Genomic DNA, 72,089 nt, shown 5'->3' with positions numbered 1-72,089 from the left:
GATATCTATGTGCTTGGTGCGAGAGTGTTGAACCAGATTATTTGCAAGTTTTACCACACTTTCATTGTCGCACAAAAGAGGTACCTTTTCTAGAACTACACCATAGTCTAGCAAAGTTTGTTTCATGTATAAAATTTGTGCACAACAAGCACCCGCTGCAATGTATTCCGCTTCAGCGGTGGACAAAGCCACACTATTTTGTTTCCTAGGAGGACCAAGACACAAGTGATCTACCAAGCAAATGGCACCCTCTGGATGTGCTTTTTCTATCAACTTTACATTCGGCGTAATCCGAATCGGAATAGCCAACTAACTCAAATATAGCTCCTTTGGGATACCAAAGGCCAATGCTTGGTGTGTGCTTAAGATACCTAAGGATTTTTTTATGGTAATTAAATGTGTTTCCTTAGGACTAGCTTGAAATCTAGCACACATACACACACTAAATATGATGTCGGGCCTAGATGCGGTTAAATATAACAAGCTACCAATCATAGAACGGTAGAGAGTTTGATCAACCGGGTTACCTCCCTCATCTAGGATCGAGATGTCCATTGGTAGGCATTGGTGTCTTGGTTGGCTTATATTGATCCATCTTGAATCTCTTGAGAAGATCTTTTATGTATTTCTCTTGAGAGATAAGATGCCTTCTTTCATTTGCTTGACTTGAAAACCAAGAAAGAATGTAAGCTCACCAATCATGGACATCTCGAACTCCTTCGACGTCAATTCACCAAATTCTTTGCATGAGTCTTCATTTGATGATCCAAAGATGATATCATCAACATATACTTGACAAATGAAGATATGCCCATCAAGCTTCTTGGTGAATAGTGTGGTGTCGACCTTCCCAATGGTGAAGCCCTTCTCAATGAGGAAGTCCCTGAAGGCGCTCATACCAAGCTCTTGGGGCTTGCTTAAGCCCATATAATGCCTTGGATAACCTATAAACTTGATTAGGATATCTAGGGTCTTCAAACCCGGAGGTTGATCAACATAGACTAGTTCATTAATAAAGCCATTTAAAAATACACTTTTCACATCCATTTGATATAGTTTCATTTCATGATGTGATGCATATGCAAGAAGGATACGGATGGCTTCTAATCTTGCAACCGGTGCAAAGGTCTCTCCAAAATCCAAACCTTCAACTTGAGAGAACCCCTTTGCAACTAGTCTTGCCTTGTTCCTCACAACAACATCCTTGATCATCTTGCTTGTTGCGGAACACCCACTTTGTTCCAATGACTCTTGCACCTTTTGGTCGCTCTTCAAGAGTCCAAACTTCATTGCGAGTGAAGTTGTTCAACTCTTCATGCATGGCATTGATCCAATCTGAATCTTTAAGAGCTTCTTCTACCTTGGTAGGCTCATAGCAAGAGACAAAAGAGTGATGAGCAATAAATGAAGTAAGTTTTTGAGATCGAGTCATTACTCCCTTTGATGGACTCCCTATGATGAGATCTTGTGGATGATCTTGTAGGAGAGGTGTATTTCTTCTATTGACCACTTGGGGAGGAGGTTGTGGAGCATCAACATCTTGTGCTTGTACCACCATTTGCTCATGGGAGATATGAGTATCTTCATTTTCTACTTCTCCCATCTTTTTCACCATCTTGTGGAACACTTGATGAAGAGGATTGGTTAATGACTTATACATCATCTTCATCATCTTTTGGCTTGATGTCTCCCACTGGAATATTCTTCATGGCCTCCCTCAATGGTTCATCACCTACATCATCAAGATTCTCATAGTGCTCCTTGAGAGCCGTTAGATTCATCAAATTCCACATCATATGTTTCTTCAACCAAGCTGGTGGCATGATTAAATACTCTATATGCTTTGGACTTCGATGAGTAAACTAACAAGAAAACCTAATATCACAATGTCTTTGGAACTTCCCTAGGTGTTGCCGCTTCTTGTAGATATAGCATTTGCAACCAAACACCCTAAAGAAGGAGACGTCTGGCTTCTTCCTATTGAGCAACTCATAAGGTGTCTTGCTAAGAAACTTTTGAAGGAATAGACGGTTTGATGCATAGCATGCGGTGTTGATTGCTTCCACCCATAGAGCTTCGGGGGTGTTGTACTCATCTAGCATTGTCCTTGCAAGAGTGATCAAAGTCCGGTTCTTCCTCTCAACTACACCATTTTGTTGAGGAGTATAGGTTGCGGATACTTCATGCTTGATCCCAACTTCATCACAATAGGCTTCAATGTTTGTGTTGTCAAATTCTTTCCCATTGTCACTTCTAATCTTCTTGAGCTTCACTTCAAATTCATTTTGAGCTCTCTTGGCAAACTTCTTGAAGTAAGATGCAACTTTAGATTTGTCATGAAGAAGAACACTCATGTATACCTTGAATAGTCATCCACAATCACAAGATAATAGAGATTTCCTCCCAAACTCTTGTATGTTGTTGGTCCAAATAAATCCATGTGTAGGAGTTCTAGCACTCTTGTGGTTGACATGAAAGCTTTGGTTGGATGAGTGTTTGCAACTTGCTTGCTGGCTTGACATGCACTACAAAGCTTGTCCTTTTCAAACTTCACATCCTTCAACCCTCTCACCAAATTATTCTTCATAAGCTTCTTGAGTGAGTTCATCTCAATATGAGCAAGTCTTCTATGCCATAGCCATCCAAGTGTTATTTTGGTGAATAGGCAAGTCTTCAAATTTGCATCTTCGGAGGTGAAGTCCACTAGATATAAGTTGTTGTATCTAAATCTATTGAATATCACTTGATTATCATCTACCTTGGATACAACAACCTCTTTCTCGGTGAACAAGCATTGGAAGCCAAGATCACATAATTGCCCAACGGATAGCAAGTTGAAGCTCAATGAAGCAACATAGAGCACATTGGAGATGGAATGATCATTTGATATTGCCACTTTGCCTAATCCTTTAACATTGCCCTTTGAATTATCTCCAAATGTTATTTTCTCTTGCCCATCTACCTCTTCATCTAGTGAGGTGAACATACGAGGATCACCGGTCATATGTTGAGTAGCAACCACTATCAATAACCCAATGACTTCCACCGGTCTTGTAGTTCACCTACACACATGAGATTCAAACTTTAGGAATCCAAACTTGTTGAGCGCCCTTCACCTTCTCAACAAGTGACTTAGCCACCCAAATCTTCTTAGGCCTACTCTTGTTGGGGGTCCTAAGAACATGACTTTCATCTTTCCACTAGAATCTTTTCTAAGCATGTAGTGAGCATTGAAAGCAAAGGGTCTAGCATGCTTGGGCAAGGGTTGTGGTGGTGGAGTTTGACACTCATGAGCAAAAGTGGCCTTCTTGTCCACACTCAAAACATCTCTTTGGCTTTGGCTTTGGCTTTGATTGTTGTTGTTGAGCTTGAGCCTTCTTCTTCTCTACACTTGCCACATATCCAATGCCACTTCTATCCATCTTCATGATGGTGTTCATGAGTAGCTCACTTTGGAGATGCTTGCCTCTAGCAAACTTGCTCAATCCAATCTTGAGATGCTCTTTCTCCAACTTGAGCTTCTTATTTTCTTCTTTAGAGCATCATCTTTCTTTTCTTCCTTGAGCTTCTTGTTTTCTTCTTTGAGCTTCTCATTCTCAAGAATCAACTCTTTGTCATGATCAAGAGTTTCTAGCACAATGATGTTGTGGCTTTTCATCTCTTCAAGATCTTTCATGAGCTTCTCATTATCACTCTTGAGCTTGACATACTCATCATAGTCATTGCACTCAACCACTTGCTTGCCTTTGCTACTAGATCCATGCTCAATGCTCTCATCAATTAAATCATCACATGAAGTAGCTATATCAATCTTGACAACATGGTTAGTAGCATCATGTGGCTCATTTGGTAAAAATTCTTGAGCAATAACAAGAGTATCATGATTAATCTTAAGAGTAGTGTATTCATCTTTTAGCTTGTTGTGGCTAGTGATGAGTTCATTGTGCACCCACTCAAGTTTATCATGTTTATCTTTAAGCTCTTTCTTGGAAGATTTGAGCTCCTTGAGTTTGGATGATATAGCATCATTAGTTTCTCTAAGCTCATCATTAGCCTTTTCCAATGTATCACACTTAGCTAAGAGTGAATCATTTTTAGCATCAAGCTTTTCATTGGTAGCTCTACTCTTTCTAATGATCTTAGTGTATTTTCTTAGTATTTTGACAAGATCATCATATGTAGGTGAATCATCATCATCGCTATCGCTATCATCATCACTAGCTATGCTCATCATCACTACTATCATCACTCTTAGTTACCTTGCGTTCACCCTTGGCCATAAGGCATAGGTGTGTAGAGGATGATGGTGATGGTGGCGGTGAAGATGTAAGATCAATAGCAATGGCGGCCACCTTTTCATTGTCACTATCATCATCGGATGATCCACTTGATGAATCAATGTCCGTGAGCCAATCACCGACAATATAGGCCTTTCCACTCTTCTTCTTCTTGTGGAAGTCCCTCTTCTTGCCATCTCTCTTCTTGTATGACTTGTTCTTTTTCTTCTCATCTTCATCTTCATTGCTTGAGTCATCTTTCTTGCCCTTATTCTTGTTCTTGAACTTGTCTTTCTTGGGCTTTGTGCATTGATGAGCTAGATGGCCAAGTTCGCCTACAATTGTAGCAATCCATCTTGGAGATTGGCTTTCTTCTTGAGCTAGTGAAGAACTTCTTCTTCTTGCCATCAAACTTGATGCCACTCTTGTTTAGCTTCTTTAGCATCTTGGCGGTCTTCTTCACCATGAGAGCAAGACTTTCTTCATCATCTTCATCACTTGAGCTCTCATACTCAAGTCTTGCTTTGCCCTTATCTTGGCTAGCTTTGAATGCTAAATCCTTCTCTTTCTTCTTTGTAGAGGATGAGCCATCTTGTGGCGTGATGTGCATGTACATCTCATGAGCATTGATCTTTCCCAAGATTTGTGTCGGTGTAACGTTGGAAAGATCACCTTGATGTAGCATGGTCACAATATGCCCATATTTGTCAATGGGGAGGACACTTAAGATCTTTCTCACAACGTCGGATGGTGATATTTGAGTAAGTCCAAGCCCAGTGACTTCCTCTACAAGAACATTTAAACAAGAATATATTTCATTAGCACTTTCTTTGGGAAGCATCTCAAATGAATTTAGCTTTTTAATCACAAGATGATAGCGTTCCTCACGCTCACTCTTGGTTCCCTCATGGAGCGCAGAAACATCCGACCATAGTGCATGGGCGTCTTTGTGGTTCCTTACACGGTTAAACACATCTTTGCAAAGGCCTCTAAAGATGGTGTTTCGAGCCTTTGCATTCCATTTTTCATAGTTAACCTCATCGCCTTGTAGGTTTGTAGCATCCCAAGGTTTTGGGAAGCCTTGTGAGGTGGCTCTAAGAATACCAACGTCTAGAGCTTCTAAGTACGCCTCCATGCGGATTTTCCAATATGGAAAGTCATCTCCCTCAAAGATAGGAGGAGGTCCATCCCCGTGAGACATCTTGCTCTAAGCGGTTAAACTTAAAAACATGAGCACGAGGCTCTGATACCAATTGAAAGGATCAAGATGCCCAAGAGAGGGGGTGAATTGGGCTAATTCTAAATTTTCTTGCAATAATCAAATCCTACGGATAGCCCAATTAACCCCTTGTGCCTAGAAAAGTGTTTCTATCAAATTAACATACAATGGACTTGCAACCTATGTTCCAAACTTACTCTAGCATGACAATTCTATGAATATAAAGACAAGTATTGAATTGCTCAAAGTAAATGCTCAAAGTAAATGCTCAAAGTAAATAGAGAGAGAGAAAGGAACACGGTGATGATTTGCTGAGGTATCGGAGAGTCGCCACTCCCCACTAGTCCTCGTTGGAGCACCCGCGCAAGGGTGTAGCTCCCCCTTGATCCGCGCAAGGATCAAGTGCTCTCTACGGGTTGATTCTTCGACACTCCGTTGCGACGAATCACCCAAAGCCGCTCACAACTTGAGTTGGGTCACCCACAAGCTCCGCCGGGTGATCATCAAGCTCCCAATCACCACCAAGCCATCTAGGTGATGGCGATCACCAAGAGTAACAAGCATGAACTCTCACTTGACCACGCGAAGCCTAATGAGAAGATGGATGCACACTTGACAACTCTTGATTCACTAATGAGGCTACTCTCTTGGATTCTCAAATCTCAATCACCTCACTAGGACCTTGCTCTTCTTGGCACTCACAAACATGTTTCTTAGCTGTTGGAATGAGCAAGAGTGACTCCACACATGAGTGGAGCTTCTATTTATAAGGCAGCCTGAAAAACGAACCGTTATGAGCTTCTGCGGGGTGATCGAACGCTCCGGTCAGTTCAACCCGTGAACCAGTGAAAATGAGTTGACCGGACGCTGGCAGGGTCCGGTCACTACTGACCGGACGCGTCCGGTCGCATAAAACCCTTACTAGAACCTTACTGGACTCGACCGGACGTTGAACCCTCAGGGTCCGGTCAGTACGGACCGGACGCGTCCGGTCGCAGATTCTCTTCTCTGGAACCTTACTGGAGTCGACCAGACGCTGCCTTTCAGTGTCCGGACACTTGACCTCTCCAGCGTTCGGTTGCACCGAACGCAGACTGCTGATCAAATGAACTGACCGGACCCTGCGGTCAGCGTTCGGTCGCACCGGGGCCAGCGTCCGGTCAGCATTTGACCCTCCATTCACTTCCAACTCTCGATCATATGTGAATGAAGTTTGCTCCAAAGGATCTTAGGCATTCATAGGAGCTACCTAGAGCTAGTTTTAACAAGTGTGCACCACACCTAACTCACTAGACTCAACTAGGTCAAGCTACCCATCCATACCCCCCTTAATAGTACGGCCAAAGGAAAAAACAAAGTCCTAAACTACTCTAAGTGTCACTCCAACTCCAATTGACACTTAGAACTAGTCATCCTCAACCTTGTCGTCCATCCTTTGAAAACCAAAACGATTTCCATCGTAGGGGCATGACAACTTTGATTGCCCAATCGATCTCCATTACCATGACCTAACTTAATTGCAACTGCAAAACACACGTTAGTCATAGTAATCTTGTATTGTCATTAATCACCGTAACCCAACTAGGGGCCTAGATGCTTTCACGTAGTGGGTGCACGACCACACCTCTTATAACAAATGAAATATGTGCATTTGTAACTCATGTAAATCTTTTCTTTTATGTTTTTATGACAATGGCCTGAAAGTCTGGGGTCCCCATGCATCGATCGGCTAACCAAACCCAAAGCTGCAACTCAATCATCCCACTGGCCACCATAGGCAATAACGAATGAGGGACCCAAAATCTCACCATCCATGCACGGGCACCAACGGGCAGTGGCGGAGGAAGGAATTAAATTAAGGTATGGCGAAATGCCAAACTAGATAATATAGCTACTTAGGTAGTGTAAGATGTAAAACTAAGCTATAATACGTTTAACCTGTGCATCGGGTTCCATCTCTTCGATCTTGGCTGCCACATCATTTTCAATCTCCATTGCTGCCTGTCTGAGTGCCATGACATTTTCCATCTCCTCTTCAGCTGTGGCCATAGCCTCTTCAAACTCATCGAGTCATTAAGTACACAACAAATAAAATAAACAATTGATCAGATTAGAGAATTAGATTACCCTTATCCTGATCAGCTGTTGGCTGATCGAATTGGACAGGGACATTGGTCGTCGAGTGTCGCTCCGTTGCTGCCTTCTTCGGCTCCGCCTCGCGTACACTACATTAGCCACATGCTTTGCCGAGTGCCCCATGCACTCGGTAAAGGCACCCATGCACTCGGCAAATTCTTTGTCGAGTGCAACACTCGGCAAAGAGGCTCCGTCGAACCTTTTCACGGTAAAGCCTGCTTTGTCGAGTGCCAAATCTCAGGCACTCAGCAAAGGCTTTGCCGAGTGTCAAGCTGGCACTCGGCAAAGGATTGATGGCCGTTGGCTGAAGGCTCACGTCGTCTTAATTTTTTTTTTTAATTTCTTTGCCGAGTGCAACACTCGGCAAAGAATTTTCTTTTTTTTTTCAAAATTCTTTGCTGAGTGCCATAGCGCCGAGGCACTCGGCAAAGCCTGTTTTTATTTATTTTTAAAATTTTCTTTACCGAGTGCCACTGCCAAGGCACTCGGCATAGCATTTTTTTTAAAAATTTTCAAATCTGGGAAATTGTTGCTGCTATTTTCCTAGCTTTGCCGAGTGCAATGGTCATTGCACTCGGCAAAGCCACATCATTTTTTTTTGTTTTTTGCTTTTCCATGTAAACAACAGTGCATATATATATATATATATATATATATATATATATATATATATATATATATATAGAACTACTATCCTATAGCTGGCTACAAAATAACTTATTCTGTAGCCACTTTGAGTTACGATAATTACTATGTTAATTTACAAGATTATAGTAACTCCTTACAAAGTAGTTTACTATAAACGTTATGGTAAATATCCCCATATGTTATAGTAACCCAACTATCGTAAATATGTATTGACATTATGGTAAATTAGTATATAAAATTATGGTAAATGAAGGTGGCTACAGAATAACTTATTTTGTAGCCGGCTACTGAATAGCCTCTCCCTATATATATATATATATATATATATATATATATATATATATATATATATATATATATATATATTAGAAACCACAATTCAACACAATATATCAGAAACCACATATATATATCACAAACGACCAATTATGTCCGAAATCGACAATATATTACAAACCACAAGTTCAAAGTTCACAAGTTCAATACATAAAGGCATGCCTACATAAAACCGACTCCGGAAGCGGCTCACGGCGAATGTGAGGGTTGCGACGCCCCAACTTGCGATGTCGGCGACCCTCCAAGATGGTTCGACGCCGCCCCCGATTGATGCTGCACAAAAGATAAGAGATTGCACATGAGTGACAAGATAAAAATGTAAGTAGTTTAAAGAAAAGTTGAAAATTTCGGCAGCACCTCTCCTGCACGAGGAGGTTTCCAAAACCTACAAGAAAAATATCGGCACGAAGGCCGACAACCACATTTCCGGCACAAAGACCAACACATCAACAAACCCAGCACGAAGGCCCACACATCAACAAATCCAGCACGAAGGCCATCACTAGGTTTGACACTAAGCATGAGCATAGAAAGTAAAGCATCCGTACTCATACTCACCAGAGTAGAATCTGGATGATGTGGTGGTGGTGGTGCAAGCAGGTTGGCTGGGATCTCCCAACCTTGTTGTAGCCCAAGTTGTTGCACGAACTGGAGCAAACCTGCTTACTGGGCCTCCAAAGCTTGTAGCCTTTGACGCTCGGTCTCCCGCTCAGCCAGCTGGGCCTCCTGCTGGGACCAAAGTACTGTAGCTTGACCTGCAATATTTGACACCAATGTTTCAATAATGCATAGCTAAGGAATGTAAATGACAAAGAACAATGAATGAAACTGGAATACTTACCTGGAGTGCCGCCACCGATGACGGCCATTGCCTTATGGGCACGCTAGAGCTCGTGCTCGCTGCTCGAAGGCGCTGGAGAGGAGGAGTAGAGCCCGTGTAAGAAATAATGCAAAACTAAGCGCGGCTAGATAAGACAAATGGTGGAGACTTACATATGTCTTCGCATACTTGCTGAGGCTAGCGCTGCCTTGATGGTGAGGTACACCTAGCATCATCATACGGTGCTCGCTTTTCTCTTAGTGCGCTCTCTGCCAGTCCGCGTCCAACCATTTGTCCACTATAGCAGCCCAGCAATCGGGGTGGGTGGTGCACCAGTTTGGAATCACCTACAAGCCATCATAAGATCAAATTAGGCATAGTTAATCTCAGAAGAAATCAATAGGAGATATTTTCTATTTACCTATAGGTACTGCTCCCTGGTAAGAACCTATATCTCCCTTCTTACCTGTGTCTTGTTGATTCTTCTGTTACGGAAGGTGGCGTTGTAGTCTCTATGCGCCTGGAGGCGGGCCTCGTAATACAAGTCCGAGACACGTCTTTTACAGGAAGCGTAAGCCACTTGATACGCCCTATCCTCCTGTCCTAGCTGGCATCTGAAGAAGTCCTACATAAAGACACGAGGTATCCATTATTTTGTTTAAAGAATGTGCATTGAATGCAATGAATTGAGGGCCGTAGTGCGAGAAAGGCTTACCCACAACTCCTGAATCACCCGATCCACCAAGTTTCTATGCTCAGTGCCGGTGACGACGAGGGCGTACTGGTCGAACAAGGGTACCACTGGGTCCTCATCCTCTAACGTCCACACCAGGCCAGGGAAGTGTTCCCTACACAGAAGTCCCAGGATCCCATTGACATTGTGAGCCTCGATCCCCTCCTCCACAAGCATCCAGTTCCTGCACAAGTGGTTAACAATAGTTATTATTAGCTCTTATTATCATTTTTCAACATATCAAATGAAGAACATATGAAGTTACTTACTTATCCCCCTCGGGTGCAATCAGTGGGTGGCGGTGAGGAGGAATCGGTCGCTTCGGGAGCTGGCTAGGACCTCGCAAGTAGGGTTTGGAGGCTACAGAGGAAGTCGAACCCCCTGCCCCCTCCTCGGACATGTGCGGAACCATGTCCTCATCGTACATCTGTGGAGCTGCCTCCTCACCCACCGTGGGTAGAGGGCCATCGTCGTCCCTAGAAGAGCGCGAGGAGCCACGCTCGTGGTCAGTCGATGGCTCCCGCTTGGGCCTGCCCCTCGGCCTCCTCTGCCTCTGTGACATCTCTGCCTCTGCCTCCGTCTCCTCAGCCTATGGCATGTCCCTCGATCTCATGTAAGTTGAGTGACAGCTCCTCCTAGTGGGCCCCATCACCTTCAATTAAAAAGAATAAACCAGTATTAGTCAAGATAAACGAGAAGTACTTAGCAAGGTATGCAAAAAAAAAAGAAAATGTAATTACAAAATAACATAGTATTACATGTATTTCTAATATTCTTCATGATCGGGATTATCTGAATGATAGGTATCGTCATCACTGTCAAGAGCCTCCAAATCGTCAGCAGCCTCATCCTCATCGTTGTCGTTGCCTAGTTGTAGTCCGTCAAGCATTTTCAAGTCTCTCGGATCATGCACCTCATCTGCAGCTTCCTCGTCAACAACCCATTCCTCGTCTACTTCTATTTCAATCTCTCCTGTTAAGTCTATCTCAAGCATCCCTGGTAGCCCCTCGTCTTTTTGATAGAACTCCCCGTCATCATGCGTGGGTGGGTTCAAGTTGTAATCATCATCGTTTGGGTGAGGTAATTTACCATGTGGTGATACCTTGTGCACAATATACCAACCCTGAAGACGTGGGTCGGTTTTGTAAGCATATGGACAATAATAAACTTACCTGGCTTGTTGAGCCATAATATAGACATCATCTCCTAGATAGAAGGAATCCTGTCTAGTTTCAACTATCCCAAGTTTAGGGGACTTTTTCGATACTGCAGGATTAAACCACTGGCATTTGAATATGACTGGCCTAGGTGCTTTTTCACCATGGTATTGGAGCTCGTATATTTCTTCAAATGTGCCATAATAGTCCTCCTACTCAGCACCGGGCGTAACTACTCCGGGCGTATATACTCCGGTATTCGTGGTCTTTGCATTGGGCTGATTCTTCTTGTAGCTTGTTGTGTGAAAGCAATATCCATTCACGTCATAAGCATTAAATGATGAGACCTTATAGTCAAAGCCTTTGCCCACTTGTCGTAATTCGGCACTTATAGACAAATCACTTTGGCACTGCAAGGTAAAGTAGGAGAGAAATGAAATTAGGTAACTAGGAACGCCAAACTTGGAACGAGCTAAGTTGGTCAAAAGGTACCTTTCTTTGGAACCATGTAATGAAATTAGGCGAACCATGTTCAAGAAGGGTCTCTCGTTCATGGTTAGAAGGTGGCCTTGGATGATGCCAGTATTGGTCAAAAATTTCCCTGCACTGACAAGCAACAAGGTTGTTGGATGCAGAAAAGATGAATGGCTATGTAATAAGTTCGTTGAGAATTTACCTCTGATACTTGTCGACTTCGTCAAGGTTCGTCAACACGTAGAGCATGATCTTGCGCCACTCTTCATTGGTCAAGAACTTTTTGGATGCTCCACTTGATCTCCCACATTGCCCTTTGAATAGGCTGAGGGTCGATTCATTTTCGTCCTCGTTATAACGAGGGGGTGGATTATACACGCTAGGAAGGTTGTCACTATAGTATAATGTTGTAAAGTTTGACACCTCCTCACGAATGAATGCCTCTGCTATGGAAGCCTCAATCCTGCCTTTGTTTCCACATTTCTGGTGAACAGTCTTTAGACATCTCTTGATTGGATAGCACCAACGGTTCTGCATGGGCCCCCCCATTCGGACCTCGTTTGGGAGGTGCAAAATCAAATGCTGCATCGACAAGAAAAATCCAGGTGGAAAGATCTTCTCCAACTCATAGAGCAACTTGGGTGCTGTTTTTTCCAACTCCTCAACCACTTTCAGAGAGATCTCCTTGGCACAAAGCTGGCGGAAGAAAAAGCTCAACTCTGCCAGCACCTTCCAGACATGCTCTGGGACATAGCCATGAACCATCGACGGAAGAAGCCACTCAATCCATATGTGGAAGTCATGACTCTTCATCCCTAACACTCGGCTAGTATCTGGGTTCGCTCCCCTCCTCAGATTCGCTGCAAACCCATCAGGGAAACTTAATGTCTGCATCCATTGTATCACTTTCGTCCTGTGCTTCTTTTCCAAGACGTAATCGGCCTTAGGCCTTTTCCATGGTTTGCCGTCTCTTGGAGGCAGCATCTGTAGCTTTGGTCTGTCGCATAGTGTTGCCATGTCTACTCTAGCCTTAGGGTTGTCCTTTGTCTTGTTAGGAATGTCCATGAGTGTTGCCCAAAGTGCTTCGGCGACATTCTTCTCAGTGTGCATTACATCTATGTTATGTGGAAGGAGAAGGTCATCAAAATAGGGAAGCCTCTCCAATCTTGACTTATGAGTCCACATATGTTCCACACCATAGCCCACAAAGCAATCTTTGTTTGGATTATCTTTCTTTGAATTAACTTTCTTTCTTTTACCCTTCTTTGGATTATCTTTCTACGTCGGGACCATGAGAGCATCTATCTGAGCATAAACATGGCCACTAGTCATCTTTTGAGGTGCAGGGTCGGTCACCATGACACCTTTCATAAAGTTCTTGGTGTCTTCTCTGAATGGATGGTCAAGAGGGAGGAACTGTCGATGCTTGTCGAACGACAAGAACTTGCCACCCTTCTTCAACCAAATGAACTGTAGAGCTGCCTTGCATACCAGGCATGGAAACTTCCCATGGACACACCAGCCGGCGAATATCCCATATGCTAGAAAGTCATGCATGGAGTACAAGTACCAAACATACATTTTGAAGTTCTTCTTTGTAGCTCGGTTGTAAGTCCATACGCCTTCATTCCAAACCTTGATCAATTCATCATAAATCGGCTCCATGTACACACCCATTTTGTTTCCTGGGTGTCCAGGAATTATCAACGTCAAGAATATGTTTTGCCGTTGAAGTAGGGCCCCAGGGGGGAGATTGAGGGGGATAGCAAACATGGGCCAACAAGTGTATGGGGCCGACATCATTCCATAAGGATTGAACCCATCCGTTGCCAGTGCAATACATACATTACGGGCCTCTTCATCTTTGCCATGATGGTTTCCATTAAAGCTTTTCCATGCTTCACCATCTGTTGGATGTACCATCTTGTCAAGATTGTATCGAACGCCATTCTTGTGCCATGTCATCTGTTTCGCGGACTCCTCGGACATAAATAGCCGTTGGAGCCTCGGTATGATCGAAAGGTATCGTAGGACTTTCATGGGGATCCCCTCATTTTGTTCCTTCTTACCATCACCTTTGTCTACCTCCACATACCTAGAGGATTTACACTTTGGACAGTACTTTGCATCCTTGTGATCTTTCCTAAATAAGACGCACCCCTTCGGACAATAATGTATCTACTCATACGGCATCTTCAGTGCTCGAAGGAGTCTCGTTGACTCGTACAAGCTGCTCGGCAGATGATGACCCTCCGGAAGCAAATCCCCAATAATTGCCATCATAGCATCGAAGCAGGCTTGAGTCATGTTGTGCTGGGACTTCAACCCTAGTAGGCGCCCAATGGCATCCAGTTGAGAAACCGTTGTCTTCTCATGTAGGAACTTATGTGCCAATTCCAACATGGCCAAGAACGCCTTAGCGCTTGGCTCTGGCTCCTCCTCCTCAACCTCTTGCTCGACCTCCAGAGGTCTTTCAGCGAACATCGCATCCTCATAGTCACCTAACCATCCTTCTACCCCGCCATCACCATCAAATGCCTCCAAGCGTCGTCTCACGACCTCCTCTCTAGGACGATAGGCTTCACCATGGTACACCCACCGGGTATAGTTTGGCATAAATCCAAACTTGCAAAGATGCTTTATCATGACTTCCCTTGTTTTTCTTTTCTTGTTTTCACAATCGTTGCAGGGACAGAACGTGTCTCTCGCTCCCTTAGCTTCCTTAAATGCATGGTCCAAGAATTTCTCGGTCTTATCCATCCATTCACGGGTGATTTGAGCCTAACTTGGGCGTCCCATGTACATCCACTCACGGTTCTCCATCCTCTAGCATATACACATAACGGAGCAATATCATATACACACGGTTCTCCCTGTTGCATCTGCACGGCGTGCCTGTTGTCTAATAGGTGAGGATAGGTCCTAATCCCACCCGCGGATGAGTAGATGAGGTTAGTTTTCATGCTCTACTCCGATCCGAGACAGAATTTCAGCAGCACCTCCTCGCTGTTCTCCCGATACACATCCTAGAAGGGAGAGTGTGTATCCAGAGAACAACAGGGAGGTGGTGCCAAAACTCTATCTCGGATCCAAGTAGAACATGGAAACTAACTCATCTACGCATCCGCGGGCTATCCAAAAAACGTGGACAATCCGAAACAGATACGGTCATAGATATGCAAAGATCCGTATACCTCCAACCGTATCTGTTTTGGACGGGAGATGCCTAACTGGTTTACGTACGACAACTGTAAGCAAGAGAGGTCCATTATACCTAGGGTGGCGGTGGAGAAAGGCTAGCAGCGCAGTGGTGAGTCAGTGTAGTGGCGAGACGAAGCAGTGTAGGCACGACCGCAGCGCCGACTATCGATACGGGACCCACAGGATACCCCGCAAGGGAGAGAGAAGATCTAGTTTAACTAGGATTCTTCCCATGTAAATCTTAGTAGTAGAACTATTAAGTAATCCTACTAGGAAATCTCATTGTAAATCGACTAGGACTCTGGCCTCCTGACTATATAAAGGAGGGCAGGGCTCCGTAGATCAGGAGAGTTGAGAAGAACGATTGTACAACACAACATATCACAATCAATCCAACGCAAAGGTCTAAGGCCGACTGGACGTAAGGTTATTACTCGATCTACGATCGAGGGCCTGAACCAGGATAAATTGGCTATCTCTTGCGTTAACCATCGAGTTCAGCATACGCCGAAGCCCGAACATACTGCCCTGGGTACCCTCGTGGCAGGCTTTCGGTGGTGAAACATCGATAGCTGGCGCGCCAGGTAGGGGATTTCGGTGACTTTGCATCCGAGAGCTCAATGGACCTCGACAACATAATCTTCCCGACGGGATCAACTTTCATCTTTGGCTCATGGATCTGCGAGGCAGACAACAATGGCAAGCTTCAAAGTCATCTCCTCGAAGATCCAGATCATCTTAAAGAAGTTCCTATTTCAACAACTGCAACGGATCAGCTCACCAGAAAATTCGCGCAGCTCATAGTATCCGATTCAAATCAGATTTCACGACCACTCGTATCCGATTTGAATTCAAGCTCCAAGGCGAAGTTTTATCCGAGTGCTTTCAAGAAACCGAGTTCTTTTTTGGTAGGATTCCAGAGCACAACCCAAAACAACTTGGATTATCCCCAGAGTTCTCTCAAGAAGTCGAGTTCTTTTCCATTTGGGCTCGACAACATGGCAAAATCCTATCAGGGACAGTTCGAAAGATCTTTCAATCCTAGATTCGGGATACCACTAACAGGAGCTCAGGAGGGTCTCGTGCTAACGATAACATCGTAGGACTGTATCATCCACTGGCCGGGTTCCGTTCTTGAGGGTAGCGGAACCCAACTAGTCGGCACGACAACAACAGCTATTCTACCTTACCAAGAGGGAGACTCGATCTACGACACCGAGGCATCTACTAAAGTTATCAGCGACTCCAACAGCATGAAAACTAACGCCAATAATAGAACGACTCACGCACGAGAAGTGCTCATGGTTCGACGTCCGCGGTCACCATTAAATCCCCCGGAAGCACCCGATGTCAGATCATCAGATGAATCAGAATCCAACATATCACCCTTTGCCTAGGGCTACGATGGAGAAACCGATAGTCAGAAACAAGCTAGAGAAAGAAAAAACAAGTTGAAGCAAGGGCGCCAACATGTGTTAGGCAGCGCAGGGAAGCTTGGATCAGATACGAGTCAGAATTGGCTGAGTACGACAAAAGAAAATCGCAACGGGAAGTTGAAGGAAGACGCACGGCAAATACGCCTTACGATAAGATTCGAGAAGCATTAGAAGAACTCGAGGCAACTTCACATCCTGGTGAGAAGTATGAACAGCTCTAGGACTTGCTCCGATCGACGATCCCAAGAATGCATGAAGAGAAAGCTCGATCAAGACTACCCGCCAGATCAACAACCCACCGGCAAGAAGATCAAAATCAAAGGAAATCCGCTTTCGAAAGACTTGGGCCGGGTGGAAGCCATGATGGAGGAAGTAGGAAGGAACATAATCAAGGCCACCGATTTGAACAACTAAGGAAGACTAGGAGCAGGGTACCTACCCAGACAACCTCGCAAGATTGTTCCCATCAGAACAACAGTTGGCCAGAAGAAGGTGCCGAATCTGAATTCAAAGAAACCAAGGCACATGACAGGTTCCCCTATTTCACGAATAGGCTTGCATTGGTACGATTACCTCACAAATTCAAACCGTCTAACCACTCCAAGTATGATGGCAAAACTGAACCAAGGCAATGGCTCAGAATATATTCATAATCAATTGAACTAGCCGGAGGAGACGACGATATCAAAACCCTTTTCTTTCCCATGGCACTGGAGGCCATGCCCCTCCAATGGTTCGACAAACTGAACCCAGGATCTATCAGAAATTGGGAGGATTTGCAAAGAGCTTTTTGTGAGAATTTCGCAGGAATCATTACACACCCAATCACTCATGCAGAACTAAAAGGACTCAAGCAAAAGGGAGGTGAAAGTCTTAGAAATTACTATCGACGATTCAGCAAACTACGAGCTCAAGTGCATGACATAACCGAACGAGAAGTAATTGAAGCTTTCTCTCACAGAATCATGGCTAGGTGGCAATTTCAAGACTTCTGCAAAGAAAATCCAAGAAACAATGAAGAATTCAGACGTACAGTAGAAAAGATGATTACTGCAGAAGAAAAAACACGAGAGAGGTTCCCGGACAGAAGCAACCAGGACAACTCGGACAAGCAAAATCACCGAAATAGCAGACATCAAGAAAGAAAACGTAGACCAGACAATACTGTGGCAATGGCCGACAAATCAAAGAAATTTCCCAAACCCAGAAGATATGATGACATTGAAAACATACGTTGCCCATTACACCCTAGTGGGAGGCACACCATCGGAAATTGCTACACTTTCAATGATCGATACACAAGAAAAGATAGTAAGGAAAACACCAAAGAGGACAATCACAAAAGAGAAGAAGACAACCACGAGGACAAAGGATTCCAAAAACCCAGGGGAACGGTAGCAGTGATTTTCTCAGGGGCTCCGGATTGCAGAAGCAAACATCAAGAAAAACTAGCACTGCGGACCATTATGACAGCAGAGCCGGCTACACCAAGATACCTCAATTGGTCACAGTATCCTATCCAATTTACCAAAGAAGACCAATGGACTAGCGTGGGAAACGCAGGCCATTATCCACTGGTTCTAGATCCAACTATTGCTGGTATAACCGTCACCAAAGTACTAATCGATGGGGGAGCTGGACTCAACATCATCTTTTTAGAAACTCTAAGGAAAATGGGACTACAACTCGCCGGGATGATTACACCAACAAGCACACCTTTCTACGGAATAGTACCCGGCAAAGCAGCCATGCCACTCGGATAAATTACTTTACCTGTTACCTTTGGAACTCCTTCAAACTACCGAACAGAGTTTATCAAATTTGAAGTCGCCGACTTCGATTCGTCATATCATGCAATCCTCGGACGTCCAGCACTGGCCAAATTCATGGCAATACCACATTATCCATACTTACTGCTTAAGATGCCAGGACCCAACGGTATCCTTTCTCTTCGAAGCGATTTAAAGCGCGCTTTTGACTACGACGTTCAGGCAATCCAAATTGCAGCTAAAGCGCAAGCCGACAATGGAAGAAAAGAAATAGCCGCAATCGCTGCAGAGACAAGCCAAGAAGAATTAGAAATACCGGCTAAAAAGCCCAGCATCATCGCACCACCAAAAGAAGCCGACGTCAAGCAAATCGACTTAGGCACAGGTGATACCTCCAAGACAGCAACCATCAGTGCTCACCTCTCGGCAAAATAGGAACTCGCGCTCACCAACTTTCTTCGGGACAACAAAGATATCTTCGCTTGGAAGCCGGCCGACATGCCAGGAGTCCCAAGGGAGTTGGCTGAGCACAGAATTGATGTTAACGAAAGCTCCAAGCCTGTAAAGCAACGGCTACGACGATTCTCACCCGACAAGAAGGCAGCAATTAAAAAGGAAATAACAAAACTGATGGCAGCTGGATTCATCAAGGAGATCCTTCATCCAGACTGGCTAGCAAACCCGGTCCTTGTGCAGAAGAAAAGCACAAACGAGTGGCGTATGTGCGTCGATTACACAGATCTCAACAAACATTGCCCAAAAGATCCGTTTGGGCTACCACGCATTGACCAGATAGTTGACTCGACAGTAGATCTGCGCTATTATCTTTTCTCGATTGCTATTCAGGATATCACCAGATCGCACTAAAAGAAGAAGACCAGAGCAAGACATCTTTCATCACCCCGTTTGGTGCCTACTGCTACAAGACCATGTCGTTTGGACTAAAGAACGCTGGCGCCACGTACCAAAGAGCTATCCAGACTTGCCTTGGTAATCAAATCGGTGAAAATGTGGAGGCATACGTGGACGATGTGGTGGTGAAAACAAAGAACCCAGACACTCTAATTGAAGATTTAAAGCAAACCTTCGAAAACTTGAAGAAATGGAGATGGAAATTGAACCCAAATAAATATATATTTGGAGTTCCCTCAGGACAACTACTCGGATTTTTGGTCAGTCAACGCGGGATCGAAGCCAGCACCAAGCAAATTCGAGCTATAACAGAAATGGGCCCACCTAGAAGTGTCAAAGATGTGCAGAAACTAACAGGATGCATGGCGGCCCTCAACCGCTTCATATCAAGACTCGGTGAAAAGGGGTTACCTTTCTTTCAACTACTAAAGAAGACAGACAAGTTCGAGTGGACAATAGAGGCCGACGAAGCTTTCAAAAAACTTAAGGAATACCTCACTTCGTCGCCTATCCTGACACCTCCAAAGAAAAATGAAGATATGATGCTATATATTGCGGCAACTCCTACCGTAATCAGCACAGCAATAGTCATAGAAAGAGAAGAACAAGGGCGCGTGTATAAAGTACAACATCCCGTATACTACATCAGCGAAGTACTGTCAGAATCCAAAATCCGGTACCCGCATGTACAAAAACTACTCTACGCTCTACTCATTACCTCACGGAAGCTTCGCCACTATTTCGAAAGCCACAAGATTACCGTGGTGACAGATTTTCCATTCGGAGACATCCTACACAATAAAGATGCCACGGGGGCTTGTCGATACGGGACCCACAGGATACCCCGCAAGGGAGAGAGAAGATCTAGTTTAACTAGGATTCTTCCCATGTAAATCTTAGTAGTAGAACTATTAAGTAATCCTACTAGGAAATCTCATTGTAAATCGACTAGGACTCTGGCCTCCTGACTATATAAAGGAGGGCAGGGCTCCGTAGATCGGGAGAGTCGAGAAGAACGATTGTACAACACAACATATCACAATCAATCCAACGCAAAGGTCTAAGGCCGACTGGACGTAAGGTTATTACTCGATCTACGATCGAGGGCCTGAACCAGGATAAATTGGCTGTCTCTTGCGTTAACCATCGAGTTCAGCATACGCCGAAGCCCGAACATACTGCCCCGGGTACCCCCGTGGCAGGCTTTCGGTGGTGAAACATCGACACCGACGAAGACGATCAGGATCGCCGAGGTGCTCTGGGTCCCCTCCGACAGCTCCTGCTCTGCAAAAGAAGAAACACATCACTATTACTTGAAAATTTTTGGCAGAACCTCCCCTATACGGGGAGGTTTCCAAAACCTACAAGAAAAAGCTGGCATGATGGCCGACGTCCACATTTGGGGCACGATGGCCCCACATACACAACCCGGCACGAAGGCCGTCAAACACATAAATGGGCAACCAAGGCCGACACCCCCTGAAGGGCCTTTACCTTTTCTTGGGCGATGGAGCCGGGGACGACGTGCGGGGATGAACGGCGATGTGCGGGGACGACGGGAGTGGGACGAACGTCGTCGACAAACGGCGTGAACGGTCGTCGGACGACCGAGGGCGTCTCCTATCCCCCCTTCTCCTTCTTATCCCCTCATCTCTTCTTCCTCTTCAAGAGAGTCGATGGGAGGATGAAAGCAAGAAAGAGCTTGAACCTTCTACCCTACTTCATGTACGTCTCCGTCTCTTTTCTCTCCTCTCCTTCTTCCTTCTCCTCCCTTCTCCTTCTCCTTCCTTCTCCCTTCTCTTTCTCCTCCCACCTCCCTTCTCCTCCTCCCCTTCTCTTTCTCCCCTCCTCCTCCTCTTTGTAGGGCCGGGCCGGGCCAGGGGCAGGGCACCGTGGCCGGCCTCCTCCTCCTCTCTGCAGGGACAGCCACCGAGGGGCGGTGTGGGGCCGGGGTGGCGGCGCGGGCCGGGGCGGCGTGGGGGGCGGGGGCCGGAGGGCGCGGGGGCGGGGCCAGCCGCCGAGGGGCGGCATGGGGCGTGGCGGCGAGGCCGGGCGGCGTGGGGTGCGGCGGCGTGGGCGGGGGGACGTGGGGCGCGGGGGCGTGGCCGGGGCGACGTGGGGCGCGGCGGCCGGTGCGGCGGCGCTGGCGCGGGTGAGGGGCGGGCGTGAATGAGGAAGGGTTGGAGGAGGATGGGCCGTGGGCCCTTATTCCAGAAGGTTTTTTTTTGAAATATCCTTTGCCGAGTGCTGCGGCCTGGCACTCGGCAAAGGCCCTCTTTGCCGAGTGTGAGGCATGGCACTCGACAAAGTATTTTTGTTTTTTTTTTAATTTTGATTTCAAATTTTTTTTGTAGACCTTATCTATTGTTTACAAGCACATGTTAAAATTTGGGACCTTTTTATAACTTTTTGCTATATTTCTTGAATTAATTTTGTTTACTTGCATTTTTTTCGAAAAAGTAAATTTGAACTGCAGGTGCATGAAATAATGAAATGTAGCCATTCAAAAAATGATAGTCATGTTGTAGAATGTATTTTGAGGGCGCATGCAGGAACTCACCCAAAATTTTGAACGCCTTGTTCGCCAAACATGACGACCCGCTTGTGGTCGGAGTGTATTTAAATTATAGAAAATGCAAACGAAGTTCGAAATTCACGAAACTTGTCGAGGTGTCGTGTGATCGCATGTGGAGGCTATGATAAAAATTTGAGAAGGTTTCGAGCAAGTTGCGACGTCGGATGCCTAAAACCCAGACATCTCCACATGCGATCACAAGACATGCCGAGTGCCATGCCTGACACTCGGCAAAGAGGGCCTTCGCCGAGTGCCAGGCCACAGCACTCGGCAAAGGGCCTCTTTGCCGAGTGTCAGGTTAAGCGCTCGGTAAACATTTTTTTAAAGATGGTAACGGCGTGGGCGGGGTAGGCGGGCAACTGACGGGCATTTTGCCGAGTGCGCTCTTTGCCGAGTGTTGCGCTCGGCAAAGAGTGCCTTTACCGAGTGGCGTGCTTTGCCGAGCGCCGGGCACACTGCGGCACTCGGCAAAGCCACTCTTTGCCGAGTGCAATTATTTGCCGAGTGCAACACTCGGCAAAGAGTGACTTTGCCGAGTGCCCTATTTTCAGCACTCGGCAAAGCATGCGGCATTCGACAAATTTTGCTTCTTCCGTAGTGGTAGTCGCGTATGCTTGCTTACACGGGCACGGGGCCAATGGGCCACCGGTCATGGATCCACGGAGAGATTAGGGATAGATCGATTGGAACTCAGGAAGGCACGATGCCATGATGGCCAAGCGCAGGACGACGGGTTGTAGCCTCGCAATGCAGCGCGAAGGGTACATGAAACGTCGGCACATGTACCGGTTCAGCTATCAACAAATATACATTCAAAGTTTCAGACGTCATGTTCTTCTTCTTCAGAGCACTTCAGAGTAGCAGCTCGCGATCCCTTCAAAGTATTCATGGCAGAGGGTGATTTAGAGGGGAGAGTTGCTGGGAAATTGAGGTATGGCAAGCGCCATACCTTGCCATACGGGAAGCTCCGCCCCTGCCAACGGGTAGAGCTAAAGCAAATTTGAAGGAGGTGTGTTTATCATGTGGGTGCGTAGATAGATTTTATCGTGAGTAGTGAATATGGTAAAAATTTAGCTATAGTTATTGTTTTTTTTTGTCGGTGCCGCATCCACAAGTCATTATATATAGCAAACAAACACGTGGGGAACCGCGCTTTATTTGCCAGGGCTAGCCGAACAAAACGACTGGGCCCGTTCAGGCAAAGGCCCTCAACGGATGTTACCTACCCCTCCATTTCAAAATATCTATCTTTGCTTCCGAGAAACAACTTTGATAAAATATATATTAAAAAATATTAATATTTATGATACATAATTAATATCATTGAAAAGATCTTTGAATCTAGTTTTTTAATAAATTTATTTTGAAGATACAAATGTTACACGTATTTTCTACAAATCGAATCAAACTTTTAGCAAAAAAAACTAAAGTGACAGATAATTTAGGGACACAGAGAGTGGCCGATATCAGTAGGCGAGGGTAGGCCCGTTTACTCGACCTGTGAAATTCCTGCCATGCGTTACAAACGGCGAGCGGGAAGAACAAAAATAAAAATAAAAAGGTTTTCAGAATGGATGGGCTCTTTGTCATATTGAGCTGGTATATGAAGATTCAAATAAAATTACATTCAGCAATGAACAGCAATCCAAGTTGTCAGCACAGAAGTTTGCCACGACAAAAACGTGCACCGGAATCTGCTGAAATAAACTGCAACGAGATTCAAATATCATCAGAAATTAACAAGCAGCAGTTATCGTCACATGATCTTGCGTTGTGTCATTTGGTCTTTGCTTGCTTCGACAAAACTCTCGTAGAAATTCAGAAACAAGGCTGACACTGCAGAGTGGCATTCCAACTACTGTTACTTGTGCTCTTTAATTTCCTTAATGATACCGTCAGCAAGGGAATCTGTATCATAGTTCTTGCCATAAAACTTGACAAACTTCATCTCTGGGTTCATCAGGTACCTGGAAAAATGAGGAACCAATCAGTCAGTGTTTTGACAGAACATATTTGTATTGAATCTATCATAATGATAGCACATAGCAGTAACATCAATGAGTTCAAGCAGGATAAAACTACAAGCCAGCATGTAAAAGCATGTAATTTACAGTATCCAATATCACAAAATTTCCTACTAGATACTCACTGGAGCCTCGCAAGATAATATTCAGAATTGGTTAAAAAAACAATAGCCAAATTAGCGGGTTTCTTCATTTTAGTTTGCATGCTGTAGGTATGCCATATCTTAAAATAATAAAATGACTTGAACTAGACCATCCCAATTGCAGAACATTATCAAAATCAAAATTAGCTAATGCCCAAAGCCATTGTACAAGATGGAGGAGATTAGAAATAGCATACATGACAATTGAGTGATCAACAAGGTAGTCAGAACCCTCCTCCTCTGTCTTCATATAGTAAACTCGGTAAGCACGTGCAACTTGTCTTACTTCATCTGTCGTGCCCGTGAGTCCTATCAGATCTGGATGGAACTCTGTGAATCACAAATAGTTCATCAGCAATGAGCAATCAAAAGAATAAGATACTGCAAAATAATAAGAGATCAAAGGGCTACAATATTGAATGATTACAAGCATTAAGAACTAAGGGACAATTGCAAGCACACACCTTTAACATAGTCCCGAACCTGCTCAACAGTATCTCTTTCAGGATCAACTGTAATGAAAACTGGCACAACATCCAGTTTTGCCTTTTCCTCTGCATATAAGAACATATTATAATGACTGAAAAAATATGCTTAACTTAAACTGTCTACTAGGTCCACTTGGGCGCTTCAGTGGAAATTTTCACCAAGTCCAGTCAAACAAAAATACATAACCTTATATGTACATCTCATTTTGGCTTGCCCATTTACCCAATTATTTGCGTACAATAATATGCCTTCTAGTTTCTAAGTGACAATATAATGCATATTATTGATAGACAATAAGCAGACACAACAGGATCTATGAGGATTCTTATATCCAAGGATCAAAAGAATCAAATTGACTTACTAATTTTGTCAATCGCGGCAGCCATTTTCTGGAGTTCATCTGGGCAAATGTCAGGACAGTGTGTAAATCCAAAATAAAACAGAGTCCATTTGCCCATGAAATCCTTTTCAGTAACAGGTTTTCCATCATGATTCAGAAGCTTGAATGGGCCACCAATGGCTGCAGTGCCTACTGATTGCCCAGGCTTCACAGCACTTGTTCTATTCTTCAATTCTGGGTAAGATGGAAGAGAAAAAAAATGACAAGATAAACAGCTATCAGAATTCAAGGAGCTAATACCTTCCTACTTCAGATAAATACTTCCAAAAGACACGTGTCCATTTGAAAAAAAAAATAGGGAAAGGTTTGAAATGTTCGCTAAAATAGTAAATGGCCATCTGTTTCTGAACCAGAGGGTAATGATTTTGTCATAGTGCAATGGTGTCAAAACAAAAATACAGTTTACAATATAAGATACAATTGGCACAAAGTCTTCTGACAATGGTTCCACCGTCCCTATAATGGTTTCTGGCTTTTTGCTGATGTCATTAGGAAGCATGGAAAGAGGAACAGACACCTTTATATTGTTTGTTTAACAAGCTTAGTTTTCTGTTCAACTTTTTTATAACTGCTTAAAAGCTATGCATTTGTATTTACAGAAAAGCTAACAATAGTACGAAAATGCAAGCAGTGGTTACAAATGAAAATGCACACGAATCATTGCTAACCTATTTTTCTCATTAGTGTAGACTGTGGCCAAATTTGTTGTTAAAAGGCAAGCCATGTAAGGCAGGGCAAGCTTAGGCAACTGGCTGAGTTATGGTTCTCCATTTTGCATACAGCAATGAAGAAAGAATTGATGATTGTCAAGGAACGTATGAAACATAGAGTGGTCCTTAGCTTGCTCAATCATGGAGGTCACAAATGCAGTAAGGTGTCTCCTGCTTTAATGATTTCATTCATTGATAGTAACCATCTTTTTCAACAAAACTAAAAAGAGAATTTTAAGAGATGTATATGCTCAACAGAGATTTTATGGAAGGGAGTTTCTAGCAAATCACCAATACAACTCCCCCAATAGAGTTGTATATTGGGGTGCACCGATATTGTCTTCTACATTTATTGGGGAGATGCTTTTGCAAATCACTAATACGGTAATTGGGGAATGGGGGAGCTATTGGGAAAGGTCCATCTTTCCCTCTATTTGAGGGGAGTTAGCGCGAAATATTGGTGGTCACCATTAAAAAGGGATGCGAAGGGGGATCTGTTGGAGCAAGAGGGAAAAACTCAACTCCCCCAATACATTTTTTTTAAGGAAAGGGGATCTGCTGGAGATGCTTTTATATGAAAACGCTGAGATAGACAATGCTAGACATGAAAAGTAGGTTCTTGAAGAATAGATAAAAGCTCTAAAATTCCTAGTTCAGCACTCATAATAAGTGGACATAACAATAAACATGAGACAATGTGTTGATTGTGTGAATAATGCATTCCAGAAGCATCATGTTTTAGTAAGTAGGTATGTTGTATGTAGCCAGGTGCAACATTCATGCAGCCAAATCAGAAGCTATTAACATTGGGAATTAGTGACAGAGAAGCTGATACACTACACATCTACAATTTCAATTTCATTTTACATCTAACAGTTGACCACCAGCATGACACTTGAAGACACAAGGGTGCATGTCGAAACAACACCCACAGGCCACAGAAACCTTTGTTTCCAGAGCAACATCCCGAATAGCCATGGCATAACATTTTAGAAGATATTTTGAGTGGACTCAAGCATACGAATTCAGGATTAGACAGTTCAATAGTTATATGAAACAGCAGATATGGTAAAGTGGAGATATACACTAGATTGAACTACCACTTGAAATAACTTTGGAAACACCTAGTTACTGGACTGAACCCATGCAAACTATCCACCTAAACACCTCAAGATTTGTTTACTGATTGCCAACATAAACTTTTCGGTTTGGCTAACTGATTTTGGTATTTACTCCACATCCAATATGCCTTGGTACAACAAAGACATTGAAAGATCTTCCTATGCACCGCTAAATGCAGTGCCAGCATAACAGCAAACAACAACTCACCATAGTAATCTACCTTCAATGTGACGCTTCTTTTCTTTGTCGTAGTACACAATTATCCCTCCTCCAGTCACGAGCAGTAGTAGAAAACTGAGCCAAGACACCGGCTGCAAGGAAGTAGCAAGTGCATAAATAAAAATGACCTAACAGTCTAGAAACAAGGTTTCGTGCCATATAAAACATTTTAGAGAAATCACGTTTAATTGCCCTGCATAAGGAAGGATCAAGTAGCATTTGGTACTGCAATCCATGACTCACCCCTCCGCGGACGGCTTTTCCGGCGTCCGCTTGCTCAGATTTCCCAGACTGGCCACCACCCCCTCCCTCGCCGCCCGCACTGCCCGCCGGAGGCGGTGCAGGGGGCTTCGACCCGCCCTGCGTCGCAGCCGAGGCGTCGCTGGCGAAGAAGCGCGCGCGCCCCAGGAACCCAGCTCCGAACATCTCAGCGCCACTCCCACAAGGGCGAGCGGAGATCCATCGCTCGAAGGAGGACGGGGGAGAGCCGCCGAGTACCTGAGGCAGAGCGCGACCAGGAGGGGGAGGCTGGGAGAGAGCGCTCGCGAGAGGAGCGTGCGGAGATGGGACGCGCGGCCTCTCATCGCCGCCTCACTCGCGGCACCTCGCCGGATCGGGAATTGCTTCTGCTGCGGGAAACGGGGTGCTCGTCTCCGCGAGCTCGCGAACGCGGCTGCGGCGGCGCCGTGGGTTTTGAGGGGCTTTTCTATCTATCGAGTGGTTTCGCGCTGAGATGTCACAAATAAACGAATTAGGAACACGCATTACAACCTTATTAATTCTAGAAATCATTTCACTCAAATTTAGCTTTACAACAATCACTAGAGTTTAGCTTAACTTGATATCTTAAGCCCTGCATGAACAAAGGCTAATTTGACTTTTTCAGCCCAACTAAACTTTTAAGTTCAATTTGGTATTGGTTGGGGTGCGCCAGGCCCTGCCAGCAGTGCAACGGCTGGGCGACGCTCGAGGGGCCCAGTGGCAAGCCACTGTGGTGGCCCCTCCCCCACAAAAAATAAATTTAATATCGAAGTGGGCACATGGCCCACATATCAGATATTAAACTGATAAGAACAGATACTACACTTGATCTTAGCCAAAAGGCCGAGAAAGGTATGAGTTGGGACGGAGCCCTGCGCCTTCTTTTATAGCTCGTTCGACCGCCTCACCCGCCTTCAGCTAGCGAGGTGGTCCTATCTGCTGGGGAACTGGAAGCGGGGCGGAGCTGCGGAGCGCAGCTGTGGCTCAGCCGTTCGAAGTTGGATGTCTTCTCGCGGCCCATTACGAAGGTTGCAGCCCACGCTGCTCGGACAGCCCAGCAGGTCGCCTTCTGCACTAGTACTCCGTAGGACAGGATGGACTCCGATCCGATTTTCCCTCATCTGCTCTCTCAGTTGCAACGAGATGATAATCACCAACCGAGGAAGCGACGATCCTAACGATGGTTCCTAAGCTCGAGTTACTGACTCACTTTGTCTTAACGATGGTTCCTAAGCTCAAGTTACTTGACTGACTTGTAAAACTTTATATAGGTTTATTGCATCAACATCTCAGCATTTTCCAAGCTAGTTTAAGCCTTATTGCTTTAGGAATCATCTCAGTATTTCCCAATCTAAGTTCAGCATTATTGCTTTAGGCATCGAGCTCGTACTATACGGACTCCAGGTGTCTAGGGCTACCAGCACGGTTTGTTTCCGCTTATAATTGCGTTTCTCAATGTAAAAACGAGAATCCCACCTGATTTCGATTTTTTTTCTACTGATCGCCGCTTCAGAAAACTTTGAACTAGCAAAATAAAGAATCCAGAATTGAAAAAAAAAATCACCATAGCATTAGTGCTGGCTAAGGTTAGGTTAGTAGCATTCCACCACCACCACAAGGATTTTCTCGAACAAAAGCGAAAGAGACTAGGAGGTTACAGGTATCAGATATTCAGATTCCTGTGACATACAAGCTTGCTGCAAACACAATATCACGCTTAATAGCATTAGAAGCGATCTCCATCTTCTTGAACAGCGCAGAGTTCCCCATGATGGAAGCTGCATTCCTGAATTCCCTGCATGTTTCATCCAGACGGACGATTGTTCTTACAATGATCCCTTCAGATACATCAGTCAGCTCACATATGTCTGCGAAAGGCGTCCCCTGCATTGATGTAACAAGCGGCAGCGTTATAATCCTGCAGCATGCATACATCTTGGAGAAGAGTTCTCATGAAGTGATGAAGACTAGTATACCTTTGCCCACTCGTAGACAACCTCAACAAGGCCAAACTTGAGATTATCACGTGCATACTCTTCAGGGTCCACGGGCACCTTGAAATCTGCTTGGAGCTTTCCTAATTTGATTGCTGTATCATAAAGCCTAATAATACATAGAAAAAACACAAGAGCAAAAGGTGCTTGTAACATCTCTTGTCAAAAAACGCAATCGAGGTTATCTAGAGAACCATAGCAGGAACCAAACTAGGGGAGCAAATAAATGTCTAACCTCTTTTTGGCTTCAGCCAGTTTTGGAGTAAGAGATGGTTCTGAAGCATTCCGCTGTTGGAAGACGAATGCAGACATAATAGCCACAGCTTCTTCAGGTTCTAGGTCATCCAGTTGATTTTCAAACAGACATTCTGTTGATATTAACTCCTCACCGGAGTTCATTTCACATGCTACTCGACCCTTAAGTTGCACAACTAGATCAGAATCAATGTAGTCGATTACCTTTAGTACATCAATCTGCAAAAAAAAAATAAGGTGTTAGCAAAGTACTTCGAAGTACAGGAATGAAGTCAGATGTGGTTCACGGAATAAAATTTCATTCTTGAAAATGCTGATAATAGCCCTACAACCATTCCATGTTAAGCAAATTAAGAAAATGGGTTAACAACAAAAATACAAATGTGCAGCTTCCTGATCCTTTGTGGATTGGATGGATACAACTCATTAACATATTAAGCCCAGCATTCAGAATCCATGTCCAAACTGTTCTCCTGGTACAGTACAGCAATAGAGCTGGAACCAGAAAGATCTCCCATGTATACTCAACCCAAAGAAATTAAAGAAATGACACTATTTTTATTGTTTTTCCATGTTGCAGAGACAATGGCCATAATCCCTTAGCCTTTTTTTTTCTCTTCAAGCACACAATAGGACAAAAGACGAGGAAAAATGTGCATGAAGAAATCTTACTCTGCCTTGAAACTCCGGCATCTGTTGAAGTGCCTCGTCTGACACTTGGAATTGCAATTTATTCAACTCATCCTTGTACATCTTTTGCTCCTTCATCAATGATATATGCTCCTTTAGTTTTATACAACCATGGCACTTGTTTTCAGACATTTGTTGCAGTAGTCTGTGGTATGCATGGTAGCTTTTAACAAGATCCATGTCTTTCATTTTTAGATCTGTATTGCATTGGGTGGACACATTAAACAGCTATAAAGTATATGAATCAACTAGAGAAAGTCAAGAGTAGGGCATAAATGACGCACCAGTGCACAACAATGATCAGATTCCAAAAAAAAAAAGGTAAATAAAACATATATGCTTATATTACTAAAGAGCCCCTCCATCCTTCCCTCTCACTAGGGTAGTATATACTTTGTCAGCAGGTTAGTGAACTTCACAGGCTATATACTAAGGAAAGAATTTCATAGACAGACGGAACATAATAGCACAACACGGATAGTCTAGCCATGCAGAAAATTTGTACCTTTTATTGCATCTAAAGCAGGAGGATACTTAGTTCCATCTGGTTCCTCCTTTATAAGCTGTTGGACAGTTCTAGAGTATGCAGTTTTGTTAGGATCCTCAAGGAGTCTGACTTGATCGATCTTTATTTTGCTGGTGCATATACTCATGATTTCTTTATTCTCAATTGCTCTTACTTCAAAGCCCATTCCAGATGCATCCCCCTTGTATGGTAGCTTGATAGTTATTACACCTGAACTTTTTCGTGAACTAACAGAAGAAGAGTAATATTCATCGTCCATGCCACGTTTTCCTTTCAGGGCAATAAATTGTCCTCCTTGAAAATCCCCAGGTCCCTTTTCATTTTTATTGAACTCAGGGGCTAGTACAGATGAACTGCAATCACCGGTCAATACCAGAACAACGTATTTCTTTAGCGTTGTAGATGGATTTTTCAGTATAACACCAAGCAAGTGATCATCATCCTGCCAATATGTTCAAATAGCAGAGGGTTTAAATGTGGAAAAGACGCAACTATTGCACATTAACAGTAACCTTTAGAGAGCAGTAGAGCATCATAGTTCAAAACAATCAGGCTTTTGTACATATGGTTATGGTGCCAGAACCTCCTAAAGTAGCTTACTTAAATTCCCTGGTCAATTTTAGTTATCAGAAAGAAGCTCTAAGGCAGTAAGCACAAGTTGAGATATTTTGGAATTAGTTCGGCTTGAACCAGGAATACGATAAAGATCAAGCTGATTTAAAGCTCAAGAATGATTCTTCATCGAGCTAATATCATGGTGTACGCTAAACTCACATGATTTTTAGTAATTCTCTTTGGAGCTTGGTCTCAGATATTTGATGCTTGTTTATCAACAGGTCCTTTTCCAACTTTAAATTGCTTTTGTTTCTTCTAATTTCCCATATTCTGTATGCACTACTTCTGTATGCTTGCTAAATACATACAGAAGGCCTAATAAAGACCCAAAGTGGAAGGCAGTTTTTAGTGAGCTTTATAGCAGTTGAATGGTGGTTAATAAAGTAATAGAACTAAAGGGCGTACCCAGCGCAGAGAGCTTCCGCTCTGTGCGGGGTCTGAGGAAGGGTGTCAGTGGTAAGCCTTACCCTCGCCTGTGCAATGCGAGGAGACCGCAACTCGAACACGGGACCTTCCTACATAAATAAAAATAATTGCAAAAAAGGAACTGCAAATGTGTGTAAAGAGAACCAAATACGATGAATACATACAGAATCAGATTTAACAACCACCAATCTCCCAGGCGTAAGAAACTGTTGAGAATTAGGCAGCTTCATAATTGCTTCTGTTATAAATTCCCTATGTTCCTCAGCTTCTAAAGCCATCTCATAGTATTCCTCAATAGAAGGCTCTCCTTTTATGCACCTGATAATCGAAGAATATATAATACAAGGCAAAGAGATTAAGAAAAAGCTAAGATTAGTGCATATAGAGATATTGGATACTAAACTTTTGTCAGTACTTCAAATGTACAATGAATGCTTATAAGGGCCTGTTTGGATTAGCTAGGGCTAGTTATTAGCTAGGGCTAAAAATTAGCGCAAATTAGTTAGGGTTGGCCAGCTAGTTGGCTAACAATTAGTTGGAGGCATGGCTAAAAAATTAGCCCACCCATTAGCCCCCTGTTTGGATGGGCTAAGGCTAAAAATTAGCTCGCTAGCAATTAGTCCTGTGCATCCAAACAGGCCCTAAAACATTGACAAACGTATGACAAAGAAATTACGAAATAAACCTTGTTGCAACTTTATAGCAGACGGTAAAATGCCTACATTGCTAGTCTTCACATGTACAATGAATGTGCAGTTCTAACTTCTAAGCCTATCCAGGTTCAGTATCCACATTTCTGCAATCTTGTAACCAAATAATTATGACTACTCCTAAACTGCGCTATACAATAATACTACGAGATAACTAGATAGGTTACTTCTTGTGTTAATTTTTACAGAGGCTAGACTCTAGGAAGAAATGGCGTTTTCCATTATCAAAATTTTGATTTTTGCCTGTCACTTTATTGTGCTACAGCAGTGGTAGTTCCATGAAACTTTACTTCTGAGTTTTATATTCTAAGCAGAATTTGTGATTTCTGCAAGTGTTGGTATCCATTGTATCAATCAGGTAAAAATCAGTTAATGTCTCAGTGTCTCACTCTATTGTCCTTGTAGGTTGACGAAGCATTTGCAGAAGTAGCTTTTCTTTCTCAGGCAAATTCTTTTGAGCATGGAATTCGGCAAAACTTCTCTTGAGCATGTCCTCGACCTATGAGAAAAAATATGGTTACAGTATATTACTTTCCCTACGCGTGACTAAGGGTGTACACAATGTACCCTTCAAGTGTTTTTCAGAAAGTTGAACTCCTGTAATTTCGTTGCTTATAAGTAATGAAATTCGGTTTGTCCGTTGTGGAAAAAAGAAAAAAAGTGTTTTTTCAGAAATAAGAACACTGCGAATTTAGGTGAAGTACCTAGTTACAACATACAGATTGTGCACTTGAGATGAAAGTAATTATGCTTGAGCATGACTAAGGGCCTGTTTTGTTTGAGCTTCAGATTTTGGAAAAGCTTATTCCAATTTGTGGCTTTGAAAATGCTGATTCAAGATTGTGGATTTGAAAACCTGATCTCCAAAAGCTGACTATTGGAGTGCACATGCTCATAAAACTTACTTATATAACATAAAAAAGTGCGACCATATCCACCTAGAATAGTCAGATTGTATTATAGTAATTTAACAAGTTCTTATTTAGATCTAATTTAATTAACAGCGTTGTGTATTGAGTACATTTCAATTGAAAGTAAAATTGCTATAGCAGAATCTATTGTGTTTTCCTCCTTTGCCCATAAAAGATCAGTGCCAATTGTAACAGTAAACATCAAAAGACCAGTGGAATATACAGTATTGAGCAGATAGTCAATCAAAGACAGCCTTGGAACTCAGTTACGTTAAGGCCTTGAGGGTAGTGGTGCAGTAGTCTGATAAGGCTTCACCTGGTGCTCTGCTACCATGTGGCATTCCATGAGCCCAATGGACTATCATATAGAGCTAAACAGTACAAGGACAGTAATAGTATTGCCACAAATACTATTACACAACTACAATTCACGCAGATGCTTGGAATATGTAATAGGCTGGCGGTGATAGTCACTGACTTAAACTTTGAAGCTCGGTTGCGGTTTTCTTTTTCTTTTTTTTTGGTTGTTACTTAGCTGGGTCGACTTGGAGGTCGCTTAGTTTGTGTAGCTGGTTGCGGAACACCGAATGCTTAAACTGTTGTTTCTGGTCCTTGTTATAATGCAATGACCGGGGCGTTTGGGCCCTGAAACTCTTAAAAAAATAGACAAAGTATTTTTAAAAAGAACATGAGCACTGCTGCAGGAGCAACATAAATGTCTTGACTAATTTTGTTTTCATTCTCCAAGGTTTCAAATGTGTAGGCAGGCCCAGGTACAGATCCACATTAAAATATGAAGTTGAGAATTGAAAATAGAAACATATCTAACCAGGGAAGCATAATGATATACCTTCAGTTCCTCCACACGCAGAAGATGTAATATCATAGTGTATGTTAATCGAAATTGAGATTCCAAACGAGTTGGTTTTCCAACGATCAGATTTTTCAAATCGCTTTCTTCAGGAATTTCATCACGACACATAATGATCACAGTACCAATGTTATCAAGTCCTCTCCGACCAGCTCGCCCAGCCATTTGAATATACTCCCCTGGAAGCAATTTTCGGTGTTCTTTTCCATCAAACTTTCTTAAAGAATCAAACACAACCTGTTGGGTCAAAACTGAGATAGGCTCAGAGCTAGCTTCATGATCATGAGTTTAAAAGGGCATGGGAAAAGCAAGTGTGACCTACGCACAGTTACAGTTAGCTCAGTCCAAATGTGCAGAAAGAAACAAGGAAATTAAGGCATGCATCTGTGCGTCTCAAGCATCTATGTTAAATGAGCTCTCTTTCCAACAAAGAAACACTGGGCAATGCATCAAGTGTAAGTGTAAGAACAGCAAACAACAGAATATGCGGAAAAAGAGACAAGATAAGTAAGAGCAAGTATAATAATAGGCTGTAAGCTGGCTAAATGTTGAGGTGGAGGAGAGAGGGGAGGAGAGAGGAGAAGCGGGCTATAAGCTTACAGCCGGCTTAGGCACAAGAACCAAGAAACTCTGTGAGAGAGGCAAGTGGGCCATGTATTAACAGTGAAAAGCTAACTACTATATGGCTGGGCTGAGAGAAGGCTGGAAGAGCTTACAGCCAGCAAGCCGGCTGTATTATTAGCCTTGCTCTAAAGGAATTCTGTTCCCATGGTTGAAGGAACACAAGTAAAATTAATATGTAGACAGTAGAATGCAAGAGGTACCACATAATCTAGAATTAGATACTAGAGCGATTTGTTCAAGATTCCAAAGCATTGAAACCCTAAATATAAAAAATAAATAGAATCTCACCGTTCTTGCTGGTGCATTAACACCCATTGCAAATGTCTCAGTGGAAAACAGTACCTACAATGAGTTCAAGAAGTCAGAAGTTCACCATTTGTTAATTACAAGACAAATGTACCAGAACATGCTATATTTGTCACTGGAGCGTTGGAAAAAATTAACTTTTCAGGAGCACTGTGATGTTATTAGGACTATCATTTTTCTGTTGGACTGTCCATTCAAGTTAAAGAACAACTGCGTATGGTATAGGTTGCTAAAGTTAGAGTCTGCATGACTGCAATAACTTTGGATAGGATGGACTAAGCCAGTGGCCACTGGTTAGCATTTACAATCTAAGACAAACAACAATACAATTCTTCCACCAAGGTTCGTACTAGGTACAGCAGCATCTATCATGTAATTAAATACCGTACATATACCAGATGTTCAAAGCATAACCTTGATTACACCACGACAGAATAGCATCTCAACAACTTCCTTCACAATAGGGAGAAGTCCAGCATGGTGTACTCCGATTCCTCTTCGCAGAAGGCTTTGTATTCCTACAACCTATCAAGGAGGTCAAAGTTTAAAGCTTTGAACTGATTAACAGAAGCATAGGTTTACAAGGTGAGGTGTACAGGACTAAAATTTGCATGTCACTAGATCACCTGTGGAAGGTTCCTATCAGATCCTTTAAGACGTGAAAACGCCTTGTCACAGAAGACACGTATTTCACTTTTCTCCGAACTACTGGTGAGATCAGCGCCAAACATACTATCTGCCGATTTATCACAGCGGTTCTTTGAGAAACAAAAAATCACCACCTGTTAAAGGACCATCTAAATGATCAGAAAGGAATTTATCAAATGTGAAATGACATGGTTATGATAAAAAGAGACAAGTCCATTCCCAAAATGTTGAGACTACTTGTCATTTTATAACAGATTGAGACTGCCTTCAGATTTCAAATTAAGGATCAAACGAATTCAGTGTAAACGATGAAAAGAAAAAAGGTCCAACAAAATTTATAATTGCATGATAGAGATATCACAAAAGCTATTATCTCACATACAGGCACAAGGGATTTCTTCAGAAGGTTATTCACAAGTGGCATCCAAAATAAGGTTTCAAATCTCTTTGGCCCTGAGGAGCTTTGTTGAACCATGGCTGCTCCTGAATTGGAATTGTGGTGCTTTGGGTACTTCTGATCTCTCCCCTTGTTGGATGTATCTGGATTTTTGCCTTGAGTTCCAGCACGTACTGCAGGGGTTCCTGACTTTGGACCAGATTTCACTCCAAACTTATTCAATTTTTCTTTTTGAAAGCATCTTTTGCTTCTTTAAATCCTTGAGTAAGAAACATGTCCCTCTCACATATTTTGTACACTTCTCCAGAGTAGAACAAGCAATGCTCAAGCGGAACAGGCCTTTTGTTGGTCCTGGTGAACACATGATGACCAAACTGTGATCAAAATTATAGTCCAAGTATCCAAGTATATTCAATAGTGCACATAAGGCAAAACAAAACTATTATCGACTTAAATGGTCAGCCTGCAACCAAACCCCCTAAATTCTAGTTTTGTTGATCTGACCCCATATACTATCCAAATATGTATAAGCAAGTCCCTTTAAACTAAGTGTGTTAATTTTTGCCCCTCAACTGAGTTTGTTTTATTAAAGTATAGCCCTTTCAGTTGCTCCATTCAGATTTTGTCCAAATTTTTAACTAATATTCGAAGTGGTGTGAACACTATGTTGAATCAATCAAGGTTGGCATCTTAAATTCAAAATTCTGCCTAACTAATATGTAGTTCGAACACTAGGCTTTTTAGGATAACTACCACCAAGATGCAAATTGATGCAAAATCCCCACATTCACCAACACCCGCCACCCCCACCCCACCCCCAAAAAAAACCCATCTACTTCCATAATCCTTGTCATTTTGGGAAGCAACACAGTCTCCAGACATAGCTTTGACTATGATTTTAAATATTTATAAAAAATCAATAAATATAAATTTCATTAATGTACTTTTAAAAACTAATCTACACATGCTATTGCTACCTCAGTGCCTTCAAAGTAATTTTTTAAAAGGCATCGATAGTCAAGTTCTAAAAATTTGAGCTTAATTATTGTCCAAAATGACAAGAATTATAGAACTAGAGGAGCACTATGATATGTTACCAGGCTTTGGCTTATTCCGTGTACCGCTCACTAGCATGAACAAAAGAGCTAATTGGATGACTCTAACCAGCCTAGTGACTAAACAAACTGACAATATAGTTCAAAGGGCCTGGAGTGTAATTGATTAGCTTAAAATTTATACTAAGTGCACTTACGACGTGACACGAATTTTCTTCTGCTTTGTCCGACCAATCCAGTCAGCAAATTCAACAGTATTTGGGACCTGAGAAGAAACAAATAGGGTTAAACTGCAAAGCAAATTTGAACAAGTGAAACAATACAAAGTTTTCGAACTTTAGATATTCGTAGAAAAAGGTCAGGTGTCATTCTGTTCTTTGAACCGATAGGGGGGGGGGGGGGGGGGGGGGTGCCTCCCTTTGTGTACTCTCTTCTCTCTTAATGAAATGATATGCAATTCTCTTGAGGGTTAGATAAAAAAATATACAAAAAATTGATTATTTGCAATGCATTCAAATGGTAATTTGATATCAAATTATCATATAAAGTCATATTTAGAGGACCAATTTTCAATTATATTGTTTCCATGCAGTACTATTTGTGGTGGATACTGCCAGCCAAAAGTTGCACAATTAACATCAGCAGACATGTCACTTTATTGCATGTATATCAAGAAACAGGGTAATAGCAATATAAGACCATAATTGCATGCTATAAATCTTGGACAATCGCACTTGCTACCAAAATTCACCTAAGATCAGAGTTATGCGCCAACTATTTCAAAAGATCAAAAGCAACTGCAAATGGCATTAGGACAACCCTAACCCAGACACCACTAACTAGTTTCCATGCCATGCCACTCTAGAAACCACTCTACAAACTATCATTCTTACTTGTGGGCATTATTATTTCTTGCAGTTTGTGCCAATAGATAGATTATTGGACAAGTGTTCTTTTATCCTGTCTGTAGATGAGGACTGCTATTATAGAGGGGCAGCTTACTATACTGTTGTGGCCTTGTGGGTGCCCTTAGTATGTCATACTGTGCCTAGCTATTATTGAGCAACTGTTTCAACAGCCAGTACACAGAATGTTTGGTTGATAGTGAACATAGTGAGTAAAAGTGCTGTTTACGCTAAATCTGTACCGTTGCCGAAAGAAGAACAATGTTAATGTGCTTCGGGAGCATTATAATAACCTCCTCCCAGACTACACCTCTTTCAGCATCATTTATATAATGCACTTCATCGAAGATTACCTGAGTGTACAATTAAACACACATCAGCACTCACGATCCGTTTACAAGATTATAAAAGTGAAATTTGAAGGCGCAGAGTAAAACACAGTGAACAAATCATAAGTGATGGCCTACCCATTCAATATCACGTATAATGTCCTGCACCTCTGTAGAGCATTGAACGCAATATTTCAGTAGTCATAATTAAGCAAGTTGCCTCTGGCCTGATGCTAACATCTCCTGTCAGAAGTCCCACATCAAACTTCCCAGAAAAATCTCTGTATTTCTGGTTGCTGATAGTTTTAATAGGAGCAGTATAGACAGCTCCTAGTGCAATGCTGCAAACAAAATTATCTGTCATCATAAGATCAATGCTAACATTTTCTTTTTTATTACGGTGTGGGTTTAAATCAACTATTACGGTGAGGAACTCGAGAGAGTGCACTGGAGCATGTAATCTAAAGATCAATCTACTGAGAAAAGCAGAAATGAATCTTATCAGAATGTAAGAACTGAATACTTCTCAAGGCAACTAAAAAAAGTAATGCTAAGTTAAAGATTTCCCTCCTAACATAAGCTGGGGGCTCAACGCAAGGGTTTAGAAGCTATTAAGTGTGGAAGATGCTAGGCAGTTTAAAATGAGCAAAATTACCCAAAAAGTAAGAAAGAGCAAATGAAATCATACTTTTGTTGCTAATGCGAATGCATACTCAGCAACGACTGTCTTTCCAGCCGAAGTATGGGCTGCAACAAAGACTGATTCACCCTTCTCGAGATAATATATAGCCTGTGCTTGGTAGACAAAAGAAATACAGATTAGCAACTATACCAAGCATTTAAAAACATAATTTTATGAGTTCAAAAGCAGATAGGTAGTGATACCAACTAAGACACCTTGTAACAAATAGTTCCCACAGGAAATAGAGGAAAGGGTATATAGGTTCACTAGATGTTGCTTTTCATTTAAAATTCATTGGTAATCTTGTATTCCAGGAAGGACAACCCTAGACTGGACTGGCTTTTAAACTTCTCACAGAGATATGCAAACTTGTGTTCTTTTAAGGAAATATCTAATGTGGTATTGCAACGCAATAGAAGTAAAATTGTTTAGATGATCGCAAGCTGAATGTATACTATGAAAGTATCTATGTCAGTATATGTCCTAATACAAATCAAGCTACGACCAAGTGTATACCATGAAGTAAAATTGCAGGCTAAGGATGCCAAACATAGACGAAGTATTTACAATTATAAGCATGTATTGTAGTGTGAATTTGCCTATCAAAGTCCAAGTTAAAAAAGCAGTGTATGCACTTGGATGATGTAGTATATGGAGAATACATTGAAACAGAAAAGGATGCATATGACTACCTTACCTCCTTCTGGAACTTATCCAATTCAAATGGAAACTCGATTGCCATATCTGGAACGAGTTTGTAGAAGTTAGTCACTATGTCTTCATCCCCACCAACAAGTGCCCAAACCTATAGGTGAAATAGAGATACATTGGCATTATTGCTTCATCCATGATCTATAGAGAATTGTGAGACCAGACCAGCTTATCATTTCTGCAACACTATCCACCACTGAAGCTTACGGAACAAGAAGCACAGCATAGGAAGTGAGATAGAAGAAAAGGCATAAAGAGTGCTTACCATGCCATCCTGTGTTGGCTTCTCATCACCTGATACACCTGGTTGTCTGCCTGAAGCAGCCTGTACTTCGGAAGATAACATTTGATCCAAGTCTGTTTGAGTTTCAGGAACATCCCTTATGACATCAACTTCATGTTTCTCAGCATCTAGCGTTGTTATAGTCTCGGAAGCATCCTGCAATGCATCAACTTTTTGTTCGCCAATTTCTGCCAATGGAAAATGAAAAGCTTAACAAGAAACCAGGCTTTGGTAAATGAACTGAAATGCTAATGTCCTAGTAGCAACAGTGGTTATAATGTCCCATTATCTTTTAAAAAAGGGCGTACCCAGTGCTGAGAGCCCCCGCTTTGTGCGGGGGTCTGGGGAAGGGTGTTAGTGGCAAGCCTTACCCTCGCCTGTGCAATGCGAGGAGACCGCGACTCGAACCCGGGACCTTCCGGTCACAAACGGTAAGACTCTACCGCTTGCACCAGGCCCACCCTTCGTCCCATTATCTTTTAGCTATTACAATTTGCCAAGACAGTGTACTCATGTAACTTGAACATATGATGTATGAGAACAATAAAGTACCATTGATTCCTTCACCTTCAGCAGATTGTTCAACAACACCCTCCTGCAACAACTTGTTGGCAGCATCTTCCTCCCACGCTATCTTGAAAAGATCATCAAACTGCACAGAGTACTTTTCCTGCAGAACAAAGGGATAATCGAGACTACAACTCTACAATGGCAAAGTAAGCACAAATGTGGAATGTTCAAATGCAAAATATGTGCTCTGATTACCATTGTGTCATTCGATGATGATGGTGCAGGTTGCTCCTCTACAAGTTCTCCATTCTGGAAACACTTCCAGTGGCTTTTATACTCCTACAAGAAAAGTACCAGCCACCGTACAGTTTGGCACATCCACATCAGTGATCGTGGTTACATGGCGGAAGAGACACAAGTAAGGGTCAAACCTTCAACTGACCCAGCTCCAATCCCTTACGGAACCCTGGAGGAGCAACCTGCGCCGGGCCACCACTCATGAGCTCACGCACCCAATCACCATTCCGTGCACCCTCTGGGAACGCCTTCTCCAGGGCAGCCGCCTCAGCTGTGTCATCCTGCAGACCGCCCGGACGAAAAGGTCTGTTGTTGATGCTCCCCCTGACGAAGTCCTTCGCCGGACCAGGCATCCGAGGCGCCATCCCCCCGGTCCCTGAATCGAACACGTCGACCATCTCCATTTGCCCGGACTCAGGATCCCACACTTGTGACTCCGACGCGGACTGCAGCTTCTGCCGGCCGCGCCGGAAAGGCGGTACCCAGGCGGGCGCGAGCGTGGTGCGGGGGGCAGAGGGCTCCACGGGCGGCCTGGCCAGGGCGAACCAATCGACATCCCACACCCTCCCGCTATCGGCCGCAGTGGGGAGGTGCAGCTCGGGGTCGAGGTAGTTCCTCTCGAGGTACTCCTTCACGCTGCTCGGGCTCTCGGCCGGGTAAGCCGGCGGCTGCGGTCGTCAGTCGCCACAACGGTGGGTTTAGGGTTTACAGGTTGCATTGAACGCCATGAGTGATTTAGGGCGAAGCGGGGATCGCGAGCGTACCAGGACGAAATCCGGAATGGGGCTGTGCGTGTGCGGGGTAGGGTCGAGGCGGAGGTGGCCGCCGTGGCCGGAGAAGCTGATGCGGAACGGCACCTCGCTCGCCGGCGAGGTGGCAGGGCCGTCCATGGACATGGAGACACCCGCGGTGAGCCGGCCCGTTACCGTTTCGTCGGAACTGGTTCAGCGGCAGCCAAGCTGTTTCGCCCAGTTTTTCTACCAAGCGGGTAAAAAAGAAAACTGTCTCAACTCTCGGGTTTCTGAAAACCAGTTTAAGTTTTTGTCAACTACTCCTGCGAAAAGTTGTTTTACTTAAGTTGTTTTTCAAAATAATTTTACCTTCACCAGTAAAGTTGCTTGTTGAGCTCAAACATTGCTCTATAGCCCCATTCGGCTTACTCCATATTTGGCTTGTTTGACTTCTTTTTTTAGCTGGAATAGTATTTTTCTCTCACAACAATTCAGCTAGAACAGTGTTTTCAGCTAGAACAGTATTTTCAGCCAGTTTCAGCCAAAATTCTCCCAGACGAACGGAGCCTATGAGTGAAGCAGACAAACAGGACAGAGATCTCCTAAATTTGAGAAAAATACAATCACCCTATTCACTTGAGCTTATTCGGCACTATTTTTCAGCTATGGAAAAAGTGTTTTCCTCTCACAACATTTCAACATAAGTGAACAGGGCCAGAAGCAAAAGTTGGACCAAATCTGAAGATTGGTTTCGAACCTAGAATCTACAAGTGGATTCGTGCAATGGCAGATTCAGACTTAGACATTTTGAGTTGATATGGACCGTCCATGAGTTTTTAATATAAAAATAAATGAAAATAATGTTTTGAGTCGAGCTCATATCGAGAAAGCTTTTTTAAACAGTGTTATCTCTGTCCATATCCTACCTAATAGGGTGAAGGCAGGGGCCAAATTTACTTTGTTTAGTTAGAGGGAGGATTTTGATCTTGATGATTTGCCAGACAATTTTTTGAAGATACATATAAGGGTAAGATTTGTGTGTTAACGTTTATAGGGTGAGTGTGTGCATGTTGTAAGTATCTACATTGTATTGTATAATTGCAGAAAACAAGTTTTGAAATTTCAGAGGAGATGCCCTTTAGCGAATTAAGAAAAATTCCATCCCTTCAACATGTGTAATCCACACATGTCAAAGTCTCACCAAAAAAATCCCTCTATTGCTCCTTCCAGCACTGCCGCTCGCTTACTACCTCCATCGATCTACAAAAGAACACTCTAGCTACCTATACGCCAGTGGTGGATCTACACTCACTACTACAGGAATCAATTTGCGCAGCGTGGCCAAAATGGGCTCCGTGGCGGGCACCTCTTTTGCCCGCCACGGTTAACCGGTGGCCGGCCAGCGAGGCCGGCCACCGAGGCGCCCGCTGCGGGAAAATGGTTTACCGCGGCGGGCCACCTTATTTGCCCGCCGCAGGAAATCGTTATTTACCGCGGCGGGCAGTATGAATGACCCGCCGCGGTTAATACGATTTACCGTAGCGGGCTCTTTAAACTGCCCGCCGCGGTAAAGAGTTCATTTCCTGCGGCGGGCGCTTTATATTGCCCGCCGCGGTAAAGCCTGTACAAATAATCACCGCCGCCCCTTCATCTTCTCCACGGGTCTTCCTCTCTCTCAAACTCATGGGAGAGGTTTTGCCCTAAAATTTGAAGAAACTTTTGATTTGAGTTGAAGGGCTTGGATTTGAGGGAGGAGGACATCATAAGAGGTTCATAAAGGCTCCCCCTCTCTCCTTCCATCCTCTCTCTCTATTTTCATCACCTAGAGTTCTCTCTAGATCTATATCTAGATCTAGATCAATTTTAATGGAAAAATGATGTCATGTATTTCTTTAACCTTAGATTCATCATAGGTGCATGCTTCATCTTTCACATCGTTATTTCCTCTCTTTTTCATGATTTTGGACGTAAAAATCATCAATTTCTCCTAATTCTTCTTTATTTGTTGATTGTGACGGATAATGTTCGCAGGTATGATGGATAGATCGGAATGGATGTATCAGATCGATAGAGTGAATGATCCGCGGTACCTCTTTGAATTAAGGAAGTTTATTGCTGCTGGTAAAGCTCACCGTGAGAGACTGAAGCGGATGACAACCATATGTCCATGTTCTCGTTGCAAGAACCTGAAAGCCCACCGAGACAACGAGGTGCAAACTCATTTGATCATGTATGGTTTCGTCGAGGGCTACACAGTCTGGACATTTCATGGCAAAAGAGTTGGTGCGAGTGGCGGTGCATCTGGAGTGAGCTCTTCGACGCCGACGACGACAGCACCATCGGTGAATAAAGATCCTTTAGGAGCACCCGGCTCCTCATCATCTTCAGCAGCAGCTGTGCCAGCCGACAGTGACAACAGTTGTCGTGATTACATCATGGTGGATGATCTAATGCAAGACATGGCCGACGAAGCCGGCGACGGTGGGGATGGTCAGGATACTGTGAGCCAACCCGAGGATGTGCAGCTTGTTGAAGATCTAGTTAAACATTTCGATGAAGACGACGTTGTGTTGGGTTGCCCAAAGTGGTTGGAGAATTTCAGAGAGTTGAAGCAAGCGGCAGTTGATCCTCTCTATAAGGACGGCGGCGATTGTCCGAAGGAGTGCACGGCGCTCCGTTTTAACCTCCATATGTTGATGTTGAAGGCTCGTCATGGTTGGTCTGACACTAGCTTCAATGAGTTGTTAAGCTACCTTGCCACCACGTACCCAACGGCTAACAAGGTGCCCGCCAATACTTATCGGGCCAAGAAGCTGATCCGACCAGTGGCGATGAAGCTTAGAAAGTTTGATGCATGCCCTAACCACTGTATCCTGTATCGGGGCAATGAGTATGAGAATTTGACGAGTTATCCGCACTGCGGCTTTAGTCGGTACAAGAAAAATGCTGGTTGTCGCGTGGATGCAGAAGACGAGGGAGGCTTGCGGGGTGGTCGAAAGAAGAACAAGAAGGGGGCAAAGAAGAGCAGTGTGGCCAAACAAATCTCGGCTCAGCGGGACGATGAAGAAGAGGGTTACACACACAGGAAAAGTCCAGCACTGTCGGTGTGGTACCTGCCCGTGACCGATCGCCTGCGTGCAATATTCGGGAACCCGGACGATGACAAGCTCATGTCCTGGCATGCATCAGCTGACTGCCTGAACGACGATGGCAAGCTACGGCACCCATCCGATGGCAAGCAGTGGAAGGATTTCGATGAGGCCTACCTGGAGTTTGGCAAGGAGCCCAGGCATGTTAGGTTCGCGCTAAGTACCGACGGGATGAACCCGTTCGGTGAGCTTAGTAGCTCGCACAGCACTTGGCCCGTCGTGCTCACCATGTACAACCTACCTCCCCATCTATGTCAGAAGCGTAGGTACCTTATGCTAACCATGCTTATCTCCGGACCAAAGCAGCCCGACAACGATATAGATGTGTTCCTGGAGCCATTCATGGAGGAAATGAAGATACTATTTGATGTTGGGGTCCAGATGGTGGATGCATCCCGCAAGGAGAAGTTCACACTAAAAGCAATCATCTTTGTCACCATCACCGATTACCCCGGTCTCTTCTCACTGTCGGGGCAGATCAAAGGGAAGACCGGCTGCGTAATTTGCATCGACGGGACCTGCTACACTTACCTTAAGGGATCCAATAAGATGGTGTACACGAGGCACAGACGGTTCCTCACAAAAAATCACAGGTATAGAAGAAGTATTATGAACAAATACTTTAACAATCAGGACGAGCCACAGCGTGATCAACCAACGCAGACTAGTTGGGGGACAAAGGTGTATGAGATGGTCAAGGACATGGATCAGGTGGAGTTTGGAAAGAAGAAGAAGCCGCCTAAAGAGGGGAGCAAGCAGACAAGGAAGCGAAAGCGGGACCAGACGGAGAAAGTCCCCACCGCCATTCCTTTCAAGAAGAAGTTAATTTTCTTCAAGTACCTGTCGTATTGGAAAACACTGAATACACCCCATGCCATCGACTGCATGCACCTGGAGAAAAATGTCTTCAAAAGCACGATTGGTGTCCTGCTGGACATCAAGGGCAAGACAAAGGATGGTATCAAGTCACGGACAGATCTTGTCAGTCTGGGCATCAGGCCGGACCTTCACCTGGGACCGCCTCAGAACGGTAAAGTCGATATCCCGGGGCGGCCTGCAACCTAACGCAAGACGAGAGGATGACTTTTCTTAAGTTGCTTAGGGGTATTGGGCTGATTGGGCTGCCTGTCTATCACCACGAAGGCAAAACCTTAGGGATGGGGTGCACAGGCCGAAAAGTGCGCACCGATGTGGCAAACCGAATGGTGCAAGAAGCTCATTACAGCATCCTTCATCAGTTAGTGAGCATGGAGAAATATATTGAAAAGAACCTAGAAGAGATCCGCGCCGCTAATGATGGACAACGCACGGAGGCATGGGTCTAGAACCATCACAAGAGCAATTTCATAGAGTGGCTCAAAGAGCAACACATACCCCTTGAAGGATGCCCTGATGAAGATACGGAGACCGTTAAGAGGCTTGTGTTAGGCCCATCTAGCCAAATCACCACGTGGCAAGGGTATGACGTCCAGGGCTACAGGTTCCACACGAAAGACAAGGACAAGAAGAGCTCGGCACAGAACTGCGGTGTTCGATACGAGGGCGAAGAAGAGTACACGGGCCAGAGGAGGCAATACTATGGGCAAGTCGAAGAAATATGGGAACTTGACTACGGCCAGAACCTATGCATAACCGTCTTCCGTTGCCAGTGGGTCAAACTGAATGCGGTTGCAGTGGACAGTTATGGGCTAACCACCGTGGACCTCAAAAGTATCAGCCAGAACCTACGCAGAGCTCGAGCTTTTTACCGATCATCCAAAGAAGATCAAGGCCGTCGAGGACCGATTCAACAAGTCCAGGATGATGCCGTGGGCCCGCCCCGACGGTGAGAAGAGGACGGTGAAAGCACCTGCACCAAAATGATATATGTATCCCAGAGACATATATGTAATAATATAGCTCGATCTATTGAAGACAAGTTTTATAACTTATTATTAATATCATGGAACCATACTACTCTACTAGTACTACTGAATCTACTACTACTACTATACAATACTACTCTACTAGTACTACTCAACCTACTACTACTATAGAATACTACTACTATCTATTGTACTAATACTACTCTCTACTACTCACATGTACTCTACTACTACACAGCACTACTCTACTACTACTACACAGTACTACTCTACTACTACACAACACTACTCTCTACTTACACACTACTACTCTCTACTAATAATAAATATCAGTGCCCATAAATTTTAGATTAATAAGTTTTAGATTGATAATAAATATCAGTGAGCAGATGCAAAAATATTAACCGTGGCGGGCACGTAACAGCGCCCACCGTGGTTAATCGATTAACCGTGGCGGGCAGTTTAAGGTGTCTGCTACAGTAAACATTTACCGCAGCGGTCGGATTATATTGCCCGCCGCGGTTAATCCGTGGCTATATATGTGCCGCTGCTCGTACAAATTTTCTTATTCCTTCGCGCCCTCGAATTCGACCTGAAGGGCTACCGAAATATAGCGCAGCCGCCGCCATCCCCGCCGCCGAGCTCCTCCGTGGTGACCCCCACCCCCATCCTCCTCCCTCGTGCCCGTGCCCCGCCCCCATCCTCCTCTCCCTTGCCCGCGCCCCGTTCCCGTGCTCCTCCGGCGCCCCGTCCCCGGAACCCTAGCTCCGGTGCGTCGCCGGCTCCGACCCGTCCACCGCCGCCAAATTCCTCGACGGCCTTCTCCACCCTTCTCCAGTTCAGGCAGCACTACACAGCGCGCAAGGAAACAACGCCACCAGCGATACGTAACCTAACCTCTGCATGTCCTACGCCTGAAACCATGCCCTTCTCCTACTCTCCTAGTAGCAGCTTTCTACGGTCTTCACATCGTGTTTGTTTATTAGTGTCGATTTTATCGTGCTATGTCCTGGGGGAAATTCGTGGAGCAAGCTATTGGTATTCTTGTGCTGGTTGGTTTCTGGGGCATATCGTCGAGCATCTGGTGTGCGGTTCTGGGGAGGAACCTATGAGTATTTGTCCCGACCTTTTTGGGTAAACTAGGTTCAGTACTCCACTTCGCCTTTGACTAAAGTAGCTAGCGCTGAACTTTGGGTTCCTGAACTCCTTGTGCTGCAAGTTTACAGGAAGCAAAGGTTTTTTTCTTGCCATTTTGAATTGGAGAAGGTTGCTGCCTGGCGTGCATGATATACATTGATTTGTAACCCACGTCTGCTTATAGAATTACGAATTGGTGGATTACCATAAAGATGCCTTTCATCTGTATATCCAGTATCGCCGACCAGGACCAAATTTAAATCTCGTATCTGCAGTTTTTCAAATAGACATTCTGTGAATGCATATCCCTTTGCCCCGAGGCCCCAGCATACTGCTCATAGTATATTTGTACTCATTGGGTAGCATGTTCATCGATATCTGGTGCAGTTAGGTGCTTACATGTTCCTTTTCCCTAGTCTAGAACAGAATGGGCGGTTCTTGTTCATATTTTCTTTATCAAACAGTCATTTGAGTGAACATATGTACACTAGCCCCATGAATGATAGAATACTATATTTTCTGGTATTTGTATGGCACATTTTGTCGTGGATCGGAAAGGTGATTGGATATCGGACTGTCAATTGGTTATATGTTGTGAGATTTTTTTTTTCAATTTTAGTGTTCAGCAGATGGACGCTGAACAATAAATCAATGCATAAGTTCATGTATGTTAATCCTACTAGACTGCTCAGGCTATAAACTAATTCACACCTATCGATATTTTGTTAGGGTTAGATTAGCATATCCTTAATTTGCAAATGAAAGGAATGCTGTGGTCTTATTTAAACCATTCGATTGAGCTAGTCTTTTTTCCCAGTACTCAGGTGCCTGATTTCTTTCCCTTCTTTCTCTAATTTCCCTCTCAACTCCTAATCTTATCACTGATCTAGGGTGTGGAGACATTGAGAAAAATCATTGAGGAGCAGGGCATGAGCTGTTAGGCTTTCATGCCATATATACTAATTTTTCCCTTGCTGAATTGTCTCAACCCCTGAAATGTACAGTTCTAAATTTTGAGCTGTACAGCTCTTACTCTACTAAACCTCAGTATTTGCAATGATGATTCTTTTCACACTTCTAAGCTGAGGCAGTGGCATATGCAATGATGTGAACCCTTTTATGCTGAGGCAGCGGCGATGATGATCAAGTGCCCCCGCTAAACTAGGATGGCTTGTATACCAGATACAAGCAACCAGTTTAAAAGCAATGTGATGACAATAGGGCAAATCTGAGCCAACTACTACTACTTTACTACTCTAGTACTACTCTACTCTACTCTACTCTCACCTTCTCTAGTCTTCTACTCTATCTTGATGGCCGAAGGCCACCCTTTTGGGCCGAATTTTGAAACTATCTTGATGGCTTTTGTTTGGTATTTGCAATGATGATTCTTTTCACACTTCTAAGCTAAGGTAGTGGCATATGCAATGATGTGAACCCTTTTATGCTGAGACAGCGGCGATGATGATCGAGTGCCCCCGCTAAACTAGGATGGCTTGTATACCAGATACAAGCAACCAGTTTAAAAGCGATGTGATGACAATGGGGCAAATCTGAGCCAACTACTACTACTTTACTACTCTAGTACTACTCTACTTTACTACTCTACTTTACTACTCTATAACTGTGTCTATACAACTGAAATATGTATTCATTGTAGCTTTCCAATGGCGGAGGAACCGATAAGCGAATGGCGCGACCCTACCCCTAGTGCATCATCATCAACTAGCCTCGAGAGCCAAGTGTCCGTGACCCCGAGGCCAACAAAGAAACGTCGTACAGAGGACGAAGATGATCCGACCTACCAACCGAGGGATGACGAAGTTGAAAGTGCGTGGTCTCCAAACCCTGAACAGATGCCGGTGGTGCCTCGAGAATTGAATTTCGAGGAGGAACAAGTCAGTGACAAAGAACCCCCCCGCTCCATCTCCAACCACTTCAGGCAAGTCTAGTGGTCAGAGGACAAAGCTGAGAAGGGGGGAACACGGGAGGCACCGGAGGGAAATCCATAGCGAAGTCCATGTGATCCATGAGGTGGGACCAGAGGGAAACCCGTTGTCGCCACCCACGGTCCTTGCCAAGTTCAGCAACCAGGTGGCATGTATAGTCAAGGACAAGGTGGAGATCACTTGGGAGGAGTGGAACAATGTTCCGGTCGACTACAAGACACATATCTGGGGTGAGGTGACGAGGAGCTTCCATTATCCTAAGGACGCCGATCTGAACAAGTGTAGGGAGTGGGTCATGCATGTGGCAGGAAGAGCCTTTAGAAACTTCAAGTCCATGCTGACCATGTACTACCTGAAGCTAGGCAAGTCACCCTGTGTCAAATACACTATGGTGAAGGAATATCACTGGGAAGAGTTCTGTAAACAAAGAACAACAGAAGAAGCAAAGGCAAAGAGCGCCAAGTTCAGCGCACTCACGAAGAAGAACCTGCACCCCACCACTTGGGCATGACTGGGTTTGCTGGTAAGAGGCCCCAGTGGCGGGAGGAAGAAAGGGCTAGAGCTGCCGCCGGGCTTCTCGATCCGTACGACGGTGTAGACTTGAGGGCTAAGGACTTCATCTATGCCCGCAAGCCGAAGAAGCTCAAGGAGGGCACGAGCAAGTTCAATGAGCCCAAGTTCGAGGAGGTGGAGAGGGCTCTCATTGAGGCCGCTAAATCCAAGGACAGCTTCGAGGTTCGCAGGGGCCAGGACTTGCTGACCCTAGCGCTGGGAACCCCCGAGCACCGTGGCCGCGTCCGTGGCATGTCGTCGAAGATGAGCTGGAACTTAGTGGATTCATGGCAATCCGACGCTGCCACATACCGGTCAAGGCAGAGGTACAAGGAGGGCATCTTTCAGAAGGGCTATGATCAAGGCGTGGCCGAAATGATCAGTCGGTCCATAAAAGAAGCCTTCACGAGCAATGACCCAGATATGGTGTCGATGAGGTCATAGATGCTTCGCCAAGCTGGCGTGGCCGTGCCTCAAGTTCCACAAGGGCAGACACAAGGGCAGCCACTGCCAATGATCGAGGATCGCCCAAGGCACCCCGTCGACGACATCCGGCAACCCATGCACGTCCACCTCAACATCCCGTTCGGCAGGGCGAAAAAGTTGACCGTGGGTGAGGGTTACATGCACCCCAAAGAAGATATCAAAGATTTCAACCAAGACCAGATCCCTGCCAACTATGCTGTCGTGATACTTACATGGTATGCGACCCAATACGAAGAATTTGAAATGGAATATCCAACTGCACAAGGGGTAATGATCCTTGGAGCTGTCATTGGTTCCGAAGTCCTGTGGAACAAGGACGACATAGAGATCATTCTCCCGACGCCGACTTCTACGCCGATGGCGACACCAGCATCACAACCATCCATTGCCGGATCTTGTCCCCCCGATGATCCGGATCATGGCGACGGCGATGACTAAGGCAATGGCGGGGATGACAAGGGAAGGAAGTCACCCCGAGGCACAAGCCCTCACCCTCGTTCTCCTCCTCCAACAACAAGTCCACCTCCACCTCCCGACAGTCCGTCTAAGGGCACAAGCAAAGGACCGAGAGGCACGGAGGAACCGGGGGCAAAGACACCGCCTGCTGCCATTGTGAGCACAAGCCACTGTCCTCCACCGCCGGCGAAGACTAAAGGCGACCAAGGGCATCTCACATACCCACTTGAGTTCGAAAGGTATGGTAGCGGCGAGCATAATTTGCTAATAACTTTTCTTTGCCATAATATGGTACTAACATTTCTATCCCAGGCCGAGATCACCTTTCCATCTATTTCCTGAATCGGATGACTGCCCCGGCCATTACGAGCATGGGAAGTTCATGATAACCAAGGCCCAGCTCGTCGGCGAGGAAAGGTGGGAGACAAGGAGGTTTCATCTCTGGTACATGGAAACGGCAAAAGCTGGCCTGCATGGTTTTCTAGTCAAGGTTGTGGCGGAGTACTTCCACTTGCCCGGCAACGATGTAGAACTCCCCATGGACTTCCACGACATGTACAGACTACTACGGGAACAAGACCTTGACATCGCCTAAGTCACCTTGTTCTCTATGTAAGTGATGAATTGCGAGTTTCACATATCACCTGCCTTTGAATCGGTCAAGACTACTTATATATGCCACGATGGCTTGTCCTTGCAGGTTGATGGCCTATATATCCAAGGAACTAAAACTTGATGTTATCTATCTATCTCCAATGCATATTGCTCAAAGAGTCATCATTGGTTACCACCTAGATGACAATCATCCAACCATGAAAGACTTGACCAAGCGACAGAGAGAGGTGCACAGGAAGAAACTGATGGACAATGAGAAGTTGAACATTTCAAGGTACATACTAGGAGCAATGAAGAAGATCAGGAGAAATGGGTGTATCGTAGCTGCCTACCACTTTGGGTAAGTCGAAGACATGCCTGTAGAGATAAGTGGGTAGCTAGCTAGTATTATTATTTCTCGTCGTAACCTGTATTTTGTTTCAATGGCGCAGCCAAGGCCTTGAGGGTCACTAGGTTGCATTTATCATCTACCCTTAGGATGGCAGGGCCTGCGTATTTGATTCGTTGAGAATGCCAAACTTAAAAGGGTACAAGGCCTTTGAAGATTGCCTCAGAGTGTAAGTGACTGAACTGTCTTCTCATATGCGTTCTAATGCCCTGCCTAATACTAGTACATTTCGTATAGCGCTTATAAGGAGTACGCGAAGAATCCTGAATGCTATGATCGAAGAACAGAGAATTTTAAGGCTAAGCATAAGAACCGCATCAAAATCAGACGCAACTTTCCGGTAAGTATTTGAAAGGTTTAATTGTGCTTTCTGTTCATAAGCGTTCTAATGCCTGTATTCTAATGCTTGTGTATCGATCATGCAGTGTGCCAAACAACCGGTAGGATCACAAACCTGTGTCTTCTACGTCTGTGAGTACCTGAGGGAGTGCAAGCAGTACAACAACAGTTGGAGGGTGCTCAAGAATGGATTGAACTGGTGGAGAAACGTGCAGAGCACCCAACACTCCTTCAAGCAGACAAAGACGGACATATGTAAGTTTGTCTTAGACAAATGCGTGCTTGAAGGGAGCACGTTCTTCAATGAGAACAGCCAGCTAGCGATTTTATCGGAGTACGAGAGGCTGAGGAAATGACCCACGATGATGCGTCCGCAGGATTACTCCTTAGGGCATGTATAACGATTTTAATATGTAAATGTAATGAATTAACGATGACAAGAACGACTAAGTGAATGAATATATATGTATATTATCTCATGTGTAATGCCTGCATACTTTTTAAGTTTAATCTGTGAAATCTGAATGTGATTTGAATTTGAATTTATATGCCTGCTGTATTTTTTTTAATTCAGAAAATAATTTACCGAGGCGGGCAAATAATAATGCCCGCCATGGCTAACGAACATAACCGCGACGGACCACGAAAGGTGTCCGCCGCGGTAAAATAATTTACCGTGGCGGACGGTGCAACGTGACCGCCGTTGTAAAAGTATATTTACCGCGGCGGGCACGTTACACCGCCCACCGCGGTAAATCGGTTAACCGCGGCGGGCAAAGCCGCCTACCGCGGTTAAGCCACGATTTACCGTGGCCTCTAGGCCGCGGCGGACGGCTTTGCCTGTCGCGGAAAATAAAAAACGTCCGTCTACAGTAAAGTTTGTGTAGCAGTGACTTAAGCTGTGGGCGGGGCCATCTTGCCTCAGTTTTTGCCACAACATGTTCCTACGTAACACTTGTCAATTAACTTGCAACTAATCGATCTTGCGTATGTCTGTGTAAATCTTGGCCCCACCGGATTTAGACCCTGGATCCACCAGGGTTATACAGCAATTTAAGTTGGAATATTTTAAGTTACATTTAAAAAAAACAAAAGATGCATGGTAATATAAACTTAACCGATAGGTCTACAGCTATCTTTTGCAATTTCCCACATTCAAGCCACCACCGTATATAAGATTCAGAACAAAGAGTCCAATCTTTACATGACGGAAGGGATAGATGATAAATATGTTTGATTTTGGCCGTGAAAGTGTGAAGACTGAAGAGGCCTACACCGATGTCTATGGATATGGACTGTTATTTTCAAAGAGAGAGAGATCCTATATTCCCGGACGCTCTCCTCTCCGCTCTTCAATCCCCGACTGGCCCTTCACAAAAACATCTCCATGCATGCGCGCATGCTGCATGCACCTCCTCGCTCGTCGATCAATAAACGGCTTCCTATTCCGATGCTGCAGCAACTCGTTGCGAATTCGGCTCTCCTCACCCGAAACTCGTCACGCATCGCGCGCTGTCGCTATGAAATCTTGATGCGATCTCACGAGGATATAAGAATCGGCTTGCGACGAGGCCCGCGCGCCGCCCCCTTGCCGCATCTGCATTTCTGCTGTTGTCAAGAACGCCGGCCATGGTGATGTCGGCGCTGCCAACGTCCGCCCTGAGCTCCCTGGAGGCGATGCTCCACTCTCTGATGCGAGGATCAGGAGGAGGAGGAGGAGCGGGGGGTGGCGATGACGACGACACGCCCATCGACGACACCCTCGCCTCGCCGCCGCCACTTCCCGCGCGGCCGACTCCGCGAGGCCGGCAACCTTTGCGACCGTGGTACAGAGTCCGGGTCCAGGCCGCAGAGCCATGGGCGCCTCCGCCGCTGCCGTCGTCTCCTTCACCGTCGCCGTCGCCTATTGAGGTTCCGTGGCTTCAATTCACTTCCCCTGTCGTCGACATTATCAGCATCGGCCCGGCCATCATTGGTTATTTTGAGGAATGCACGTGACTGTTGTTCGAGGTTACAATGCCTTGCGGTGATCAATGGCGCCGGAACCCGAAGACGCGAGGATGGCGACGGAGGATGTTTCAGCCTTGGTGGTGGAGGAGCTGGAGAGGAAGGCGGTGGAGGTCGAGGCGCGGCTGCGGGAGAAGGAGGAGGAGAACGCCGCGCTGAAGCGGCGGATCGAGAGCTACCACATCCGGTGGCTGGAGTACGAGATCAGGACCAAGTCCCTCGAGGAAGCCTTCCATGAACAGATGGCCGCTCTGCAGGTTCGCCGGAGTCTCGAACGCTCTGCCAAAAAAAGATGTATGCATCTGAAACTCTGAACGCTTGCATGATATATGTGTTCATCATGCAGATGGCTCAGGACACTGCACGAATGGCCGAAGAGACAGCGTACGATCGCCGCGGACCCTCGGAACCCCACAGGGAGACGGCGGTCGAGGATCCGCCGGTGGTGAGGCTGTGGCACGGCCGGGACCGTCTGTCGTCCGTGGGCGCCAGGCGGAGCGCGGTGGGCCGCCTCGGCTCGGAGTTTCGGCGGCAGAGCCGTACGCTGGAGCGCGCCGTCGAGCCGCCGCCGGCCGCCAGCTCCGCCGACGACCTCAAGAGGCTCAAGGCGCAGTTCCGCGCGTGGGCCAAGGACTACAAGGCCCGGCTGCGCAGGGCCCAGGCCGAGATCGACAGGGACAAACGGCGTAGGGGCAGCTGCTGGATTTGAAGTTTTGAACGAACATGTAATGCACATGTGCGGTTCTTGTTCGGGTTTTGAAAATTCCTTTCAGTGCTCCCATGAACGAATTTCATAAAAAGGATCACCTTCGGAGTAGAAAACATTTCAGAATGACATGCAAGAACGCAGACCGAGCAGTTGCTTTCACAGTTTAATTAGTTGTTCAACCACTGGAGTAGCATGCAGCAGCTAAACCCCAGCGCATGATGATAAGTTAGGCTTAGATTTCAGGTGAGAATTTTTACCGGTCTGTTTATTGTACCGGCTTGTTTGCAAGCTACTGCAGGATTTGACGGCTGGGGGTAAATACAGGCTGACGATGGCGCCTTCCGGTCCTTACCTGTGACGTTGTGGCCGACGGAACGAAGCAGTGAACAACGAAAGACGCGGCCATTTTCTCTGCAGCGTTAATGGCACAGCTATTGGTGTCACGTCAGGGAAATATCCGAGACGGCGAGAGGAGGGGATGAAGGAGACCGGGCGGAAGGTTCGTCCCGGACATTTTCGCAATGTGCCAATGTGTGTTACTGTGGAGAATATTTGAAAGTCATGACGTCCCCGAGATCTTGTTTGTTCTTAACGAATTGAGATCAAAGAGCAAAGAAAGCAAGCACCGGCATGGCTGTTGGATTTGGGTGGCGCACGTAGATTCTTTTGCTCGAGTGTGTGAAAATTTTCTGGTGTAATGAAAGCGATGGAAAATACTACCGTCATCAACATAAACAGCATTTGTCCTGCGAGTCTTTACTTGGCATATTTGTTGTGGTAGTGGGGAATATAGACGACAGTGAGACGTGGTTGCCTTGTTGATTGGAAAATAGGTGAGTTATATAGGTGTTTTGAGGAATTTAGCAAGGGATAAAGTTAGTGAGGGGGAGGAAAAGAGAAATAATTACATGAAAAAGGTTGGACTCCTGGCCAAAAGTTTTTCTTTAACATTTTGTTTTCATTCGCTTATTGGTAAAGTTGATAGTTGCATTACAACCATTAGATCGACGATCATGCGATCCGAGGGTCAGGATGCTGCTACATGGGATTACCTCATTCTTATGCAATATCCTAGTAGGACACATAATCAAAATCAACTAAATCGGGACATTTGTTTTTTTTTTCTTTCGAACGGTAACTTGAGTTTATATAAATCTATTCACACCTATGATCTTGGTCATAGACGGATTGCTTTTTTTTCAAACAGCTCCTTGTCTTCTTCATGTCTTCTCTTCCTCCCAATAACACCTTCTTTTCTGGCATCCACGTCCACCTTAGGCCATAACCCTGCCTAACTACAATGTACCACCTAATATAGCCGCTAATGACTCTGCCTCTACTACACCAATGTGGCATTCTCACCACCTTGCCTCATAGGTCCCGTTTGGCCGGGCTCCGGCTCCGGCCTGTCGGCCCCTGAGCGGCCAACACCATGTACTATTCACCGGAGCCGTTTTTCTGTCTCCTCCTTTCCTCTCTCACAGAAACCGCTGGAGCCGGAGAAGCTCGTTTTTCGGGCTCCGCGGCTCCGGCTCCCCTGGCGCCTATCGGCCTAACTACAGTGTACCGCCTAATATAGCCGCTAATGACTCTGCCTCTACTACACCATTGGGGCATTCTCACCACCTTGCCTCATACTATGGCTGCCTGACGAGGCTGCTCGCCACTGTTCCTCCACAACACTCAACATGATGCCTCCGGCCCAATTTGTAATCTCGTTGCAGTGTCATCCACTACTAGGCTGACCTTCCTCATAGCTTCTAAGTCCAAAAAACTTCAGAAACACTAAAACTTATTGCCTTCGACATGCATCCTTGACTGTCTTCTTGGTGTAATCAAGTTACGAGTAAGTCATAAAATGCATGGTTTTTTTTAACCGAATACATGGAGATTTCACTAAAATGATTATCATCTAGTAAATATTACGGAAGATCCCCTCTAAAGGAGGGAGACCCATAAAAAGGGAGGAGATAAATATTTATTCTAGAATTGAATTAGGAGGCATTATATGCGGGAGGCAAGGACACGAAAAGAGAAACAATTACATGAGAGTGTTGGAGCTCGTGTTGAAAAGCTTTTCCTTTAGCAAAAATCTTTATTTTGTCATTTATTAGCAAAAGAGAGACATAAAAGATCCTACGACTCGCAATCTTATGGTGATTTGAATGTAGCTCTCATGATTTATGGAGGAAAAAAATGATACAATAACTTTATTTTAGGGATGATGCTACATGATAACATGGGGTTAGCTATATTGACGGTTTTAATGCAATATCCGGGTAGAATACAATCACAACCAAAAGACATTTTTTTCAAATACAACGATACTGGTTGTAACCTTTTTTATCTTCCACGTCACATACTCAACATCGTCTTCTTTCTCCTGACACTGTCTTCTTCCTCTCCGGCATCGCCTCCATTTTAGCCTCAAAGCCATCCTAGCAATGGTACCACCTATCACAACCCCGCTAATTATCCCACCTCCGCTTGCTATCATCAGCCTTGTCATGCCATTGACTGCTTGATGTGACTCCTTGTCATAGCCCTTTGTTATCGCTCCCGACAATGACCCTTTTATTGTAATCTAGTCAACTCCTCCACTTGATGTAGCCGGGCCTACCTTTCTTATAAGTTTTACGCCCAATAAATTCCCGAAACTCTAAAATTAGACGGCCCCTTTGGAATGTGGATTTTTTTTCCATTCCTTGTTTTTTCATGAGAAAATAAATTGATTTCTGTAATTTTTTTCATACAATTTGTGTAAAGTCCCTACACTCCAAAGAGACCCTTAATCTCCTTTGGCAACTCTTTTGGGCCGTCTCTTTCTTTAGACGAGTTACACATAATAATAAGTCATAAAAGAGCTACAAACTTCATATATATGTTAGATTTTAGCCAAAGGGATCATAAAAAGACACATGGAAGATCCTCTCAAAAAACAAGCAGGAGCACCAAAGAAGGGAAGAAGTATGTTTTGGTCTCGCAGAAATAGCAGTCATTTTATTTGAAGACTCAAAACTAGGAAGCATTTTATTTGAAGGCTCAAAACTAGCAGGCATTTTATCTGTTGGCTCAAAACTAGCAGGCATTGGGGAAGAAGTATTTCTTGCTATCGAAGACGTTGCAGGCATTTTATTTGTTGGCTCAAAACTAGCAGGCATTGAGAAGTGTGCAGAAAGGCAAGCAGAGCAAAAATGGGTGAGAAATGAGGAAGGGCGGTGTGAACGGCAGCAGGCGAGAGAAAAATGGAGGCGAGGCGCGAGGCCCGCGGGTCTGGTGTGGCCGGCGTGGGCTCGTGGTGTGTGTGAAAAGGGCGCAGCCGGCGACCCGGCGAAAAGCCGGGATGGTAAAGCCGCGAGCGCAACGCAAATGGGCGGGGTCCGACGCGAGCGGGCGGAGGAGCGCGAGCCGGACGACCAGGGCACCACGCCACCACCAGTCCACCACCAACAGCAACAAGTAGCCAGCCAGCCAGAACGCAACACGGCACAGAGAGGCAGAGAGAGAGAGAAGGGGGAAAGCCCGGCCCGAAGCGAGCACAAGAGGCCACCGCAGCGGCCAGGCGGCGAGCGAGACACCTCCACACGGCTCTCCCCCTCCTTCCCTTCCCCTTCCGTTTCCTTCCCGTCCCTGCTCACACCTCTGTAGCTGCGCCCGACCGAACCCCCTACGGCCCTACCCCCGTGGAATCCTCCCCCGATGCGGCGCCGATAGGGGCCGGCGGAGGAGCGGGAATGGCGGGGCACGGCGAGAAGCGGCGCCGGACGGGAGGGGCCCACGAGGAGCCGGAGGAGGAGGACCGCATCTCGGACCTTCCCGACGTCCTGCGCCTGCAGATTCTTAGCCTGCTGCCGCTCAAATCGGCCATCCGCACCGGCGCGCTCTCCTCGCGGTGGCGCCGCCTCTGGGCGTACCGCTGGCCGGAGCCGTCCTCGGTGAGCATCCGCCTCCCGCCCGGCGGCGGCGCGGCGGTGGCGGTGGCGGCGGCGCGCGCGGAGGCGCTCGCGGGGATCGACCGACGCGGGCGCCGCCGCGTCGATGGCTTCTCCCTCGCCTTCCATGGCGGGCAGCTCACGCAGGCGGACCTCAACCGCTGCGTCCACTACGCGGCGGCGTGCGAGTCCGAGGACCTGCACCTCCGCGTCGACGGCGGCGCGGGCGCCGGCCGGGGCTCGCGCGGGGGCACGCGCCGCCCCGGCATGCTCACCGTGCAGTTCCCCGTGGGGAGCCCGCTGCTCGCGCGCCTGTCGGTGCGGGGGCTCAACCTCACGGCCGTCAACAACGCCATGGTCGCCACGCTCGAGGTGATCCGCCTCCACTCCGTCTTCCTCACCGACGCCGCGCTGCGCCGGATGGTCGCCGCCTGCCCCCGCCTCCGGGAGCTCGACCTCCGTTACTGCCGCCGCCTGCGCCGCGTCGACTTCAGCAACGTCGGGGTGCCCAACCTCAGGAGCTTCACCGTCGTCGACTGCTCCCGCACCACCGAGCTGCGAGTCCCTGTCGCGCCCCGCCTCCGGTCCTTCCGCTTCAGCGGCGCCTTCCTCTCCAGCAACATCCTCTCCGGCGCCAAGGGCTCTCTTGAGCATCTCTACCTCTGCTCTGGCGGGCCAGAGACCGGCCTTCCCACCACCAACTTGCCCTACGCAGTTCCTCGCCTGTCGAACCTCACTGTCCTCACCCTCTGCAGCATTGCCCTCCAGGTTTGCTCAGGCGTTTGTGCCATTTCCTTTCAGCCCATTTCACTGCCTCAACGCTTATACTTGTTCGCCTTGCCCTGTAGTATGTTTCTTCTTTCACAGCCAAGGCTGTAACGGAGAGCAACCTGCATAGCTTGAGGGAGCTCCATTTGCTCATGTTCGGGATGGCCAACTCCAACCTTGCTGACATCTATAGCTTCCTCAAGACCTGCACGTGTCCTCAGTTGGAGCGCCTCTTTGTGCAGGTCTCTATTTTTTTCCCTCTTATTTTCATGAAAAACTGCATTCGATTGCTTAGTTTGTTGATGGATATCTGATCTGTTTCTCAACGTGCTCCACTGGACATGCAGCTCCCGACAAATACCGGTGATGCATTCACGGAGAATTTCTTGAAGGTGGCGGAGGAGGACCCACCAAAAGGTGGATTAGAAAACCTTTGCTTAGCCAAGATGACAAATTTCAAGGGCCACCGTAATGAGATGCAACTAGTAGGATTTCTGCTTAGAAAGTCTAGTAGTCTGAAGAAACTATTTCTGATTGCTCCTAAGGAGGATCACCCTCAAGGACTCCGCAAGATTCAGTCAGATACGCTGCCTGATCTTCTAAGAAAAGAAATATTGCATCTGGAAAGAGCTTCAGCAAATACCCAGATATTTTTCAGTGAGCCTGATGCTCAGTCCCAGCCATTGCATTCGGAGGTCTTTGTCAGGTTTTAGCTTGAAATGAGCAAACGTTGTAGTAGTCCAGTTTCTGCTCCTATAGTTTTAGATTTCTAGCTTTTAGATAACCAGACATGGGGAAAAAGTGTCTGCAAGGCATACAGAGTTTGATATATGTTTTCTTTTTGCAATTCATATTACATTATTACTAAAGAAGTCATGCATACTGGTTGAAATGCGAGCTGTTCTGGTCTGCCACATTTTCTTCTTCTCATCCCTCTCTTCTCTCCCTGTTTGTGTTCATGATCTCTTTGGAGTTGGCTTATTATAAGTTGCTGTTGTACACAACCAACCATCTAAATAGGTATAGTTTCCAAGCTAAGTTTCATATAACTTGTCATCTGTCTTGAGTTACTCCTGTAAAAAGATGCATCAGGGGAATCTTGTAAAACTGCCTTTTGGGCGGATATTAACTTTAGTATATATGGACTCTACATCTGCCTTCTCTGTTTGTTGTATGGATGAAATTATGGTTGCTTAGATAGCAGTGGTAGCACAGGGCATGCGTTTTAAATCGATATAATCATATGGACTTGGACTTCTGTACGCTAAAGCTTTCTTTCATATTGTATCCATGATACTGCACATCTCTAAGGGAACTATCATTTGTGGTCCTTGCATCCTGGTTTTATCTTGTGTGTCTTGCATTCTCTGTATTGTTATCTAGCATCTTGTTATGGACACTGCAGTTCACTTGGAGTCTTGTAAGAAAATGAATGTAATATTTGGAACCATATATGATTTTTTTTTTCTTGTCGTTGACACTCATAAAGGTGAACATGGTTCAGTGCAACAGCTTGACACGGGTAGCTTGAAAATATCACTGCAAATATGTTGATTTTTTTTCTCGAACACGCAGGAGAGCTGCGTATCATTATATTAAAAAGAAAACTGTAGTATGTTGATTGTTTTACCTTCATGCCAAAATGGCAAAATCACAGACTTGCCTGCCGATGTCATCTGTTATGAATTTATACTTTATATGGAAATTGCATGCCGCTGTTACTGGATGTGTTTGGGATAATTGGATGATTCTGTTTTTTTCCTTTTCCTTTTAATCTTTTTACACAAATGTCTTCGAGATGAATGGTGTGTGTGTGTGTATTGCGTGGCCCGCCTCCTTTGTGTTAGTGTGTGCACGCGTGTGTCTGATTGTCTTAGAATTACCTTCCAGTTTGGTTTGGTGTGGCTACTATAACCAGTTTAATTTAATTGACTTTGCGCGGATGCAGATGGGGAAGTGAGCTTTGCTACTTAGTAATTTATGTTTTTTTGGGCCTACTGGAAATTTGAGATGACGCACTGCCAGAAGTTCTGCATTATTTCAATTACTATCTTGTTTCTTGGTCAATTTCCTTGTGCCTAGTGCTGTTTATTTTGGGGGCTGTGTGTATTTTTCTTCCTCTTAGGTAGTTTCTTCTCCTGTTTGGTGGCAGCTTGGGGGCAACCTTTGTGCTTGACGCTTGCCTGCAACACCTGGAACACCTCTGTTTCTACTTAACTGAATGGCAGAGCTCCTGCCTTTTTTCTTAAAAAAAGAATATATAATTGACAGTCTGTTGTTGATAGTATTGCTTTACATCCTTAAAATGCTATACCTGGTACTGGTAAGTTGTTTTTGTTCAATGTTTAGGTCATTGAGTTTTAGTGGTGGAGCTAGACGAGATGAAATGCTGTGGTGTTCTTAACTAGCTTTGCAGGATGCAGCCACTAAGGTACTTCCTGGGGTGTACCATGGCGGTGAAACCATCTTTGTGGAAATTCTATGGTGCTCCTTTTGTGAAGTGAAAGCCATATCACCTTAGTGCTTTGCACTTTTGCCGTATCCTTCAAACCATGCAGAGCTATAGAGCCACACAGCATAGTGAAATGATATGGATAATGTTGGTAAAGGTGTCCAGTATCTTTGAGCATTCTTATGCACTTGTATGTTTGAAGCAGTGATATTCGTGCATAACCTTCATATTTTGAATTTGGTCAATTATTTTTGAAACTTTAGGCTGCCTAATGATGTCCAGGAACAAGGAATCATACTTGATGTGAAGTTGTGGAAATGGATTTTTGATTTATGCAGCTTAGTGTTTGAAGATATATTACAAGTGACATAAAGTTTATGTGGTTCTGTTGTAAGCAACATGTTGACCACTTGACTATTAACGAGAAAATTGGATATTTGCCACTTGGGTGGATGACAAATGGGTCTATTGTGTCTATGAATGTGGGTCCAATGGCAAATCTGCAAAAGGTCCATGTTTCGAGTCCTAAGTATCCAAATCTCTCACTATTAACATGCAATATACCGTTGCTTTTTGACTCAATGCATCTATCTGTATTGCTTCAGATGTGGAAATGTAAGTCAGCATACTCTTTTAGACTTGTTTTAATATCAATAGAAGTGCACACTTGGAAGTATACCTTCGGAGCAAGCTGTGTTCAGTAACCACTAAGCATTTTTACTACATTTTAAATACTGATTCTGGAACCCACTGGTCTATTGTGGTTTCTTCATTAATGCCAGTTTTTTTTTCATTAATATTTGCTATTGTGTAGTCTGCAATCATTATAGAACAGATTTGTTGAAAAAAGTACTTTACCTATCTATTTTCTCTATTTATATTGCCAACTTGTAAAACACAGGAATAAGATTATGCTTACAATATCTTAAAAGAGAGTGATATGCTGCTTCAGAAAAGATCGCTTATGCTGGTGAGGAAAAGAAGGTATATCCTACTTTGTGTAAATTAGTGGTGGGGCTGGTGGGATTGACCTTGCAGTGGAGGGGCTTGATTTTATTATTGAACCCTTGTAGATGACTAGATGTATATCCACACTCCAAACTTTGTTAAGATATGTGTTATTCAATCTGAAGGATATGTTGTATATGTTAAGGGCGGAGACAACTCTTGTTTGCAACACTGCCCTTAGCTCTTTTGAGTATCTTTCTTTCAACTTGATAAATGATTTTCTATTGAAGGGGCCTGTACGCTCAAGTAATTGACTAACAGGGGTAATGGTATCTGTGAATAACTGGTCTACCTAGAGTGACTAGAATAACACAGCAGCAAAGCATTTTAGTCTCAGACAAGTTGGGTTAGCAGTAACTATAGAATAACGTGAAAGAAATGTTCTCCGAGGATTGGGGGATTTATCGATTTAGGATTCCATGGGTGATGGGCTCTTCTTGTACACAACTTCTGGTTCTATTTTGACCTCAGAGATGACTTTCTTTTTTTGTTCCATTTTTTTGGTATAATTGTTGCTGCAGTCTCAATATATTCCTGTGTGTTAGTTTTGGGCTTGAGCTTTATGTAGTTTGTGAGAGACTACCATAACCAAAGTATATTCCCATGTGAGTGTAAATCTTCATGCCATTCTTTATACGATATGAATAACTCTAAATTTTAGAAGATCCGTAACCCACTTTTTATGAAGCATCTTTTCACAAGTAGAGGTCATTGGGTCCAGTTTGGTAAATCAACATACATTATTACACCTAAACATTGAATCTTTGACATGGACATACCGATTTAGCTTTTACATAGCAGTTTTATGAAGAATTGAAAACTTGAGATATATTCAGATGTCTGTAAAGTTTGGCAATCGGCGTCTGCACTATCTAGTATTCAGGTGTGTCGTCCGTCTTCAAGTTATATCTTGTCCTTCCTGTCATTTCTGCAGAATGTGTTTAAGATCCTGCACTCAAGTTTCTAACGTTTGGTGATCAGATTAATGCTTATATGGTCTTGTACTCTAATTTAAATGTTTGGTAAACAAATGTTCCATTTTTACTGAAGGGAAGTTCTAACTTTTTAGAGTCTGAGTGTAGTGAGAACTAATCATATCTCAGATGATGAAATGCCAGTGCATATGACATGGATCGTGGATGTTTAGGCTGCTGCTCTTGGGCTTCCCTTATTTTAGACTTTATGCAACTACTAGAAAGGGTTATTAGCATGGTGATACAACGTGGTTGTCTACTGCAATGGCTCAGGTGGCTTCTACTTCCAAACTTTCTAAGAGCGTCTATGGTAAAATCATGATCAGTTACATATTTTTAGTATGCACTAATGCATTCCGAACTTCTCTTAAATTTCCTTTTGTCCTTTCTAGTACATGCTTTTCGCTGGGTCCTTCTATTCCACTGCACTGTAACAGTATCTGTGTGGCCAATCAGACTTTTTTGTCTGTAGTACTAGTGGGGGGTCTGTGTTTAGAATTAAGGCCTTTTTAGTTTTTGGTGTCATATCGAATGTTACACAGAGGTGTTGTATGCATAGGGTATTCGGATACTAATAAAAAAATAAATTACAGAATCCGTTACTAAGCCGCGAGATGAATTTATTAAGCCTAATTAATCCGTCATTAGCATATGCGTGTACTGTAGCACTTTATTGTCAAATCATGGACTAATTAGGCTTAAAAGATTCGTCTCGCAAAGTAGTCGCAATCTGTGCAATTAGTTATTTTTAATCTATATTTAATACTCTATGCATGTGTCGAACATTCGTGGGACAGGGTGTAAAATTTTGACGAGGATCTAAATAAGGCCTAAGGCTGCATTTATTTGTATTCTTCGTTGCCTAGACCTTGGCCTATGTGCTACAGTCTTGGTGGAGTACATGCCCAATTTATTATAATTACTGATTTAACAAATAGTCCTACCCCATCCACAAAGTTGCTAGAGCATAGCATGGAGTGCATGGCCAATCTATTGTAATTACTGAATTAGCAAATAGTCCTACCCCACCCACAGTTGCTAGAGCATAGCTTGTTGGTTGATGCCTAACTTATTAGCCATGAAGTGTGGCTGCCAAAAAGAGGTTGTGGCAAGTTTGGGAGAAAAAAATGAGTCAATGGCATGTAGCAAGGGGCTACAAAATGTTTGTTACTTTGGTGGCATGAAGTGTGGCTGCTAAAAGTTATACCGGAGGTTACCAATAAACAGCATATACACACTATATCAGACCAAATTCTAAATAAATTTGAACAATTTGAAAATAAAATATTGATTAAACAATGCCTTCTATATGAGATTAAACAATGCCTTTTCCTATTTGAAAATAACACGAGGTGCTGCCACTCAGGTGTGGTCTTGCTCACTTCTTATGTCACTTGGGTTCTTTCTAGTCTAGTTTTAAATATGCTTTCACATTTGTTATTTTCGGTGGAAGGCCTTCTCGATGCTGCATCCAATTATTTTGGGATTGTAGCAGCCATGTCTAGTAGCTTCTTCACATTGGTTACATTGCACCTCTATTTTGTTGTTCTCAAAATTTTCGTTTGTGTGCGCTTAGTGCAAACTGCAGGGTTTACTGGTGTCGATGCAGAAAGTGACCAACAAGTAAATATTTGTAGTTTTGCCACACGTTGTGATCGGAGGTAGCCTAGCACTCAATGACACAGGGTTTATACTGGTTCAGACAACATGCCCTACGTCCAGTTTGAGTCGGTCGGTGACTTTATTCCTAAGCCCAGATGCTCGAAGTTTGCAGTGGGGTTACAAACGAGAAGGAGAAAGATGGGGTGCGCGAGTGATCCGGTCGGCTCCGATCGGAAGGGCCGAGAGCAACAGGAGCTCCGCTATGAGCTAAGTGTTCAAGCGTGTGCTTAAGGTTCGAACCTGGCGGTTCTATAGTCGTGTACTAGGGAACTTGATCGATCTAGTGAGAATGGAATGACTTTGATCAGCCTGGATCAACTGAGTTTCTTGGGAGAGCGCATCCCCTTTTATAGATGAAGAGGAGGGCTTTACAAGTGAGAGGGAGAGAGTATGTACGCTTCTAAACCTTGTTGCCTACGCTGGCAGGTACAGGATGATGGTAGGCGCCCACAACACTGTTGATGTCGAATGCACGTGGGAGGTTACGTCGTCTTGTTCGGGTATGGCATATGTTGGTATCTGCTATACTGTTGATGCCCAGAGGCATGTGAGGAGTTTTCATCATGTTCACTCGGTACGGTAATTCCGGCGCCCACAACACTGTCGATGCCAAGAGGCATGTGGGGGAGCCTTACCGTATGAGAGTCTAATGGCGCCCACAATACTGTAGGGAAAATGTCGACGCCTACAACACTGTGTGTCAGAGAGGTTGCAGAGTACTTGTCAGGTACCATGAGAAGGGGTCCCCTAAGCAACAATCGAAAAAAATCGTTTAGACCCCGTCAAAATCAAAGCCAAGGGACAACTGTTGGCCTAACCCCGGCCATGTCTGAAGCCACCTACCCTCCTCCTCGCTAGAGGCCTCACACGGAAGGCCTCGGCCGGCCTACCAGTTTTCCGTCTCGCTCGAGGCCTCGCGCGAAAGGCCTCGGCCGAGGAACCAATTCTTCGTCTCGCCCGAGGCCCCGCGCGTACAGCCTCGGACGAGACACCGATTCTCCACCCCGCCCAAGGCCGGCTCGGCAAAACAACCCGTCGCCTCCGCCTCGACCAACTTCCCGGACAAGATGTCATGTCCGACCGGCGCGTTCGACCGCTCCCGCGATATCAGCCGAACGACGGCTCGACACAGCGGCGTGGCCGACTGGACGCCAGTCACGTCGAAGCCATGTCGTCTAGGACAGGACAGGGGTTACCGGGCACTGTGCTCGGTACTGTGCCCACGACCGACGCCCATCCTGCACTGTGCTACCTAACCCCTGCTCTAGAAATAATGCGGCGTGCGGAATCAAGTCCAGGTTACTATAGCCTCAGAATCAGTGTACAGAACCAACTGCCCCCCCCCACACCTCGACAGTCTACTTTAGGGTCTCAACAACCTTGGGATTTGTGCCTACCGAGCCCCCTATGACGGCTTGGCCTCAACACCAACTGGGCCTCGGCTCTTCACGCAGCCAACGCACAGCAAGCAGCACGTCGCTCGCCAGGCCCTGTGTCTAGCCATCACTGGAGCTCCCACGTCGCACAAGTTTGGGTGTGACCGGCATGTCGCTCCAGCGCTTCAAGGGTAGGACCACTCCATCAACCATACCGCCATAGTAATTAGCTACAGGGCTCGGACATGCCGCCTCTGTTCGCACGACGCCGCATAGCTAACACATGTATCACCCATGTCCCCCCTTCAACTATAAAAGGGAGGGATTCGGGCCGTTTTCGAGAGAGGGAGGCTCACGGGTTCACGAGGTAGACGAACACACACTCGACTTTCTGTAACACGCACGCTTCTCCACCGCCTGAGATCAACATCTCAAGCAATCCACACCACTTCGCGCAGAGACCTAGGACTAGCTCCCTCTCTCGCCCTGCTTGTAACCCCCTACTACGAGCATTTTGGTGCAAGGAATACAAGATCGATCTCCCGGACTGGACGTAGGGCACCCATTGCCCGAACCAGTATAAACCTTGTGTCTCTTTGCATCACCATCCGGGATTAGGGGCACGCAGCACGTTTTTACTAGTTGGTTCAGGGTCCGCCGGTCCAAAACACCGACAGTTGGCGCGCTAGGTAGGGGATTTCTATGTGTCAGCTTCATCATCCTAATGAGTTCCAGATGGCAGACCCCGTACGACCACTGCGTCTCGGCATGGTGATCTGGTTCGGGAGCCTAGAGTTCATGTCTCTAGGATGTGAGTACGATATGGTGCTCCTCACACCCTCGAGCCCCACCGACCGACAACGACATCACGCATCAGCAGCCTAGGCGTAGACGGTGCCCGAGCAGCCGCTCTCGTCGCGCTCGCCAAGCACGACGCGAGCGGGGCCACCCCAACATTGCACAAACACAGGGCGACGCGCCTCGCTCCGCCGGTATCCCGTGCCTAGCTATTGGCATAGGGTCCCTGGTTGGGGACCTGTCTAGCCTGAGCTTGGGCATAGGAAGGATGCCGGTAGCGCGCGGTGATGCCCCATCGTCAAGCTCTGTCCCGCCACCTCCCATGGAGTCAACTTCAGCGGAGCAAAGCCTGGTGATGGCACCATCCCTATACCCCTTCAGGTTGAGGAATGCCACCACCACCTATGCTTCCGCCTACGCTTCTGCTCACGCCGAGCCCTCAGGACGCCACCAACGCTTTGCCCTTGACTTCGGCACCATGACTCTGACTCACACCCACGCTGACTCCTCAGAGGAGGACAAGGCGTGGGCCGGAGCGGACTTCTCTGGACTTTGTGACCCTGAAGCTACGCGCTGCTTCCTAGCCACGAGCGACTACTGCTTCGGCTACTCTGACTCTGATGACGAAGGCACTTACGATCCCACTCGTGAGTGCTTCCACGTCGGACTCAGAATGCCAAGCACGGGCGATGAGGACGAGGGGGCAAGCAACCGTTCCCCGCTTCACTAGGGAGCAGGCGATGCCACACCTTCGCGTGTTGTCCTACCGGTGGCGTGGAACGAGAACCTTACCCCCGGACAACTTCGACACCTAGACCTAGAACAGCTCTGAGAGCTTCAGGCCAAGGTTGAACAAGACCGACTCCTCCTGCAGCAGCTCCGAGACACTCTCGAGCAGGAGCCACGAGTTCGCGGTGACGGCGGAGGAGCCTGGCGGAGGGCCCACGACATCCACCACCGCATCAACGATGACGAAGGGGGTGAGCAACCCCCAATCTTCAATTGCGCTAGCCAGAACATCATGGCCGTGGCAATGCTAGTCCGAACGATGCCTGAGCCCTCTACGACGGAGGGGCGACGGGTCCGCGGCGAGCTCCGGGATCTCCTCGAGACCGCCGCGGTGCAGCAGGCCAAGAGTTCCACCTCTCGACGGTGCAGGGGTGCTTTAGAACTTCCCACGGCACCGCCTCAGCAGGATAGGGGGGCCTCAGTCTGTCCCGAGCCTGCTCAGGTATCGACAGCCAATAGGGTCCCCTCGGTCCACGACCGCCTCGATAACCGACGCGAGGCGCAAGGCGACCACGAGGTGGTCGGCCGATGACGGCGCCATGACAATGAGGGGCCCGCCCGGGGCTACCATCCACACCGAGGCAGCCACTACGATAGTGAGGAGGATCGTAGTCCTTCTCCCGAGCCGCCTGGCCCCCGAGTTTTTAGCAAAGCTATCCACGTTGCTCAATTCCCGGCCCAGTTTCGGTAACCGGCCAACCTCATGAAGTACAGCGGCGAGACCAACCCCAAACTTTGGCTGGCCGATTACCAACTGGCTTGTCAGCTAGGCGGCACGGACGATGACCTGCTCATCATCCGCAATCTCCCATTATTCTTGTCAGACTCGACGTGAGCTTGGCTTGAACATCTCCCTCCCTCGTAGATCCACGACTGGCATGACTTGGTAAGGGTCTTCGTCAGGAATTTTCAGGGCACATACGTGTGCCCTGGGAACTCCTGGGACCTCAAGAGTTGTCGCCAGGCGCTAGATAAGTCTCTCCGAGACTTCATCCGGCATTTCTCCAAGAAATGCACCGAGTTGCCGAGCATCGGTGACTCGGAAATTGTCCAGGCTTTCCTTTCTGGCACCACCTGTCGAGACCTGGTCCGAGAATTGGGCCGGAATGTACTAACCTCGGTGGTCGCACTCCTCAACATCGCCACTAACTTCGCCTTGGGCGAAGAGGCCATCGGGGCCATCTTCCCCGACGACGACACCAAGGGGAAGTGGAGGGACGAGACCCCTAGGGCCTCAACTCCCCACCTCCCCAAGAAAAAGAAGAAGGGTCACTAGGGGAAGCAGGAATTCCTCGAGGCCGGCCTAGTCGTGGCCGTAGAGCGCAGAAATCCTCGAGGCCCCAGAGGCCCCGGGCTCTTTGACGACATGCTCAAGAAACCCTGCCCTTACCACCAGGGCCCGGTGAAGCATGCCCTCGAAGAGTGCACCATGCTCCGGTGTTACTATGCCAAGCTCGGGCCCCCCTGATGACGATGCTAAGAGGAAGGGCGCCGACGACAAGGACGACAACAAGGACGACAGATTCCTCGAGGTGCGCAACGCCTTCATGATATTCGGTGGGCCTTCAGCGTGCCTCACGGCACGCCAGCGGAAGAGGGAATGCCAGGAAGTCTTCTCGGTGAAGGTGGCCACTCCCCGGTACCTCAACTGGTCTCGAGAGGCAATCACCTTTGACTAGGACGACCATCCCGATTACGTCCCGAACCCCAAGCAGTACCCACTTGTCGTCGACCCCATTATCGATAACACCCGGCTCACTAAGGTATTGATGGATGGAGGCAGCGGCCTCAACATCCTCTACGCCAACACCCTAGAGCTTCTGGAGCTCGACCAGTCACAACTCCGGGGTGGTGCCACGCCTTTCCACGGCATTGTGCCAGGGAAACATACGCGGCCCCTCGGGTGCATTGACTTGCCCGTCTGCTTCGGTACTCCCTCCAACTACTGTAAGGAGGTCCTCACCTTCGAGGTGGTTGGGTTCAAGGGAACCTACCATGCCATCTTGGGGTGGCCATGCTACACCAAGTTTATGGTGGTCCCCAACTACACGTACCTCAAGCTCAAGATGCCGGGCCCTAACGGCGTCATCACTATCGAGTCCACATACGAGCATGCATACGACTGCGACGTTGAGTGCATCGAGTACGTCGAGGCTATCGTAGAGGCCGAGACCCTCATCATCAACCTCGACCAACTCGGTAGCGAGGTGCCCGACACCAAGTGCCACGCTAGGGCTTTTGAGCCCGCGGAGGCTATCAAACTCGTCCCGATCAACCCCGCCTGCCCCGACGATCGGGCACTGAGGATCAGTGCCACCCTTGACATCAAATAGGAAGCCATGCTTGTCGACTTTCTCTGTGCAAATGCTGATATATTCGCATGGAGTCCCTCGGACATGCTGGGCATACCGAGGGAGGTCGCCGAGCACGCCTTAGACATCCGGGCTGGCTCCAGGCCGGTGAAGCAGTGTAGAGCCATCGGTGAGGAGGTACAGAAGCTTTTGGCAGCTGGATTCATCAAGGAAGTGTCCCATCCAGAGTGGCTAGCTAACCCTGTGTTAGTCAAAAAGAAAAATGGGAAGTGGAGAATGTGTGTAGACTACACTGGTTTGAATAAAGCCTGTCCAAAAGTCCCTTTCCCATTACCTCAGATCGACCAAATCATTGACTCCACTGCGGGATGCGAAACCCTATCTTTCCTTGATGCGTATTCCGGTTACCATCAAATCAAGATGAAAGAGTCCGACCAGCTCGCGACTTCCTTTATCACACCAATCGGCATGTACTGCTATGTGACTATGCCATTCAGCCTTAGAAACGCGGGGGCCACATGCTAGCGGTGCATGACCCAGGTCTTTAGCGAGCACATCGGGCGAACCGTCGAGGCCTATGTGGACGACATCGTGGTCAAGTCCAGAAAGGCTAGAGATCTCGTCGATGACCTAGAGATAGCCTTCAAATGCCTTAGAGAGAAGGGCATCAAGCTCAACCCCGAGAAGTGTGTGTTCGGGGTTCCCCGAGGCATGCTCTTGGGATTCATAGTCTCGGAACGTGGCATTGAAGCCAACCCGGAGAAGGTCTCGGCCGTGACCAACATGGGACCGATCCGAGACCTTAAGGGAGTACAGAGGGTTATGGGAT

The 72,089-nt window shown here is 45.7% G+C and overlaps 2 protein-coding genes, 1 non-coding gene and 2 pseudogenes across 3 annotated transcripts; 2 read left to right on the top strand and 3 right to left on the bottom strand.

The window, feature by feature from the left end:
• Positions 1-23,155: 23,155 nt before the first annotated feature.
• LOC136466749 (protein SCO1 homolog 1, mitochondrial-like) lies at positions 23,156-27,634 on the bottom strand (annotated as a pseudogene).
• An 86-nt stretch (positions 27,635-27,720) lies between these two features.
• Positions 27,721-27,917, bottom strand: LOC136468183 (U2 spliceosomal RNA). Its single transcript, XR_010761719.1, has one exon. It is a non-coding gene; the product is annotated as a U2 spliceosomal RNA (small nuclear RNA).
• Positions 27,918-28,579: 662 nt separating this feature from the next.
• Positions 28,580-41,775, bottom strand: LOC136466747 (DExH-box ATP-dependent RNA helicase DExH11-like; annotated as a pseudogene).
• Positions 41,776-53,962: 12,187 nt separating this feature from the next.
• On the top strand, positions 53,963-55,302 carry LOC136462896 (myosin-3-like). Its single transcript, XM_066461939.1, has 3 exons — positions 53,963-54,383; positions 54,515-54,737; positions 54,827-55,302. Exons 1-3 carry the CDS (start codon positions 54,103-54,105, stop codon positions 55,187-55,189), a joined length of 867 nt encoding a protein of 288 aa, XP_066318036.1. The 5' UTR covers positions 53,963-54,102; the 3' UTR covers positions 55,190-55,302.
• A 3,368-nt stretch (positions 55,303-58,670) lies between these two features.
• Positions 58,671-61,049, top strand: LOC136462894 (F-box protein At5g03100-like). Its single transcript, XM_066461938.1, has 3 exons — positions 58,671-59,889; positions 59,970-60,131; positions 60,237-61,049. The coding sequence occupies exons 1-3, from the start codon at positions 58,924-58,926 to the stop codon at positions 60,600-60,602; spliced, it is 1,494 nt and encodes a 497-aa protein (XP_066318035.1). The 5' UTR covers positions 58,671-58,923; the 3' UTR covers positions 60,603-61,049.
• Positions 61,050-72,089: the final 11,040 nt, after the last annotated feature.

This window comes from Miscanthus floridulus, chromosome 7 (assembly GCF_019320115.1).
Source record: "Miscanthus floridulus cultivar M001 chromosome 7, ASM1932011v1, whole genome shotgun sequence".
NCBI classification, from domain to species: Eukaryota; Viridiplantae; Streptophyta; class Magnoliopsida; order Poales; family Poaceae; genus Miscanthus; species Miscanthus floridulus.
The sequence above is the reverse complement of the archived record's forward strand: the minus strand, read 5'-3'. Positions and strand labels throughout refer to the sequence as shown.

Bases quoted from the DNA above. Each gene is read 5' to 3' on its own strand.
- LOC136462894 (XM_066461938.1), top strand. From the start codon at position 58,924: ATGGCGGGGCACGGCGAGAAGCGGCGCCGGACGGGAGGGGCCCACGAG. The intron at 59,890-59,969 runs GTTTGCTCAGGC...CTTGCCCTGTAG, and splicing joins TCTGCAGCATTGCCCTCCAG to TATGTTTCTTCTTTCACAGC. The intron at 60,132-60,236 runs GTCTCTATTTTT...CTGGACATGCAG, and splicing joins TGGAGCGCCTCTTTGTGCAG to CTCCCGACAAATACCGGTGA.
- LOC136462896 (XM_066461939.1), top strand. From the start codon at position 54,103: ATGGTGATGTCGGCGCTGCCAACGTCCGCCCTGAGCTCCCTGGAGGCG. The intron at 54,384-54,514 runs GGTTCCGTGGCT...ATCAATGGCGCC, and splicing joins CCGTCGCCGTCGCCTATTGA to GGAACCCGAAGACGCGAGGA. The intron at 54,738-54,826 runs GTTCGCCGGAGT...TTCATCATGCAG, and splicing joins AACAGATGGCCGCTCTGCAG to ATGGCTCAGGACACTGCACG.